Genomic DNA, 72,089 nt, shown 5'->3' on the forward strand with positions numbered 1-72,089 from the left:
CCAATAAAAATGATGAATTTTTATTTTTATTTAAACTTAAAAAACAACTAGTAAACTGCTTTTTCGTCGTCCTACATTTTTACTAAAATCAGTTGGAGGGAATTATTCATTTTGATGGCCTGCTTCGCCGAGTAACAGCATATCCTCTCTATCCAACAGATATAGGGTTCGAATCTCGCCGTGGGCATGGATATTCTTTGGTTTTTCCTTAGGTGGGAGATGTGGAAGATCAATTTCATTGTCTGGTGTGAGGCCAGTGTCCTTCTTACGAGAAGTTGAATTGGCTTGAAACAGTTCCATGTTTTGTCTTTATGCCAGGGTTCTGTACTAGGTTTAAAAAAAATAAAGATACAACAAAAAATATATATATAATTTACAAATATAGAAAAAAAATTCTTAGCCCGCCAAAGATTACGAATGTAATATAGATTTACAATAACAACAAAAACAAAAAACAAAAAAAAATCGGGGATACGAGCCTCAAAAATAAAATAAAATAAATAAACCTGATTCTAACTTCAATACAGATGTCCGATTGATGCAGATATCACTTTCAAGTAATTTCTTACATAATTTAGTTAAAGTACAGCAAGAGGACTATGAGAAGCAAACTGAGTAACAACTGCATTCACCAAATACATTCAGTGAAAATTCATCGGAAGCAGATAATCGGAAGACAATTTATCCAGTAACAAGTCACTGAACGACAGTACATCGAAAACGTAGGAGGCACTACCTTTCGATTAGCTGTTTTTTTTCTATTAATTATTTTTTTTTCGATAAACTGTCTTTCGGTGAATTGTTGTTCGATAAATTTTCTATACATCTCACGTCATTTCCGACGTCAAACACAGTCCTCAGTCAGGACGGTGTTTTTATGTATAACGGCTACTATAATTTAACTATTATTATTTATTTTATCTTTATTTTATTAGCTACTATTATTTATTTTATCTGATCATTATTATTATTATTTTTTTTGTCGTTTGTAGTTTGGCTTTCTCTACCGAAACGTCACGCTCAATATTTGAGTTTCAATGTTGTCTAAAGACCAGTAATTTTTTTCCCACAAACTCGTAACCTGCAGCGATCTACACTTTGGGATACGATGATTTAGATTAGTTTTCTCCAATAGGAACTGGGTTCGCTCACTAAATTGTTATTATTCCCAATAAAATAGCTAATAAGGATGCCAATTTCAGAATTAGGAGCACAAACGTCTCGTGTACGACACTGCAATAAAATAACTCTGAAAAATTAACTCCTTAAATCTAGAATCTTACAATGATTAGAAGCCAGAAAACCCACTTCAAAAGGACATATACGTATAATAGCTTTAAACCTATTAAAAGGAGATCATATTGCTTCATTAAGACTGTAGTTTCCCGAACTACAACTCTTCTCCCCTTGAATAATGTATCTACCTTTAAATACTTATCAGTATTTATAATTTAAAAACAAATATCAACATCAAATCATCTCATCTTCCCATATATGTGTCAGGCTTGATGGTGTCTCCCATAGCAGAGTAACCGGGCGTCTTTAAAACCTAATTAATGTGCTGATATTCATTTACTCCTCTCCACAGAAACTGCTATGTTTGCTAATTGTGTGTGTCCTCTGGTTTCTCTTTCTTGCGGGAAAAGTCCTCGCCACTTTATTGAGATCGGCCAACTCGCCTTAAGTTGAAACGACGTCCTTAAAAAGATTCTTGGCTCTCTACGCAGGATTTAAACCAAGGCCTTTCTAACTGAAGGACAGACTGCAGACTATTAATTAAAAAGCATTTAATTATAATTGCCTACGTTTATAAAATACTGAAGGAGATTTCTTGACAGAATTGAAGTTCTGAAAAAAGTTCTACAAAACGGTAATGAGGTTTCGACAATTCCCCAAGTTCAGTGAATTCAACTGAATAAGATAAAGTCGACTTTCGGTGGAGCTATGTTATTCACTATGATGCAGTTTAAGAGTACAGGATTAATCTTATGCTTTTCTCATTCCAGTAGAACGCGAAATGTCCCTTCGTTCTTCCAACTGCGTCACTGCAGAGCGGGTGGGAGAAACAGAGGAAAAATCTTAGCTCTTTAGCCAATGGCAATCCTCTTTATAGTCAATATGTGACATGTCTTCATGGGCCTTAGTCGAATTGCATAATTGCTGTGAAAACGTGATATGGCTAACAATGAAAAGACAAACGATGAAAATAATGATCGAAAATATAAAAGTTAATTATCTGTAGTCACTACAGATAATTAACACTACAGATACAGAATAGCGATTCTTTTCAGCTATTTCATACAACGGCAGCACTCATTTCCAATGTTTAGGCAGAGATTTTAGTTAAGATAGCAAATTAGATTTGGAAATAGATAACAGAATTAATGCAAACAATTTGGGGGTTAGCCAGTTGAATAACTTTATACGAAAAGATATAATTCCAGTGTGGCAGTGTTGAAACTGATTTTAAGATATGCAATAAGAGATGGGCCTATAAATTAAATTAACCAGTTAATCGAATCTAGATTCGTTTACTTGGAATTAGAGAAGCAAATAATCTCTATTGTGTGAGGCCCGTGTATCATTTGAAGTATATGAGAACTGTGTTCTTTGGCTGGTTTATCTCTTTCGTGCAATAAAAGAAATCACTTAACATAAGCGAAACCTTGCTAAATATACATTAAATATGCTAGCTCGCTTCGCTTGAAGCTCCTTATAAAGATTTCTTGGTATTTTCCAGGCAAACGACAATTGTCACTCAATTTCATCTTTGCGATTGCACTACTGTAGCAAATCATCTTAATATATATTACACACTACGGATGTCAAAATATTTAAGAAAATTAGCGAGCATAACAGATAATTCAACGATAGATCCATCTGAAAAATGAAAATATGCTGATTTTTGAAGAAAAAACAAAGATTAATTTTCAAGAATGTTTTAGCAGAAAAAGAAAATGAAAGATTAGCAACGCAGGTTTGTGTGAAACAAAAATGACAACAAATATTGCAGATATTGAAGATAATCGAGTTCTGGAAATGCCTTTGAAGATCGAAATTGAAAGATCTAATCAAATCAGAAATATGACAAATAATAGACTCAGAAGAAAAGCCAAACCGGCTATTTTTTCTGGCGAGGTTGATAAGTTAAGGGGATAAAAATCCCTCATTGTTTTTCAGCCAGTAAGCGAAACTACGATCGAAAACTACGATCTGAACGTTTCATGCCGACGAACTGTAGGCGGATCCAAGCGTACGTGACGCTTGGTAGTGCCACACCACGGCAACTCGTTGCAAAGGTTGAGCAAGTTTCCTCACTATTCTTGATATTTTCTCATAATGTAAAAACACACAGCTCCTAGGAGATGTAGTACTGCTTTACATTATGAATAATAGACTCGTTTCGAAGGAGGTCACTGATAGGAATATCCTACGAAATAAGTCACGAAATATCGTCTAGATGCACTGTCCTCGAATTTCACGAACCTTATTTTTTGTTGAATGATCATGTTTTCGTCTATTTTTTAATACCCTTTTCTGTAGTTGATTTCTTGCATTCTTTCTTCTTTTTTCATGCGCATCAGGAAATGGCAACCAAAATCATCATATTATTTTTGTATTACTCCTTTTTTTTTTTTTTTGTATCCATCCCTTCTAAAATAATGTATATTGCATACAGTAAACATATATGGCGTTTGGGACAGCCAAAAAACACATGGATGAAGAAAAAATAAGTGCATGAAAATTGCAAACCTGAAATAAATAAAAAAAAAATGGGGGTTACAAATTTAGATGAAACTTTTAAAGACATATCTAGATTCGTAACCCATTCGAGATATCAAGAAATTTCATAAAGAAATAATCAGTTGAAGATTAAGCTGTCACATCGTCTTCCAAGACATTCGGTATTTTCATTCCGGAGAATATGTTTCAAAGTAGTGGACTGCATATTCTTTCTCGACGACGTAAACTAGCTATTCTTCTGTGCCGCCTGCTAGACGCATGCGCAACTGAATCTTTTCGTGAGGGGCAGTACATCGTTACATATTCGTTCATGGGAATCAAAATGTCAAGATCATTAGCATGTTAGTTTCACAATAGCCCTCTCTTTTTCTGTGCATTTCTGTGCGCAACAGGATGCGGGTTTCCTGTGCTGGCATTCGCTTTTGTTCATTTATTGAGTACGCTAGTATGTACAATATAAATTAATGCTGACAAAACGGGACTAGACCTTAACTTACTGCAATGACAAGCACGAGCATGTACTAGATGAGTCATATTATTTCAGCATCACACAAATACGCATGCTCGTGCTTGTCATTGCAGTAAGTTGTAAAAATAGATTGTTTGTTCAGTAAATACCATTATTCCTTTTTGATAACGCGTCGTTCGAAGTAAGTTCTTCTGTTATCTCATATTGTAGGTCATTTTGTTTAATAACTTATTTTGCTAGAAAATAAGCTGTTAGTGATTTGTTGTTTATATCTTGTAGCTATAGTCACTATTTCTCAATGCAAGTCTAAAATGATTTTTTTTTAATTGTTAAAAACTTTTATTGTGAAAAATTGTCAGCATTAAAATGAAGTCCGTTTTCATCTACATCGCTGTTGCTGCTGTTATTTTCACGTCTTGCTGGGCGGAAAACGGTAAGTAATATTACTTTAATAACATTTTGCTCTCTGATGTAGACATGCAAGCTAAACGTTAAGTATTTTAAACTGCATGATCTTTTAATGTCTCTACAAAAGCTAAAATTGCAAACAAAAACTGTATTTTCAGATAACGATCAACTCTTCTGGATTCCAGTATTTTAAAATACACCAACTCAAAATATTTAACAGCACGTCTATGAGAATACAGATACTGTTAAATACTTTTAAAAACGTTCAATTTTCCGAGGGCATACTTACTTACTACATTAATTTATTCTTCACTACTGCTACGCAAAGATTCCAAAGAGGGAATCATATTCTTTTACCCGTTTGTCTCGAATATCTATTACACCCAATTATGCAATTAACATAATAAAATTCCCAAATTTTCCTTAAGTAAGGCAGAAACAGATTATGTCAAACAGATTTAAATTGGTAACAGATGAATCTCGCAACAGCCATTTGTAAACTTGCTGAGTATGAATGATAATAACTGCTGGAATGATGAACCTCACCCAATCGTATACACTTCAGCAGTAACAGCGAAACGTTTTCAAATCACATCTCCCAGAATGATTAATGATTACAAATTTCACTGTCCTCATTTAAATAAATCCAGAAGTACCCTATATTTATTTATATTAGTTTGATTCTTTTGGTTATGTTGAACTAAGTATAATCAAATATTCATCGTTTTACACGTACCACCTGACAGTCACTAATTATTTCATGAAATAAAGACATTGCAAAAGAATATACCAGATAACTCAAAGCTTAATTTACTAAGATCAGAATTCAATACTTATAGAAGTTTGGATAGTAGAACATGTACCGGTTTTAACACAGATTACAACGTGGAGAAAGATTACATCAAAGTTTAATTATTCGAAATAATGCGTTCCTTTACTTATAACACAAAATAATTTATTTTTCTTAATTAGTTTAATTTTGATTGGTCTAATAATTGTGATATCAGTTCCCACACACTATGTTTCAAAACCTTAAGAAGCAATCTGCTGATATAGTTTTTTTAGGCTGCTCAAAACTGGTTTAGATCAGCAAATGTTTAAATGAACTGTTGCTTCTGCTGATGAAAACAGAAAGGAAGAAGTAATTTTCAGTAAAACACTATTTCTCTTTCAGTTTACACTGCCTATCCAAAACATGACACCATTTCATCTACGGCAAGTCAGCTTGTTTCAGTAAGTAAGGTGTTTGCCAAATCTGAATTAAGGAAACTTGTTTTCATTTTTTTCTCTTCACTCTTCTAAATGATTATATGGAGAATCTTCTCCTTGTTATCACTTATATATATTTTGTATATTACCTTATAAAAAATGTTATATTGACATATATCAGTTATAATTTGTATATATATCTTATATCGATACTTATGTCTTTATAGAAAAACGCTTTTATGAACTTCATTCTTTTAGGTAAAAACGTAAAGCCTTATTTTTCTTTCTTTCTAGAATGCGAGAAGCCTCACGAATATTATACTTGTGGTACAGTCTGTCCTTTCACTTGCGATAATTATACTGTTACAGGTGTGATCTGCACAATGCAATGCGTATGGGGATGTTTCTGGCAGTCAGGATTCATTAGAGATAGATGTTGGAACTGCGTTTGTCCTGAGAAATGCCCAGGAAATTGCATATAAGCATGAATGATAAAACACTAATTTGTAATGATTCAATACTATAATTGTTCATTCTTTCTTATTGAGTTTAATTTCTCAATAAAATAAATGAAATGGTTCTTTGCAGCACTATTGTGTTCTCTTTTTCACTTCATTTCTAACACTAATGTAGTCACCTTAAGTATGAACTTTATTTGTACTTTCAAATCTGAATGACCAGGAGGAGGTGCGGTGAAGATTCAGGTATGATTTCCAGACAGGAAATATTACATATCCTTTTCACTCAATATAAATGAAAACAATCGTAGTATGACAAAAAATACCATAAAATGAAATAAAAATTGCCCATATATTACTGTTTAGCTAATATTGAAGTTACTTCATGTTCCAGAAACCTTCATTCATTTGCTGATGTTATGATGAAATACGAAGAAAAATTTGAATATAATTCCTTTACAAACAAAAATATTACTGTTAGTACAACGACAAACATTTTTTGCAATGAAATCAGAAAGGTACAGTTTCAAATATATATTTGAAATATATATTTACATGAAGGGAGAATAAAAATTTTACACTATATAGTGTAAAATTTGTATTCTCCCTTCATGTAAATCCTATTCACGAAAGGTGCACATTAATAATACTAGTTGTGGATTTAGGGTTAAATACACCAGAAACTTTGCTCAAAATTTATAAACATTATATTTCTACGAAAGTTTGATAATATGTGCGTGAGTGTAATAATCCCCGAGCAGTTTGCTAAAATAATAACTGTGCTCATTAAAATAATGAGAGTAATCGATTAAGCGTCTTCTAGATAAACTCTGTTTACATCTTAATGGAATTTCTTGATACGCGATTCGAGAAGATGTTCTCTTTCTCACAGACAGAGAGAGAGAGCATCTGAATTCATTTCCTGTGGTATTTTTCATCTCGAAATGTCTGATAATGTTACGAACTACAATGTCATTTCATGACATTGTAGTTCACGTAACATTATCAGACATGTAGCAGAATTTTCTTCTATTATTCCAATCGTAATATTTCGATGATTCGTGATAGATTCTGATAACTTCACCACTGTTGTTCTGGCGATATTGTAATTAACTTGGTGCGCAAAATCAATGTGACACGTACCACAAAAGTACGTGTTACTCTTAATGCACATGAATAAAATTGAACTTTGTCAATCGGTTCACATTTTAATTATTTCGCTTGAAATGATAATAATTTCTTAACACTAAATAACGCGAAACTTAGGGAAAGTGATGCTTGTACGAATTTTGATCAGGTTATTTTATTTATTTATTTTTTTATGCTCACTCACGAGGCTACATTTTTAACAGACAAGCCTGATGCGATTTCCACACAAGAAGACGCATGCGTGCGAATGCCATTATGTTAGAGCACTGGTTCTTAACCTTTTTTTTTGCCTGGCGTCCCCTGCTCAATTTTACACTAGGTTAATGACTCAATAAGATAATTATAATATATTATTAGGCAAACCTAAATTACCATTAACATATTTGAACTGATAGTTAATAAAAAATTAATGACTGATACAAATTAATTTTTACTCAAAAAAAGACGTAAACTTGCTGTATTTAATAAGCCAATCATTAATGGCTACCCTGAGCCTGATGAGATCTTGTTAATTTTTCAATATCACGTTCAATGTTCGACAAATGAAGTCTCCTCTTTCACTTATTTGCGATCTATTTCACTGCTTAGCTAACAATTGCAACACGACGCTGAATCCTTTCTAGACCAAGTATGAAGAAGGAAAGCAATGAGCAGTAATTTTCTTTCTTGCCAAAGCTGATGATAATTGCATTGCATGTTTGGCCAAAATCTTTCATACCCACGCTTTTGAAACTGTACTTGAGCTTCAAAATCATTTTTTAAGTCAATAAATTCTTCACACAAATTTGGATGAACAGAAATAGCATCAGAAAGAGATGAATTTATAATCCAATCGGGAAGTTTAAGCTCATGAAAGTCTTTGAATCTGATCAAGTCTTCTTTTAGTGTCAGAAGATGGGAACAATAATATTCCAAATCTGTATCTAATATTAAATCATCTATTATTTGTAGACTTCGGAACTGCAGAAAATCTCGTCTTGCAATACTCTGCTTGTAGAATATTAATTGTCTGATAAAAGCATTTATAGTATATATTTATAATATAACATTTGTGTAACATGAGTCTCAGCTCAGGAATGATACCACAGGTATGGAAGGAATGTAATACAGTTGCATTGCACAAGGGTGGTGTAAAAACTGATGTGGCTAACTACCGACCTATTAGTATTTCTGGTGTGGTAGTGAAGATTTTAGAGAAGTTAGTAAGAACTCGCATACAGAAATGGGTAGACAATCATTCTATACTCTCCCTCTCTCTGTCTTACGGACACATTTTCTTAGATCATCTTGACATATTTTCTAGTTCTATAAAACGTGCATATCTTGGCACATTTTCCAGACCCTCTCCTTCCTTTGTATATAAGTCTTGGACAGTAAACGGGATAGGAAGGTCACGTTTTAGCAATTTGCTCATATTTTATAACAACGTTAAGGCCGAGTTGGATAATGGGAATGGATACACTATGATAATGTGGGATTTTTCTACGGCATTTGATAGGATACCACACGATAGGCTGTTGCGTAAACTGGTGAATATGGAATTGGAACATAATCTCTTGACTTGGATCAAGGGATGGTTAACAGACAGATCAAAAAGTGGTATACAATGGATGTGAATCTGCCAGATTTAAGGTGTATCTCAGGGTTCAGTCCGTGGGCCATTATTGTTCAATCTATACATTAATGACTTCAATGACTTTATCATCTGATTTGCAATTGTTTTCTGATGATGCGAAGATTGGCAGGGCAATCAGGGATGTTACTGATATTCAGCAATTAAAAATGATTTGAGTAGACTGGAAATCTAGGCAAACGAAAATGGCTGTCACTTTAATGTTAGTAAGCGTAAAGGTATGCACTTTGGCGTGATTAGAGATCCAGCGGCATATTATATTAGCGGGGTTATGCTACAAGAAACTGAAGAAGCAAGGGACCTTGGTGTATTGGTGGATAAGAATTTAAAGTTCAAAGGTCACATAGCAAAAGTTGCAAATATAACTTCTTTATAAGGCTTTGATAAGACTACACTTGGATTACTCTGCGCAGATTTGGTCTTCCGGATTTCAAGGGGATAAAGAAGCTGTGGAAAGGGTGCAAAAGAAGAGTTACAAAGATTATATCCGGATTATGGGATTTAGATTATGAGGACAGATTGCGAGTATGTGGATTACAGACTTTGGTTAACAGGAGAAAGCGGGGTGATATGACAGAGGTCTATAAACTTTTGAATGGGTGTTATAGCATTTCAAATGATGAAATGTTTTGTTATATGAAGGCGGGGAGAGAACACGGGGGGCATCCATGGAAGTTAAGGTTGGTCTCAGTCAAGGGAGGGGTAAGAGCTAGGTTTTTCTCTCAGAGAGCAGTGAGTGAATGGAATAATTTTCCGTCAAGGGTAGTGAGTGCATCTAGTGTAAACGAATTTACGGGAAGGTATGATAGCTGGGATGGGTAATTTACAGCCTCCCTCGATGAGTCCTTGACTCCCTGGAGATCTCAGATGATGATGATAATAATTCCTTTTGCTTTAATAAGATTCATGTTGCTTCCATGCAATTTGATGTCAACCTCATTGAATTTGTGTGAAAATATCGAAAATACATGCTATATCAACTTTTCCTCTTTTAGAACATTATACATGTTCTCATCACGTGAATTAAGAAATTCCAAAACAGTATCGTAGAGATACTGTTTTGGAATTTAAAGCGTTGTAGACAGTTTCCGTTTGAGAGCCATCTAACTTCAGTATGAAGCAAAAGACGCTCAAAGTTTTCATTTTCATGGCAAAGTTCTCTAAAAATACGGGTATTCAATATTGGCTTTTATTTTATTCACTACTTTAATAATATCATCCAAAGTCTTATGCAGCACCTGCTAACATGTTTTGCAACTAAGTGCTGACTATGAAGAATGCAGTGAATTGTAAAGATATTTGGAGCTGCTTCTTTTAAATATGCTATAAATCCACGGCAACGACCAATCATAGCTAGTGCTCCATCAGTTGCACATGCAATAATATTTGTGAGAGGAATGTTTTAGCATCAAAAAAGTCTTTAACAACCTTCAAATTTTTAGAACCTTTTGTGTCAATTTTCAGTTGTTCAGCAAATAGAAACTCTTCAATAATTTCTTCATTAGTATTTATATAACGACCACGTAGGCCATTAATAAAGCTTCATCGTCACGCAAAGTTCTCTCATCGAATTGCAAAGAAAATTCTATGGTTTTTTAAATCATCACGAAGTGTTTTTTTTTCCTATGTCCTTTGCCGTTTCTTCGATTTTTGTTGATACTGAACAATTGCTGAAAGAAACTGACGTCATATTACTTTTACCTGGGCCAATTATCATATCTAAAACTTCATTTATAGCAGGTAAGATGAGATTTTCGCCAATATTATGTGGGTTTCCACATTTGGTAATTAATTTTGAAAGTTTGTAAGACACAACAAGTCCCTTCTCTTGTTGGTTATGAAAGTAACCAACAGGACGATTTTTAAATTAAGTCTTTAATTCGCGAAAGTACCCCACATTCCTTTTTGCTTTATTTGGATGCTTTGTTCTTAAATGCTTAATCATTCTTGACGGCCTTCGTTTGAGAAAGTTTTTTCACATATTAAGTACATTGGTAACTGCTCATTATTTATAGACGGAATAACTCCATATTTTAAATATCCACTTGAATTGACACTTTCTTTTTTTCACTCATTTTAATGAGCTACAGTGCTACACAATATCAACGAAGTGCGCCACACAATACCGCGGGTTAGATGTCAACTGCAATCGAGGGTTTAGGAGATTCTGCTAAAAATAGCCCAAATTAATCAATGTAGAAAAATGCAGACCAAATAGTGGCCCAATTACTTAACTTTCAATGTAAAAATTCGAAAAAAATAAGTAGCGAATAAATTTGAACAGTATTGTCAGACATGCAGTATTCTGAACAGTGTAGACAAAAAAAAAAAAAAAACAATATAAATAGGAATGGTAGATAAAATACGGAATTTTTTGCTTTTATTATATCATATTAGTAGTATTATAATGCTTATCTTCCCCCTCTCAGTGCCCCGTCCAGCATTCACAGCGCCCAGGTTAAGAGCCACTGCATTAGAGTGTACATGAAGGAAGTCCATTTGCTGAGAAACCAGCATAATCATTTCTGTATACATAACACACACATTAGTTTTAATTCAAGTTATTCTGATATCTTGTATTTATTATTTTACACTTAATATAATTTGGATTGTTAATTTGTTGAATTATAGACGTTTAATGTATCAATAATACTTCGGAAGAAATACAGAAGGAAAAAATAAGGCAAGAGGAGAAGATTTTAATGCTCACTTTTCACTGCAACAGAAAATACTGTAATAACAGACAATTTTTTTTTTTTGCCAATTAATTATTATTACAAGAAATATCAATGAACTGCTGTTTCTTGAGAAAAGAAAGGTCATTCACTTTACATGTAATACAGATAGTAAGAAAAATAAAATTATTTCTACCAACTGGTTTGTGTGAGAAGGTGGAAATTATATAGTAAAATCGGGAATATTGCAGTTTATCGAAAACAATTATTAGTGTTTGATGTCGGTGTATAGAATAAAGAAATTAAAACATCGTGAGCTACCTCAGGAAATGTTTTATTTTTTCATGATATTTTAATGCAATTATAAAGCGAGGTTACCTTAATATTTCATTATTGTGAATAAATAGCATTACAATGAAGTCTGTTTTCATCTGCATCATTGCTGTCGCTGTTCTCATCAATTGCTCCTGGGCACAGAAAGGTATGTAACTTTATTGTTTTTTATGTAAGCGGACTGATTTACTTAATAAAAAAAGGTTTCGAATGTTTAATATCAAACTGTTCAACATTCGAAACTGAACTGTTTTATTATTATCAAGTTTTGAACAAAGGTGAAATTCTTAAACAAAATCCCTTCGCTCTTTTTAGGTAGGAAATGATCGGCTAATCTGTGAGCGAGGATTGCGGAATTTACTTCCAATCATGGTTGTGTATCCATGAATATTTAAAGAAAGCAAATATCATTGCGCTGATATGAATAGATCTAGGGATAGGTACTGACTGCATTTTACTAAAATAGTTTTTATACTGTCGCACATCATTGTGTAACTCAGGGCCTTCCTCTTTGCGCATTTCCGAAGTTTCTTTCTTGTTGAGATAATCACTTTAAACTCAATATTTTCATAAAATAAAGACGCTTCAAATGATAACAGAAAATTTAACTTTTCAAGTGAGAATTCCAAGCTGAAGCGATTGAACACCTGCTTTTCAACATCTAAGTACGTTCCAACTTCAAACCAACTTCTCTGCCTTTTTTCATTTCATTTGCCCTATTTCTTCGAAACAGCATTCTCAATATCGGTTTCCCCTAAGCCTTATAAGATCACAATTGTCTCAGTAACGTCAACGGATTGTTTTTATCTTACTAACTGCCTTCTCACACATGGCGCGCTTATAGTATACGGTTTACAATCATGTGGGTTCATAACATATCAACCTCTGCTATTTTCGAGAGAAAGACGGATCCTACTGAATATTTCTTGAAGATCTAAAGGTAGTTTCAGGAGAAACTAATCTCCCTAAATACTTTCATTCCGTCTATGTGTGTGCGTGTGTGTTCAACTGAACAAAAAGTAGATAAAATGAAACAGAAGGATGATAAAGGAGTCGCTTTGGTACGTTTGAAAGTGAATTAAGCATAGATGATTACCAGAAACTGCTCACTTTTTTAATATCCTTAAAGGACAATGGAGGAATGATACTAACCTTGTCGAAGTAATGTCCCACTCATAAACAAGGTATAAGAAAAAGTTATTGATCAGTTTTCAAGGAAAGGTTTACTATAAACGAAATTGCTCTTTTCTGGATAGTGTAGAGCACTTTGGGAAGGTTTATTGTTCATTATCCCGAAGATTTAATAGATATCTCAAAGTAGTTAAGATTGGTCTTGAACAGGAAAAGAATCCAAAGTTTTTGGAAACTGAGGAAACTATGAATGAGATGCTTTTTGTCTGAAAAGTCCAGAAAATTAAACGGAAGAGAAATTTGTCTTTTCTGAGATTTAAGTATTATCAAAAGGTAAGGAAACGTGAACCGAGCATTTTCTTGTTAGAAATAAGACGAATAATTTGATAACAATGCATTTTACTAGACTAAGATAACGATTATTGAAATTCTTGAAACCCGATATGATGAAGCATCCTATGTTGCAAAATGAAAAACAGTAATGCAGTGTGCTGTCATAATCAAAACGTTATGTATGACAAAATATTCTATTTATATAGGATGAAAAAATATCCCATGTAAAAATAAAAAAGTACAAACTCTTGTCGGTGATACTCCGAATTACGAAAAACTCTGCAAAGAGGAATAATGATCGTCCTAGGTGTAAAAAGAGATAGAATCAAGAATGTACACAAGGTGCCTTTGGTGAGACCAGCAGGCTTAACTTCCGTTGGAGCAATGGCAGGTTTGCTGAATTTTTGCCCTTTTAAAATCAGATTTCGATTTGTTTACCGTTTTGATGAGCCACAGTGTAACCTGAATGTGAAATTGTAGTTATTTTTCTCGACCACTTATAAAATGCAGACTTTTTTGAGTGAACATCACCCTTTTTTGTTGAATCATGTACAGGACCAGTGACTGGGGATTTGAAGTGGAATAGTGGAGAAGGTCTTTATTCCATCAATTAATGTGTATGTGTGTGGAACAATAGGACAGTAGATAACTATGGAAAAGAAGAGTTGAAACTAAGGAGATCATTCCATTTAACATGACTTCAGTTGTATTATTGAACTTCAACAGATTAAAACCCTAATTTTAGTAAAATCCTTTAAATTATTAAAGGCAATATTTCTCTAGAATATTATTAGTACTATCAGAGATAACTCAATAACTATTGTTACGGTCAATGAACGAAGTCAAGTATATAATTATGTTAGAAATGTAACGCTCTCTCTCTCTCTCTCTCTCTCTCCCACAAATAAAAATACATATTCCTATGAAGTGCACAATTATATATATATATAGCAACAAGTAGACAGAAGTCGAGATTATTAACATTTCTTATTATATATTATATGATGCATTAATATCTTAATGTATCATATATATTATATCTTATTTTATGTACATCTGGCTTGGCTAACCGAATCCATGGAATTTTCACTCGCTCACCGACATTGTCATGTTTTAACTTCATTGAAATCTGAATATTCATGCGAGATCTTAATTGGTAGAAAACATTCTAATGTTGGTGTGAGGATCACGATCAGATTACTGGCAGGACTCAAATTGCTTTGTCTATAAGAAGAGGGTTTCAAGAATAGCCTAGAGGTTTTTTTATCCAAGAAAGCAAAATCGATGTTGCCTAGCAACTTACTAAATTTATATCTGATTATTCACTTTCTTCATTAAAATTATTTTAATTCATCTTTCGGGGTAATTCCGAAGAATATATAAAAATGTAGTGAAAACTTTAATGTATTTCACTTACTTCTGTTCTTTCCAAAAAGAAAAAAAAAATAGTCATATTTCTCTTTTCTTCCTAGCATGCAAGAAGCCTGACGAAATTTCAGAGTGTGGTGCAACATGTCCTTTGACCTGCGATAATCATAAGAGTTCTCCTCTACTCTGCAATAAAATGTGCAGATACGATGTTTTTGCATAAGAGGATATGTCAGAGACCGATGTTCGAGCTGCGTTCTTCCGGAGGATTGTTCCGGAAATTGCACACAAGAGTCATCAACATCATACTGATTTGGCATTTGGGATCTCCTATTCTTATTACGAAGCATCACACATGTTATCAATGAAAGACGTGACCTAACCTGAGATCGAACGTCACAACAAAGATTTGGAAGCTTCTTCCGATTTTAATGAATCTTACTTCGAACTCATAATTATTTATAGTTTCCTGTCACCTTGTAAAGGAATTTACCGGAGTGAATGGATAATAATAATAATATGATTGAGATTTATCGTAAGACAAGTCATTACGAGCAAGAAAATATCTTTTCCAGTCTTGGCAAATAAGTTGTTGAAATATTAAGTGATGAAATTTCTTCATTGACGTTGAAATATTAATTAAAAGTTAAGTTGTTTCGGTCTACATACGTCTCCATGTTGCAGCTGAAATGTTTCTTGGGTCCTGAAAAGGTCGCGAGAAACATTTATAAGGGTATATGTTGAAAACATCTCTAAAATCGTTTTACAGAGCTTTAAAAAATCTGACACTTTGTTCTTCTATTTTGGAAATTAGCGATATGAAAGAGCCAACTGAGAAGTTATTCTAAATTTTCATTTTAAATACCGCAAGCTGTATTTAAAATACCACACAAACTCAAAGCAGAGCAACAATAACAGCGTTGTACGTGTTGTACTTTCTGCTATACGCGCCTCTTGTAGCCAGGTGAAGAACTTTTGATTTGGCTTTTTCCGGAATTAACGGCTGTAATAAAATTTAACTGTTCTCGTATTTGGTGTAACAATTATTGTAAATCCTTCTTGTCACATCTTCAGGATAAGTAATCCTCGATGCTATTTGCACTCTACAGTCGTGCAGAAAAAAAAAGAAGACATTTCTGATTTTGCAAGAAAATGTCAGTTAATTTCTGCCAAACAAAAATATCTAGATTTTTCAAAAGTTGAAAGGTTGGATTCGTTGAGATTTGCCCTAAGGCTTGTTTTTGTGTTAATTTTCTTGTTAGCGAATAGTTGGTCTACTTTACAAGTTGAAAATCCACTCAACGCCATATAAGATGAACTAACTCACCTTCAATTGCGTTAGCTGAGGTAAAAGTTTCTCGACAGCACAACGACATTTTCCATTTAAAGAGCAAATGAAGCTACTCATTAGCGACTGCGCTTCGTACGCGTCAATATTAGAGTTTAAAAGTGCACAATACGAAATTTAGACGTGTATGCCAGTTTCACAATGTCATGCATGTCTTAATTTTTGGATATGGGCTTATTTTAGATAATGATTCTGTCATATTGTGCAACTCGATATAATCTACATATTTCAGAACAGATTTACCACTTCAGTTGTGAATTGTCTCCATCCAGAAACTGATATTTAACTTTTATCCTGAATTGAATTCCAAGTAAGAAACCAGGTCACCAAGTTTCAAGGCTAACTGTGGACTTGGGTACGAAAGGCTTTTCTCAAAGCCTTCACAAAAACGATTAGCTGCAGTGATGTTCAGCTACTAATATTCTTTAGATAACTCTAATGAGTAGTTTGTTCACATACGTAAGAAATAAATTTAAAAAACTATACTGTTACATAATAAAAATATTTGCCCATATCCATCGGCGGTGTTCACTTGAAACAGTCATGTAAAAGTATCCCCATAATGCAAACATGCACACAATGAGTTTTTAGGGTACTCCGAGCACATATGTGAGGATAAAAATAACAGAAGTGCTACTTGGTATGTAGAAGAAATGCTCTGAACACTGTTGCATTTTTTGCCAATACTGAACCAAAACCGGCTGCCATATTGTCAAAGAATGGTTGCTGGACTACAAAAATAAAACGCGTCCTGATTCGAGCCCTTGTAGGAGGTCGACAATTTTGCTTTCTGCCACATCGTATCAAACTGGAATCCAAGAAAAAAATATTGAAACAATCAGCAATGAGTTCTAAAAACTATTTCCAGTAACTGCTTTGATACCAATATCAAACAGATCAAAGTGACAACGCTCTTAAAACACTGCTTACACTCCCATTTCTATTTTTCAATGAACTTTTGTGCTCTGAAAAACATTCTGCAGGCGAATAGATTTAGTACCAAAAACAGGTGCCATGTGAAATGAAATTCGGCTGCGGAGGTAGAATACTGCTGGACTCAATCAGCAATACTCAAGTAAGCGCTTTTAATTACTGAGCAATAAATAAATAATAAATAAATAAAAATAAATGTAAATTTAAAAATACTAATAGAAATAAATTAAATCTGCTGGAAAAAAAAAAAGTTTTTTTTTTAGAGTCGATGATGTTCAGCAGTATAACAACCACTACCCGATTTTCCTTTAAGACTGATGGATGATGCAATTTAACTAGACTCATTTCTTTACACTTATTTTATTCATAAAATAATACAAGTTTTCACTAAAGGGAAATATAAACTTTCCCATTTAGTGTTCTGCGTTATAGCATTTAAGACTTAAAGTGAAAATCAACTGTGTGTGTGTGTGTGTGTGTGTGTGTGTGTGTGTGTGTGTGTGTGTGTGTGCGCGCGTGGGCAAGCAGGTTTCCTGAGTTTCAACCTTAGCTGATTCATAACAGTGATTGTTTCGCACTGTAAGACATTTTTCGATTCATTGAGAATGGTTATAGCTCCTTTTTTGTTCCTGTCTCCCCCCACACACACACACAATTTATGGAGAGTATGTGTATCGCTCAGAAAATAGTACTCGTGTATGCTTTTCAACTGTGGCTTTGGACGTATCACCCTTATAGAATAATAAAAATGATAGCCTTCCTCAATTTCTGGAATGCGTATGCCGTGCAATATTTATATCCTTCCCTTATACTAGAGCTTTTTTTTTTTATGTGTAGGGCATATGACCTGGTCACTAACCCTTTTTCCCCACTTAAATTGTATTAGTGTGTCTAAACCTATAATATTTATGCTAAGGAATTAGTCAAATTCCTTAGCAAAAACCAGAAGTCTCAAAACTGTGGGAAGTACTTATTTTATTTGATTCAAGTCATTGAATGACAGTACATCATCGAAAACGTAAGAGACACTACCTTTCGATTAGCTTTTTATTCTATTAGTTATTTTTTTCGATAAACTGTCTTTCGGTGAATTGTTGTTCGATAAATTTTCTGTACATCAAACCTACGCCATACTCGATGTCAAACACAGTTCTCGATCCGGACGGTGTTTTTATGTGTAACGGCAACTATCATTTTATTTTATTTTTATTATTTACTTTATCTGATCATTATTTATTTTGGGGGGGGGGCGGATTGTAGTTTGGCTTTCTCTACTGAAAGCTCTAGCCCAATATTTGAGTTTCAATGTTGTCTAAAGACCAGTAATTTTTTCCCACAAACCCGTAACCTGCCGCGATCTACATTTTGGGATACGATGATTTAGATTAGTTTTCTCCAATTGGGACTGGGTTCACTCACTAAATTTTTATTATTCCCAATTAAATAGCCAATAAATATGACCATTTCGGAAAGAGGATCAAAACGTATTGTGTGCGACACTGCAATTAAATAATTCTCAAAAAGCAACTCCTTAAATTCAGAATCTTACAATGATCAGAGGCCAGAAAAGCACTTCAAAAAGCATATATAACTTTAAATGTATTAAAAGGAGACCATGTTTTTAAATAAGACTGCAGTTTCCAGAACTATAACCCTTATCTCCTCGAATCTACCTTTAAATAAATACTTATAAATATTTGCAATTTTTAAAAACAAACATTAACATCAAATCATATCTTCCCATATATATGTCACACTCAATGGTGTCTCCCATAGCAGATTAATCATGCTTCTTTGAAACCTAATTAATGTGCTGATATTCAGGTGATCCTCTCCACAGAAACTGCTATGTTTGAAAATTGTGTGTATGTGTCCTCTAGTTTGTCTTTCGTGCGGGAAAAATCCCTGCCACTTTTATGAGACCGGCCAACTCGCCTTAAGTTGAAACGCCCTTAAAAGATTCTTGGCTCTCTAGACGGGATTTCGACTGAATAAGATAAAGTCGACTTTCGTTGGAGCTATGTTATTCACTATGATGCAGTTTAAGAGTACATGATTAATCTTATGCTTTTCTCATTCCAGTAGAACGCGAAATGTCCCTTCGTTCTTCCAACTGCGTCACTGCAGAGCGGGTGGGAGAAATAGAGGAAAAATCTCAGCTCATTAGCCAATGGCACTCCTTTTTATAGTCAATATGTAACGTCTTCATGGGTCCTTAGTCAAATTGCATAATTGCTATGAAAACTTGGTATGTCAAACAATGAAAAGACAAACGATGAAAATAATGAGGGAAAATAGAAAATTTAATTATCTGTAGTCACTCAGAACAAGATACAGAATAGCGATTCTTTTCAGCTATTTCATAAAGCAGCACTCATTTCCAATGTTTAGGCAGAGATTTAGTTAAGATAGCAAATTAGATTTGGAAATAGATAACAGAATTAATGTATCTAATATGGGAATTAGCCAGTTGAATAACTTTATACGAAAAGAGAATTCTATGAAAAATACCAATGTAGCAATGTTGAAACACCGATTTTAAGATATTATTATTATTATTATTATTTGACACCTCCAGGGAGTCCAAAGACTCATCGAGGGAGAGTATGCCAACAGCAAAGATATGCATAAAGAGATATCCTTATAAATTAAATTAAACAGTTGATCGAATCTAGATTCGTTTATTTGGAATTAGAGAAGCAAATAATCTCTATTGTGTAAGGCCGGTGTATCATTTAAAGTATACGTGAAAGGTGTTCTTTGGCTGGTTTATCTCTTTCGTGCAATAAAACAAACCAGTTAACATAATCGAAACTGCGAAATCTGCATGGAAGCAACTAGTTCACCTTCGCTTGAAGCTTCCTTATAAATATTTCTAGGTTTCTCCAGCCGAAGGGCAATTGCTTAATTTCGTCTTTGCGTTTCACTACTTCAGCAAATTACCTTTCTCTGATTAGGTAGAAAAATTTATACCTACTCAGAGAAAGAATTAGTATATTTTGTAAAGATAGTGAAGTTAATATTTCAGTGGAAATTATATTCTGTCATCACAGTTTTTATTAAAGTAGGCGTATCTGTGTAGTTCTCGGTTTAGTGAAACTATTTTTAATTATTTTGGATTTCTAATTAAATTAAAAGCTCAAAGATTTAAAGTGAGTCCATACGATTCGGAGCCACTGCTATGCAACTGGGTTTCTTCATCATTATAATGTGCATAATTATATCATACCAGAAATCTCATTTAGTATTGTCTTACCACAGAAACCAAATTAATTTTGCAATATTGGAATCTTGTTTGCTTTTGAAGCCTTCTTGGCATTATTCTTAACCATTCACACAAATTACGCGACTACACATGCGTTTTGAGGATTACTCACAATATTCGGATCCCAAAAAATGTAGCATATTGAAATGGCAAAGGAAATCTGTATTGCTTAAGAAAATTTTAATAATTTGATATGCAAAGTGACCTAAATTTATAATCATACCAAAAACAATCACGTGAAACAATCCGGAGAAAGGATGAACACAGTATGTCAACACTGACACACCGTGTCTTAGAAAATGAGGAGAAAAATGATGTGTGAAAGTTAAGTTGATTAAGCCTTATGAAAAGCATGCTTGACCTTTAGAGATTCACCAAAATCCTGTTGAAACACCAAAATATACGTAACCGACATTTCTGAAAACTAACTCATCTTCCTATAAATAAAGCAACTTATGCTCACTTTAAATGATTGCAGCAGCAGAGCTACAACAAATCTATTCTCCAAAGAATGCAGCTGGTCTCAGAAAAAAAAGTCCAAGGATATGCTAATAGCGTTAGAAAACAATGGTATAAATTTAAAACTTTGGATACGCTGTTAATTTTCAACTACCAGATAGGTTTATTCTTATTTATTTTCCTATTAATGATTCGTTTATGCAGTTTCGTGCAAAGCATTCTAGACTGATAAAATTGCCACTTAAATGAGCAGCAAGTTTTTACAATCCGGTTATTGTTTTATGTATACGAATCAAAACAAAATGACAAGAAAATGAAACGATAATACAATGAGATTAAGTAAAAAGTTTTTTTTCTAAAAAGGTTTGCATAACTCCTGCTCGAGAATTTTTTCAAAAAAAAAATGTATACAAATTTATCTCATAATAATGCAGTAATTATTTCATTAGCATGTTAGTTTCACAATAGCCCTCTCGTTCTCTCTCTCTCATATATACGCACAGAGACAACTATATTCATTTGCAATTGTGATGAGATTTTCATATTCAAATGTCAACTGATAACACACGAACGTGTTATTGGTAAATCAACACAATGCGAGTTTCCTGCGCTGGCCTTCGCTTTTGTTCATTTAATGCAGGGGTCGCCAAACTTCTTTGACCGTCGACCCCTTCAAGAGTTTCTTGACTTTTTTATCGACCCCCCTCTATTTTACTATTACGTAATTTTAATATTACATAATATGTATGTTGATGAATTTTAGAATATTAACGCTCACTTGTAGGTCGATGCGCAAAAATGAGAGTGGGATCGAATACGTGTAAGTATAAGTAAATAAGAAACCGCGAACGTGTTGCAATCTCGCTCCCTTGCGCCGCCCGGGCGGGAACTACCGACATCCGTTTATTGGTAAATACGTCATTTTGGCCTACTTGATTGGCCTCCGTAACTATATTCATGACCTCGCTCCATCTTACAGGTCCTATTCATGTCACTGCTCCCACGATTCACTCTTAATTGCGTTGTCATTCAGGATGGAGGTAATCCAAGTTAATCGAATTAAATATTACCCGTACAATGATGTCTTATATTTTTCTATCGACCCCAACAATGTTATATCCACCCCTGGGGGTTGATATCGACCACTTTGGCGACCGCTGATTTAATGAATACACTAGTATGTAGAATATAAATCAGTGTTGAGAGAAAACTGTACTAGACCTCACTGTTTCTTGAAGATATTATTGAAACAATCAAATTCACCACCTGTTAAACTTCTTTCTCTCTCCTTCTATTATATATTTCACTCATTATATATAGATATATCACTCTAGGCAAAAACATTTCCAAACAACGGAGCCATTGTTCAAGAGGCTTTAATTAATGTAGTGCAGGTAATGATCATTGGGATCGAAAAGTTTGTACATGATTCAAACTGGTATTCTTTATGTGCATTTAGATTTTACTATGGAACCAGTAATGTGAGTCTTCATTGAAACTAAATTGGGTAACAATTCTATTATGAATCAGCTTATTTGCGGATGAATGTTAATTCATTCAATGGAAGGGGACCAATCGTTCGATGCTGTTGGCACACTCTCCCTCGATGAGTCTTTGAACTCCCTGCAGGTGTCAAATAATAATAATAACACACTTGTACTAGATGAGTCATATTATTTCAACATTACACAAATACGCATGCTCGTGCTTGTCATTGCAGTAAGTTGTAAAAATAGATTGTTTGTTCAGTAAATACCATTATTCCTTTTTTGATAACGCGTCGTTCGAAGTAAGTTCTTCTGTTATCTCATATTGTAGACCATTTTGTTTAATAACTTATTTTGCTAGAAAATAAGCTGTTAGTGATTTGTTGTTTATATCTTGTAGCTATATTCACAATTTCTAAATGCAAGTCTAAAATGATTTTTTTTAATAGTTGAAAACTTTTATTGTAGAAAATCGTCAGCATTAAAATGAAGTTCGTTTCTACCTACGTGGCTGTTGTTGCTATTCTTTTCACGTCTTGCTTGGCGACAAACAGTAAGTAATATTACATTAATAACATTTTGCTCTCTGATATAGACATATAAGCTAAACGTTAAGCATTCTAAACTGCATTATCTTTCAAGGTCAGATATCTACAAAAGCAAAAAATGGAAACAAAAACTGCATTTTCAGATAACGATCAACTTTTCTGGATTCCAGTTTTTTTAAATACACAATTGCTTAGAAGTTTTAAAATATCTAATAGTATGTCTATGAGGTCCGTGCGGTCAGCCTAGTGGCTGTGCGCTTTGCAACCATATGCGTGGGGAAGGAGTGTGCTAAGTTCGATTACCGTCGACGACGTGAGGAACTTAAGGATCTTCCTCAGCCATAGCCAAGTTAGCTGGTCTTCGGCGTGGACAGCAAGGCTTTATCTGGAGTTTTTCATTCCACAAGCAGGCAAACCGACCCCTTTAATACACAGGATACTGCCATAGGATATAGTACGGCAAGGAACGCAAAGGAAACCACCTTGTTCATAATCATCTCCCTAGTATGGTAGCATATAGCTACCCCCAACCAGCCGTATGGCAGAAGGGAATAGAATAGATAAATGTCTATGAGAATACAAATAGTAACGTTGCTTCTTGCTTGAAATTTGTGGGTAAGAAATTTAATTTTCCGAGTGCATACTACAGTACTTAAAAAATTCAGTTCGTCAGCACCACCAATACATAAGATTCCAAAGAGGAAATCGTATTATAACTAAGATGAAAGCCAAACAGCTAGTTTTCTGGAGAGGTTGATAAGTTAAGGGGATAAAAATCCCTTATTGTTTTTCAGCCAGTAAGCGAAACTAAGATCGAAAACTACGATCTGAACGTTTCATGCCGACGAACTGTCGGCGGATCCAAGCGTAAGTGACCACTTGATAGTGCCACACCAAGGCAACTCGTTGCAAAGGTGGAGCAAGTTCCCTCACTATTCTTGATATTTTCTCATAATGTGAAAACACACAGCTCCTAGGAGATGTAGTACTGCTTTACATTATGAGGAGAGGTCACCACCCAGACCGGTTTCAACCTTTTTTGAGGTCTCATCAGTGAGTTGCCTTGGTGTGGCACTACCAAGTGGTCACTTACGCTTGGATCCGCCGACAGTTCGTCGGCATGAAACGTTCAGATCGTAGTTTTCGATCTTAGTTTCGCTTACTGGCTGAAAAACAATAAGGGATTTTTATCCCCCTTAACTTATCAACCTCGCCAGAAAAAAATAGCCGTTTGGCTTTGCATCTTAGTTATAATATGTTATAATATAATATAGTGACACACCTTTCTGGCATTCGTATAGCGAAAGTATGCAAGTTCTTTTCACTTAAACTCTGATATTCTAGGTCTAGATACTCACTGATGAGACCACAAAAAAGGTTGAAACCGGTCTGGGTGGTGACCTCTCCTCATAATGTAAAGCAGTACTACATCTCCTAGGAGCTGTGTGTTTTTACATTATGAGAAAATATCAAAAATAGTGAGGGAACTTGCTTCACCTTTGCAACGAGTTGCATTCGTGTGGCACTACCAAGTGGTCACTTACGCTTGGATCCGCCGACAGTTCGTCGTCATGAAACGTTCAGATCGTAGTTTTCGATCTTAGTTTCGCTTACTGGTTGAAAAACAATAAGGGATTTTTATCCCCTTAAGTTAGGAAATCGTATTCTTTTACACATTTGTCTCGAATATCTATTTCACTCAATTATGCAATTAACACAATAAAATAAAATTCCAAACTTTTTCTTAAGCAAGACAGAAGCAGATTATGTCAAAGAGATTTTATTATTATTATTCCTGATACCTCCAAGGAGTCCGACGACTCATCGCTTTAGGACACCTATAACTGTCTCAACCACTACATCGAACCTTTACTACGAATCATCTCCATCAACGCCATCTACCACCCACCTCCAACACTACCACAACTAGTGGAGAAGAGATGAATCTCACAACAGCCATTTGTAAATACTGAAGTATCAATGAAAATAACTGCTAGAATGAAAAACATAACCCAATATAACTCGTAAACTTCAGCAATAACAGCAAAACGTTTTCAAAACACATCTCCCAGAATATTTAAAGATAACAAATTCCACTGTCCCGATATAAAGAAATCCAGAACTATCCTATATTTACTTATACTAGTTTGATTCTTTTGGTTATGTTGAACTAAGTATAACCAAATAGTCATCGTTTCACACGTACCACCTGACAGTCACTATTTTATAAAAGAAAGACATTACGAAGGAATAACAAATAACTCAAGCTTAATTTACTAAGATCAGAATTCAACACTTATAGAAGTTTGGATAGTAAAACAGGTACCATATTACAACGTGGAGAAAGATTAGATCAAAGTTTAATTATTCGAAACGATGTGTTCCTTTACTTAAAACACAAAATAATTCCTTTTTCTTAATTAGTTTAATTTTGATTGGTTTAATAATTCTGATATCAGTCCTCACACAGTATGTTTCAAAACCTTAAGAAGCAATCTGCTGATATAGTTTTTTTAGGCTGCTGAAAACTGAAAACTGGTTTCCATCAGCAGATGTTCCAAAGAAACTGCTGCTGATAATGGAAAGAGATAGGAAAACTAATTTGTTTTTCGGTAAGTTTTAAACTGAGACCAACATGGATGTTTATCAACAACTGATTGTGTTTTTGCATTGTTAAGTAAAGTACCTCGATCTCGGAATGCTGTCACGATCACTCAAACGTTCGTATTGGCGCTGCTCCAGCTCAGTGAAGGTTATACTGGTTGCTCTTTTCAAAATAGTTACTATTTAGGATCGGGCCAATCCAATTTTTTAAAATAAACTTTTAAAATTAAGCGAATCTGCGGTTTACATAGCTTTAGGAGTTGTGCAGATGAAAAATGATATCTTGACATAAAAGAATACTAAAACTATTACAAGGCTGAGTAGGCTATGAAGGGATATGCTTGTGCTAGGTGCTTAAGAAATGGAAGCATGATTTTGTCTGCAGTTTATTAATCTTTAGGACTGATATTAAAGAGGAATAACAAATATAGAGGAAAGAGAAGGGAGCTAATAGTAGGCAATAACACAAAAATAACACAGATAATATATTTGAGGGACAAAAAATCTCGAGAAACCTTTTCTTCCCTCAAAGAAGACCAACTCTCCCCCTGAACACAGATCTGCATACATAGAATACTATTGGGCAAGTAAGGCAACAGGAATCCACTTTGTTCTATAATAAATTCCTAGTAATGTAGCATATCTGCCCAGCCAACCAGCCATTGCATTAAACAAAATCACACACACAAACAATAAAGTGAAAGTTTCCATCTGTGACACTTCGCCATCAGATCTTTGTTATACAAGACAGTTAAACAAGGCTGTTTTTTGTTGTATCCTATTTCTTTTTCAGTTTACACTGTTTAGCAGTTCCATACGCTGGGAAGATCGGTCGCCTTATATCATTTCATCTACAGCATGTCAGCTTGTTTAAGAACTGTAAACATCCAGTAAGGTGTTTGCCAAATCTGAATTAAGAAAACGTGTTTTAATTTTTTTTTCCTCCTTCGCTCTTCATGATTATATGGAGAATCTTCTTATTATCACTTATATGTTGTATATTACCATATAAAAATGTTATGTTGATATTCATCACTTATATGTTGTATATGATTTATATCAATACTTATGTCTTTATAGAAAAAAGCTTTTCTGAACTTCAGTGTTTTTTAGGAAAAAACGTAAAGCTTTATTTTTCCTTTCTTTGCAGAGTGTAAGAATCCTCACGAATATTTTACTTGTGGTACAGTCTGTCCTTTCACTTGCGATAATTATACTGTTACAGGTGGGATTGGGATCTGCACAATGCAATGCAAATATGGATGTTTCTGCCAGCCAGGATTCATTAGGGATAGATGTTGGAACTGCGTTTGTCCAGAGAAATGCCCCGGAAATTGCACAGAATCATGAACATTATGCTAACGTTTGTTAATGATTCAATACTATTATTGAGCATTCTTTCTTACTGAGTTTAATTTATCAATAAAATTAAACGTACTTTGCAACACTGTTTATTCTGTTTTTAACATAATTTATAGCACTTTAATGTAATCACCTTAAGTTTGAACTTTATTTGTACCAGAAATATTACACATTCTTGTTCACACAATATAAATGAAAACATGACTGTAATATAAAATGAAATAAAAATTACCAATATGTTGTTACTGTTTGGCCGGTCATGAAGTTATTTCGTGCTCCAGAAACAGTCATTCATTTGCTTATGTTATGAGGAAATTCGAAAGAAAAATTAGAACATAATTCCTCACCAGTTAAAATAAGACACTGTTAGTACCGCGAAAAAATCCCCCCCTGAATTCTAAAGGTACGGTTTCAGATATATAGTGTAACATTTGTATTCCCTCTTAATGTAAATCGTCTTGACGAAAGGTTGCACTCTAGTGCACATTAATAATACTAGTGGTGGGTTCAGGGTTAAGTACTCCAGAAACTTGGTTCAAAATTTATAAACGTTATATTTCTATGAGAGTTTGATAATATGTGCGTCAATGTAATAATCCCCAGGCAATTTGCTAAAATAATAAGAGTAATCGATTAAATGTGCAATGAGATATCCATGAGGATGAACAAAATTCACACATAATCATACTACTGTAAAATGATGCGACGAGTGCCTAGCAGTAGAGAAATGACATCTCCATGAATTGTGCGCAGACTCAGCTGACAAAGTTTACTTTCACGCTTAGTCTGGTAAAATTCGTTGTCATTCTCTCCAGCGATGATCATCGTCACTGGAATATAATTATTTTCTCATAATATGCCCGTATTTAGTGTGGGGATCGGCAAATGATATAGCTTGTGGGCAAAAATTGTGTGCTTCCGTGACATAGTTAGGCAGGGTTTTTAATTCGGTTGCATATTGCAAGGTTAGCTCTTATCATCAAAACGTGTGGCGGAACATGTGCTTCTACAGAAAGACTAATATCAGGTGTTTCTGGAATGCTCTATTTGCGATTCTAATTGCTTGATGACGGATAGGATTCAACTGCTAAAGCGTATTCCCCGAGAGCAGGAGGGAGGCGTATTTCTTCCTGATCGAGGGAAACGAGATTCGATAATGGATAGGTTAAGTGCTCGTTAGAGAACTTATCAATGAATATTGACATGTACCTCAGGACGCGGAAGACAGGAAAGTGTGCAGGGTATTCTTCTCACAACTGGGATCATACATAACGAGTAGTTTGCAACGAGTTGCCCGTGTTTGCACTACGTTCTAGGACTACTTGCATTTAGCTCACGCTAGTATTCGCCGATACTTTTATAGTTTATTATACTATATTCGGCATGAAACTCTCCGATTCCAATCTTTTTATTCGGTTTTAAAACAATGTGGGATCTAATATCCCCTTAATTTAATTAATGTTTATATCGCCGAAATTAAGCCTGTTGGCTCTTTATATTTAAGTCACACATAACTTTTATATAACTTTTTCGACGAAAAACATTCGCAATCCCGTATGGGATTTCGCATCACAACTCGGATGCCTGAATTAAGCACAAACATATAAACATCATTCAACTTCATATGTAATGGGATGAGGCGTCTTCTAGATAAGAAATTCAATTTACATCTTAATAGAATTCGTTAGGATGCGAATCGAGAAGATTCTCTCACGCACGCACACACACACACACACACACACACACACACACACACACACACACACACACACACACACACACACACACACAGAGCAGCCGTGTTTACTTCCTGAGGTATTTTTCATCTCGAAATGTAGTGAACGATGATATCATATGGTGAATCAACAAGATGCGAGTGTCGTGTGCCAGCATGCTTTCTATGAATTTACCGATGATGCCGGTAAATTGATATTTGCAGAATTAATTATAATATGTTTACGTAATACTGGCTTATGCATCATCTTATATCTTTTAAATGTACACATAACATCGCTGGACAGTTGTGATAATCACCATAAAGGAACTCATATGTCTAACATGTCTTCTTATATATCCTAAAAGAAAAGAACAAATTATCACAACTTGATGAAACATAAGGGTTAAAGCGTTTTAAGATATGTTCTTTCTTGTGGTAATAACAGTTGCTTTAATATTATTTTTGTTTTCGATGTGTATCAGAACTTTTCAGCCCCCCCCCCCTCCTATTTCTTAACACTATCTAAAAACGGGAGACGGTTGTATTTTGATCTTTTCTTTTGTATTAAACACAGGTTATTCAATTTAGATATAATGCAAATAGTAAGAAAGATTATTTCTAACAACTGATTTGCCTGAGAAGGTGGAAATTAGATGTTGCGGTTTATCGAATAATTTTCGCTGTTAGATATTAATACTGCCGTGTGTATAGAATAAAGGTATATAGAATAAAACATCGTGAGATGCTTCACGAAATATTTTATTTTTTCACGATATTTCAATGCAAATTGATATATCGCAATTCAATATTTCATTACAGTGAATAATCAGCATTAAAATGAAGTCTGTGTTCATTTGCATCATTCCTCTCGCTGTTCTCATCACTTGTTGTTGGGCACGGAAAGGTATGTAACTTTATTCGAATACTTCATGCTTGTTTTTTTTTTTTTTATGTAAGCCGACTGTTTTGCCTTAATAAAAAACGTTTCTAATGTTTAATATGAAACTGTTCAACATTTGAATCTGAACTGTGTTATTATTATTAAGTTTTCAACAAAGGTAAAATTCGTAAACAAAAATCCCTTCACGCATTTTAGGCAGGAAGTGATCGGCTAATCGGCCGATCATGGTTGTGTATCCATGAATATCTAAAGAAAACAAATAGCATTGCTCTAATATGAATAGATCTATGGATAGGTACTAACTGCAATTCCTCTCTGCGCATTTCCGAAGCTTCTATCTTGTTGAGCTACACAATCAAAAATAACATTTCTAATTGTTTAGCTCAATCTTCACTTTAGTTCACTTTTCACTTTAATATAAATAATTTTATTAATTATATTTTAATATTAATCAATAATTTAAATATTTACATAAAATCAAGACTCTTCAAATTATATTATAACAGAAAATTTAACTTTTTTTAAGGGGAGAATTCCAGGCTGAAACGATCTAACACATGCTGGTCAACATTTATGTACGATATTGACCAGCAGGTGTTCAACTTCAAAACTATTAAACCAACTTTATCGCCTTTTTTCATTTCATCTTCCCTGTGCTTCGAAACAGCATTCTCGATATCAGTTTCCCCTAAGACTTATGACGACAACTGTAGAAGAAAAATTAATGGATTATTTTTATCTCGCTAACTCCCCTTCTCACACATGCCACTCTTATAGTATAGGTTTTGCAACGTTATGCGGGTTCATAACCTATCAAATGTTTTAAATCTCTGAATTTTACTTGTTCACAAGGAAGAAGAATACTGCTGAAATGTTTCCTAAAGATCTGAAGGTAGTTTCATGAGAAACTACGTCTCCCTAAATACTTTCATTCCTTCTATGTGTGTGTGCGTGTGTTCAACTGAACAAAGAGCAGATAAAATGAAACAGAAGGATGATCAAGGGTAGGTTCGGTAAGTTTGAAACTAACAAGCATTAATGACGACAGAAACTGCTCAATATGTTATTGATAACAGTTTTAAAGGAAGAGTTTACTATTAACGAGATTGCTCTTTTCAGGATATTGTAATGTATTTTGGGAGGGGTTTATAGTTCATTATCCCGAAGATGACATGGATATTTCAAAGTAGTTAAGAATGATCTTGAGCAGAAAAAGAATCCGAAGTTTTTGGAAACTGAGGAAACTATGAATGAGATGTGTTTGTAGAGGCCACAAAAGTAAGTCGAAGAGAAATTTGTATTTTCTGAGATTTAAATATTATCAAAGATAAGAAAAAGTGAACCAAGCATTTTCTTGTTAGAAATAAGGCGATTGTAATTTGATAGCAATGAATTTTACTGTAAGTTAACCTTACTCCACTGGAGAATGGCAAGGATTTCAATGTTTCAGTTAATGATTATTGAAGATCTTGAAACCTGGTATGCTGAAGCAACAGCCTACGTTGCAAAATGAAAAACAGTAATGCAGTGTACTGTCATAATCAAAAAGTTGTGTGTGACAAAAAATTCTATTCATATAAGATGAAAAAGATCCCATGTAAAAAAAAAAAGCAGAAAGCTCTTGTAGGTGATACTCTGAATTAGGAAAAATTCTGCAAAGAGGAAGCTATCCATAATGATCGTCCTAGGTGGAAAAAGAGACAGAATCAAGAATGTACAGAAGTTGCCTTTGGTGAGACCAGGCGGCTCAACTTCCGTTTGTGCATATGGCAGGTTTACTAAATTTTTGCCCGTTTCAAAGTCAGATTTTGATTTGTTTACCGTTTTGATGAGTCACAGATAAGCTGAATGTGAGTTGTAATTACTTTTCTCGACCACTTATAAAATTCAAACTTTTTTTGTGAAAAGCGCGCTTTTTGTGAATCATGTGAAGGACAGTGGTTGGTTTGAAACGGAATAGTGGTGAAGATCTTCATTCCTTCAATTATTGTGTGTATGTGGAACAATAGTATAGTAAATAACCAACTATGGAAACGAAGAGTTGAAACGAAGGAGATCACTCCATTTAACATCACTGCAGTTATATTATTGAAATGAACTTCAACAGATTAAAAACACTATTTTTAGCAAAATCCTTTAAATTTATAATAATAATAATATGCTAACACCTTTTGTTCCCTTATAAGGAGTAGCCGAGGCTTTTAAACCCTTTTGGAGACTGAGTGGGGAGTTCAATCTCCACTGGTAGCCAATACGAGATAGCTTGCCCATGTCTATCACTAATTATAGGTAGCCACCGTTGAAGAGACCCGAAAAAAAATGCTGCCATCTCTTTGTACCTATCCCTAACAGGATATGTTCAGTCTGAAACTGAACATATCCTGTTAGGGATAGGTGAGAAATCGTGTGTTTGGTTTTGAACTCTTGTTTACCGTTGGGAAATTACCAATATAACTATTAATTTTACCTTCGATTCCTTGTGCTCTTAACCTATTTCTGTAAGTAGAATTTATTTGTGAATTATTTTCCCACACTGTTAATTTTCATTAACCTTTTTTTTGTAGATAACTGAGTGACTCATTTCCGATCAGTCGGTCATCGTTCTTTTCTTAGCGGTTACTTCAAAGGTAAAATTTTTCTCAGGGATGTGTATTAGTCAACTTTCTGATGGGTAGCAAAGGTTCGTAATTTGACCTTGTGTGATCGATGAGAACTAAGTTATTCATTGTCACATGATGTGATTTTTGGTTTTCCATTGGTTCTAATTTTTTTATAAATAGACTAAAGGGTCGCTCTTTGGTTCCAATTTGAGTTTCTAGTAGTTACTTTCTAGTAGTATTTGTAGCAGTTGTATGCATTCAGAAGATTATTATAGTTTCAAAATGAGTTTTCCTGGAGAAAAGGTAAGTTAATTTTCTCATTTTATAGCAATGTCATATGAATTTTAGTGACTACATTAGCGATTTTGTCTATAAAGTTATAAGGTGGTTTTTGCAATGGAAAATAAAAAGCATGTTCATGATATTCATTCTGTTTTGTGTTAAGTGAAATCTCATAAGTCATATATATATATATATATTTTTTTTTTTTTTGATTGGGAAAAGATATTGAGTGTAGTTATTTAGTAATATTGTATTAGTGAAACCATCGCATAGTGTCGAAATTGCTAATAAATTATAATGAGTAACATTTAATTTATTTTTTGGTTATTAGGATTTTTTTGGGGAAAATTTTTTGAGGGTTGATGTTTAGTAAAAGTGTGTTAGTGAAACTCTTATGTAGTATTGAAATTGCTAAAATCACCTTGAGTTTTTATTTCTAAACGATATTTCTGAAATCTAGAAAGTAATTTTTATTATTTTTTTTTTTAATAGCGATCATCTGTTATTCGGTTTATTGATGGTAATGGGAATATATCCAATCATCAACCCACCATTGTAGAGGTAGATTTGACTGGAGAAAATGAAGAAATCACAGGACGTGGTATTAATTCTAATATAACAATCGCTGGTGTGGCTGGAGGAAGTCGCGACCCTCCCCAAAATTTATATGATTCACATTCAGTTACTGGATGTGAAACTAAACTCTCTACGTCTACTACTATCGAACCCTCACTCTACAGGGACTTTTATACTGTTTCGGTGGCCCGATCACGTAAATCTATCAAGTATCAAACTCGACAATTAGAGTATCAAGTTCGATTTCGTGATCTGGAACTCTTTTCACCAGAGTGTTTTTTTGATATTTTTCGAGATATGCTTAATGAGATCATTCAGCGTTTATCGGGTTCTGGAACTTTTTCTCACGTTCGGTTGGGTGTTAGTGCATCCAGTTTAGAAAGCAACATAAACTTACCATTTATGTTGCTTTCTGAATTAACTATCCATAGGATAGTTGATGCTTTTTATGCTGTCTCCCAATCGAAACGTGAGTTTCTTTTGGCAAATGATCTTGTGATCGATGTCGTACTTATCAATATCAGTAACAATGGTGGTGGAAGAAGCAATGTTAAAAGAAGAACGCTGCTTAGCCTGGATGAATTTGTGAAAATAAAAAAAGCTATTGTGGAAATTAACAACAAAGACAATCTTTGCATGGCCCGAGCACTTGTTCTGGGTGTTTCTTCACACACTGATGATGTTGCAACATACAGACAAGTGCGTTTAGATAGAAAAAAGTTACAAACAAAGAGGGCTTTAACTCTGCACAAAATTGCAGGGATTCCGCTCATTTCTTGCGGTATTCCAGAAGCAGATCTCTTTCAAAAGCATTTGACTCCGTAATACCAAATCGTAATTTTTTCGGCAGATGCTGATTTTTCTGTGGTGTTTCGGGGACCAAATGCAAATAAACAGATCTGTCTTTTATACCACAACTCTCATTATGATTTAGTGCGTAGTGTGCATGCTCTGTTTGGGAATAGCTATTATTGCCCCAGTTGCTTTCACACATACAGCACTTCTATGAAATTGCAAATGCATAGATGCAAAAATATATGCATCCGCTGTCGCACAAACGCCAGTCATAGTGTGCGGGACCTTCTTTTGTGTAAATTATGCAACAGGTTTTTCTACGGCAACGAATGTCTGAATTTGCACATACAAAATAATATTTGTTCAAAAAGCCATCGTTGCGGACAGTGTTTGACTACTTTCTCTACAGATAAAAGTCACGTCTGTCCACCAGAAAATTTCTGCAACTACTGCAAATCAGTTCACCCAAAACAGAAATGCTTTGTGCAAAAATCTGAGGTCTCAAATAAACAAGTTTCTATGGTTTTTTTTGACACAGAAACTATAGCTAAAAATCATCGTCATGTACCAGTATTATGTATAGCTGATTTTGGTAGTCACAAACGCGAGTTTTGGGGTGAAAACTGTGTGGGTCAATTCCTAGACGAGCTGTTTTCTGTCAAGAATATTATGAAAAGAGATCGAGATGGTAAAATCCTTCGGACTGTCAAACCAAAATACGAAAATATTCGTGTAATTGCACACAATTTTCGTGGTTTTGACGGGTATTTTATTTTGGAATATCTTTTTTCAAAAAATTTCCAACCCCGTGTAGTGTTTGACGGATCGAAGATACTTGCTATCTATTATGACCCTTTAAACATCATATTTCTTGACAGTTTTTCCTACATTAGTGTCGCTCTTAGGAAACTCCCAGCCATGTTCGATCTCCCAGAAGTTCGTAAGGGTTTCTTTCCTCATAAGTTTCACACATCCGATTCTCTGGATTATCGTGGAGTCATCCCCGAAAAATCATATTTCCAGCCGGAATTTATGAATAAAGAAACTCGTACAGAGTTCGAGACTTGGTACGAAAATCGGCTAGATACTGAATACTGTCTGAAAGCGGAACTTTTAGCTTATACGAAAGATGACGTGCGTGTTTTGCGAGACAGTTGCAACACTTTTCGCACTCTCTTCATACAGCTCACCCAGATTGATCCCTTTCTCCATGACATTACAATTGCAGGAGTATGTTTGAGAGTATTTCTCCAAAACTTTTTGAAACCTAACACATTGGCCATACTTCCTGCTCGGGGTTACATAGGGGCAAACGTGCAAAGTCAAAAGGCTTTGGCTTGGCTCAAATGGCAAGAACAACAGAACAACATAACCATACAACATGCACGTTCTGTGGGGGGGGGGGAGAAGTCCGCATCGGACCTTATTTTGTCGATGGGAAATGTGGAAGCTTAATTTTTGAATATTACGGCTTCTTCTTCCATGGTTGTCAATTTTGTTATAGACCAAGTACATTCCAACCATACAGAAATACTGACATGATTTCCCTTTTTGAGCAAACGAAGGATCGCGAAAACTACTTTCATAGCCAAGGATTCGACGTTATCTCAATTTGGGAATGTCAGTTTAATGCAGAAATTTCTGAAAACACAGCCTTGAAAACCTTTATTGCTGCTCTTAATATTCCAGATCCCATATTACCTCGTAGTGCTCTACATGGTGGCAGAACCGACTGCTACAAAATGTATCACAAAATTCAGTCAGAAGGGGAAGTTATTCGCTATTTGGACTTCAATAGCCTTTATCCATGGGTAATGAAATACCAGGTATTTCCTATGGGGCATCCCGAAGTTATTATCGATAATTTCGACTATTCTCCTGGGGTATACTTTGGTATTTGCCATGCAAAAGTGGAAGCACCTACAGATCTCTTTTTACCGGTTTTGTCCATCACAGTTAACGAAAAATTAATCTACCCCCTGTGTGGAAAGTGTGCTTCCGAAATGGCCCCATTATTCTCTCATACGGACCGATCATTTACAGGTTATTGGTGCAGTCCAGAGTTAGATTTAGCACGTTCTCGCGGTTATAAAGTTATTGAATTTTACGAGGTGTGGCATTTTTCTCAAAAATTTGAAGGGGAAGAAAACTTCTTTGCTCACTATATTGATACCTTTCTGAAGCTGAAACAGGAAGCATCTGGATGGCCTGAAGGTCAAAACCGACAGGCTTATCTGGACGAGTTTTTGCTAAGGGAAGGTGTTATGTTAAATAGTGAGCACATTAGTAAAAACCCTGGTAAATGTTCACTTGCTAAGCTTTGTTTGAATTCTCTATGGGGAAGGCTTGGCATGAGAATGTTAAGAACTCAGACCCAGGTGATTTTCTTTTATGAAGACCTCGTAGAACTTTTTTTAGATAACAGTAAAGTTATCCAAGATGCCAGGTTAGTTTCAGAAGAGCAGATGATGGTTGCCTACTCGCCTGTTGAAGGCACTGAGCCTGAAAATAGGAAAGGGAATGCTGTCATCTCCTCATTTGTAGCTGCCTACGGTAGACTAAAGTTATACGAGGTCATGGAACCTTTGCAAAGACGGCTTTTATACACAGATACTGATTCTGTGATTTTCATTGAAAAACCGGGCGATTACTCACCGTCCATTTGGGGAGCTAGGTGACGAACTCGACGGTGACTTTATTGTTGAGTTTGTTACCACAGGCCCCAAATCTTATTCCTACAGAACGCGGAGGGGTAAGATCGTGACCAAATGCAAAGGCATTACTTTAAATTCTCGCACGGCCACTGAGATTAATCTGGAATCTATGATTGCAGCAGTAAGGGGTGAGCCACAAAATATCCAAATTCCTGTACCATTTTCTGTCCACAGAGACAAATGGAGCTGTCAACTCAAAACGACCTCAGTAACAAAAAGATTTGGATACACTTTTGCGAAGCGCATAGTGTCAACAGACACATGCACTTTTCCCTATGGGTATTTTAAAGGATAATTCCTTACACTCATATACCCCATAAGCAAAAGATGCCATCTATGGGACAGAAAACTAAACAACATTCTACCTGGTTGGTAAAAATCCATGGTTGTTTCCCAACACGATGATTTGCAGTGTCGCCCTTCTCTTGTACATTTTTAACATCGATGTTATTGTTACTATTATTCCACAATAGCTTTTTTTTTTCTTAGAATTAAAAAAGAAAATTCGTCTTGGCATGATTACATGGTGACTGTGATAAAAAAAGTAAAAAAATGTTGACAAGGAGATTTTTTTTGATATTAAAACAAGTATCTACTTGTTTTTACATGATCTCTAATTATATAAAAACAATCACAGACTTATTATATTATCATTTTCAATATGTTCATACATCCATTTACATGTATAATTTCGGGAGCTACTCAGTCAGGAAAAACAACATTTGTGTTGTCTCTCATAGAACATTGTAATCAACTAATCAAACCACCACCGGAACGAATCGTTTACTGTTACAGTGAAAATCAAGATAAATTTAAAAAATTTACCAATATAGAGTTCGTAAATGGTTTGAAGTTACCTGAATTTGATTCTAATGTGAGAAATTTACTCATAATCGATGATTTGGTTCACCAGGCTAAGGAGAGCACGGAAATAGCTGATGTATTCATAAAAGGTTCACATCACCGTAACCTTAGTGTCATTCTACTGACACAAAATTTATTCTGTAAAGGTACACATTTTCGTACAATTTCTCTCAATAGTCATTATGTTATTGCTTTTAAAAATCCCCGAGACTCTTTGCAGTTTTCTCATTTAGCTTCCCAAGTATTTCCAGGACAAACGAACGTGTTAGTTCAGATTTATAAAGATGCAACACGGGAACCCCACTCATATTTAGTTTTAGACTTTAGACAGGAAACCCCTGATATTTTACGCTTGAGGTCACGGATTTTGCCAGGAGAAGAACCCAATACAGTATTTATCCCTGAATGGCTGATAGACTCAAACGTTATGAATATCTCATCAAGTACTTATCTCATTCCTCTCCCAAACAAGCAAATGATGCTTTAAAACATTGCACCTCCAGCCAAATCACCACACTCTGTGAAATTTGCAAAAATGTATTATGTGGAAATATTCCACTAAAAAACAAGCAAAAGTCACGCCTACGAAGGAAAAAAAAATTATAAGAGCACTAAGTAACAAATCGCTTCCCTTCATAACCAGAAGAAAATTGGTTTTACAGCACGGAGGAGCACTGTTCCCATTATTAGGCAGTATCATTGTTCCTTTATTGACTTCACTTATTAGAAAATGAATATGTTTAAAAAATTTACGCTTCTCCAATCACCAGAGGAGCGTGAATTGTATGCACTTGATGATGAAATGAGTGCTATTTTAAAAATAAGAAATAAACATGCAGATGAAAAAGTAAAAGCATATTTAAATGTTCTGCAAAAGTATTTAGGGGTTGAAAAACCAATTGGCTCTCACAGAAGGAGAGCAACAGGAACATAGAATACCACGTCCAGAACCTTTACTGAACAAACCAAATACCCAGAACCATTCCCATCAACCATCAACATCAGCCACTCCCAGTGAAGAAAATGCTTCCACTCCAATCCCTCCCCGCAAGAGAGCTCGAAGAAGGAGTACCAAATTCATCTCTCTATCTCCCCGAAAGCTGCGTGGGAATAAGAAACTGGTTTGGAAAAAATGGTAAGTGAAAAACAATTTTTTTTTTTAATTATTTTTTATTTTCAGTAAATGATCTGTAACAGCATTAGTTACTACAATATCATTTAACCATAAATCCTTAGAATAACCTTTGTTAATAATATTTTGCATAGAAAGACCACGACATCTCAATATTAAAAAATACACACAATGCAAACCACAAGCGACTGATTCCTTAGCTTGTACAATTACAGAATTATAATACCATTTATTAGTATTAATATTCAGAAAGTTAACAATATCGTTTTCGGGTGGACGACCGAAGCTATCGAAAAAATCACCGTGTTTGTCTTGAATATAGATAGCTTGCCAATGTTGTCCTGGCAACCAGGTCGGATCTGTGTTCACGACGAACATCGACTGTTGTTTTCTGATCGGATATAGTGGCAATTCATCACTAGCACAAACTCCTAAACCCACTTTTCTCGTCGTGGGTTCTAACTCTAGTATGCTTACTAATTGTTCAGTGTTCATAGTCCAGTAACACAGAACGATCCTTTGTTACGGATAACGTACACTCAAATTCTGCATAAAGAACCACTGTGATGTTTTCAGGAAGAGGTTGAGCAAATTTAACCTCGAGTCGCACACTTCCTCTTCTTAACAGGCTGACATGGGGGGCAACGGCATTTTGATCTGGCGATAAGTCAAATCCATAGAGAACGTTTCCCTTTACGTATTCTTCATAAGAAATGTCATTACCACAGTCTCTGTTCCATTTACCTAGTGATGTGAACAGTGACATGTAACATCTGCTGTAATGCCTTTCTTTGAAGTTCGGAGTCAAAGGTTGTGAGGGATACTGAATACCGTCAGCGGTCACTACAAGAAAATTCAGATTGAAATGATGAAAATTAAATGGATTTCTGTTGAAAGTGCCATTAAATCCATCACTAGCGACCAGTCCAATAATTAATCTAGATGGTATTTCACCTAGATACAGATTGTCTCGTGTGGCATCTGACATACCCTTGGGAATTGAAAAATAAGACACTTGCACACGATTGATGGGGTATATCATGTTTGACTTGTCTAACACAGACAGGTGAGCCAGTTGAATCTTTGAATTTATTTTGACTTTGCGGACAAAAAGTGTAGCCTCTTCAATTTGCACTTTAGCCTTAGAATCAGCATTTGCAGTCAGTAAACAAAATTCGGGAGAACTGCGAACCATACGAACACGAACAGTAACGTTATTGATCAAGTACCGGTCTTGATGCATGATGTCAGCGTGTATTCGCCCAAGCATCTCGACACTTTTTGATTGGTTAATTCGAGCTTGTCGTCTACGCATCCCACATTCACTTTTGGTAAACATATCACTAACATTAGCCACATCATCTTTAACAAATAGTTCATTTGTGAGTTGACTGTTTTTAGCATCTCTGTCATAATTTAGTAGGTTTTCAATATAAGCCCTATAAGGATACGTGTCTGATGCCACATTCACTAGTTTATCTTGGAGAAAAACGTCAATTTGACTGAACAGGGAATGGAAAAAATTATTCACAACACCAACTGAAGAATCTTCGATAGGTTTATTATCATTGTCGGTGATGCGCACACGAACACGTAGGTATGAGTTTCCCAAATCCAAGTATTCTTCAGATGTACCTGGTATGCAAAATTCCACAGGACCTCCACTGTCAGTACTGGATATTGGTTGGTAGGTAACATAAGAACTTCTTTCCACACACATGTTGACACTAGGGTGGGAAAAAAGATCTAACTCTGACATCATATCCTCAGCAAAAGATGTCATCTCGCTTGCGTTTTTTAGTATTCGTTTTTTTCTTCTGGGAAAACCATTGCTGAGCCTTTTCAGCAATGGTTTTCCCAGCTTCTGATGCTCTGTTTATAAAGGCTCGACGTACAGGTACCCCTTCCAAGACATCTCCTATCATATGCTGACCGGCTTTTAAGGCTTGACGACCGACAAATTGAGATGCAGGTTTTAAAAGTGGACTTAGAAAGGAGAAGGCACTTCTGAAAATGCTACCTAATCCGTACCCACGCTGTATTGGGGGGCCCGTAAACATTTGAGCCCCACCTGCCTGCAATGTGTAATATCTGAGATAATCAGTCATCCTTCACTTGTCGGAACTGTAATTTAACTATTGTCTTGCCACCACGATAGTGGAACAATTCGCCGCTGTCAGAACGAATTTCAATGCTAATTGACTGAAATGTTTGTTTTCGTAACGGATAATAATCAGGTTGAGCAAAAACGAAGGAACACTTAGTGCTGCACTGAACAACTCGTAACAATGGTGCACATGTATCACCAACTATCTGTTCTTGGATTAAATCAGAATAAACAAAATATGCGGCTACACCCCTCTTTATATCAACTGGATATTTCCCTGTGATTGTACCTTTCAGTTTAACACCAATCTGATTAAAACCCAGTAGAAGCCCCAAACCTGCAGCCTCCTTGGGAAAGAAAAGGTTGTAATCTTTTGGGACTGTCAGAGAAATAGTGTTATTTGGATTCTTTTTTCCAGTAATCACAGAACTCACATCAAACATTGCTTGAAGAAGTTCAGAGGGTGAATTGTAACTGCCTTGGGGAATCTTGTACACTTTGTAAAATCCTTCTTTAGACTTTTCGAAAACTTTATTTCCTGCGATGTTGTTGTTCTCGATATTGTTGACACCTCCCCCAATTGCACGTATCATATGAAACTCATCATAACCGGAATCAATGTTATTAAATTCTCCCGGAAGATGAATTTCGGCAAGAGCAACTTCCCATTTACCTTTAAGTCTGATCTCGTGTGGTAATTCCACTTGAAATTTCGTTTGCGTGTTTGTAGGAAACATTTTCATACTGGCATTACTGGGGAGGGTTAAGTAAAACATCTTCGCTACGAACCCAAGAATTATACGATGAGGGATAACCGAGCCACTTAACAAAATACTGAAGCTTTCCTTTCTGTTTGCGCTGCTTAAGTACTTGTTCGATTAGATACACGTCTTCCGGAAGTTCATTGGGTATATTAGCCTTTTGCAGTTGAGCTTCGTAGAAAGTTCCCTCCACTATCTCTCCGTCCCGACTGCGAACTCTATATACTACAGGGTTTCTATTAATAACCTGAGCAATAGTGAACAATTCTCGTGTCCAGTTACCCCAATACCCTTTTCTAAATTTGTGGGTATCATCACTTAAAACTACACTATCACCTACTTGAAATTTTGGTTTGCTAGCCTCCTCTTGGGTTCCGTACAAATATTTCCAAACACGATCCTCATTGTGAAGGTTAACTTGGGAAGGAGCCATACCGATAGTGCGGTGTGGTGTTAGGTTATAAGTATGTACAAGGGTCGGCAAAACTTTCGTATAACTTTTACTTTTAGTATACGTCATCCATTTGTAGATCTTTGTTTTCAATGTTCTGATAAATCTTTCTGCAATAGGTGCTTTCATTTCACTCCTGGTTGTGTAGAAGTGAATATTATGGTTCTTAAACAATGCACGAACTTTCTTGTTGCAAAACTCTTTTCCTTGATCAGTGTTTATGTAACATGGCATTTCCTCTCTAAAAATAGACTCGAAAGCCTTAACAACATCGTCTGCTGATTTCTTCTTCAGTGTTCGAACCCACGCAAATCGGGAAAAACAATCAATGCATACAAGAAGGAAACACACACCCCCATTCTCTTTTGCAAGGGATGACATATCTGCCAAATCACATTGAAAAGTATGTAAAAGTGTCGGGACTTTGATTTGATTGCGTTTAAACTTTCTTCTAATGGGTTTATGTCTCACATAAGTAGGTTGTGTTGCTAACCAACTTTTCACGGTTTCATGTGACAAATTTGTATGTTTCTGTAAAGCTTTGATACTTCCAAAACCAACTACTGTATTAGGATTATAGTAATCTGCTAACTTTTCCATTACTATCAATGATTTTTTTTTCTTTGCAGGTGAAAATCAAGAACTATCGCAAAAGTGCCAGATACTTGCTTTTATAGCAGTACTGGTAATATTAGTGACAGCTGAAGTTGCCATAATCATCTGGGAAGCAGTATCAAAATCAGGCAATCAAACTTGCCTCATCAAAGAAATGTTACGCCAAGAAAAACACCATTTGCATTGGTGATATATGTAAATTTAATTCCTATTTCTTGCATATGGCAATGTAAATAATATCTGTGAAATAAATATGTAAACTTAAAAGAACAAACAGTGTCTTTGATGTGTTATGTATGTTTAAGTAAGAACACTTTTGAAATAACCGTGAAAACACACACGATTTGTTTATTTATTTATTTATTTATTGAACTTTAAGATCTTACTTTTAGACAAATCAAAATATCCCGATGAATTATGAATAAAATATGAACTTGATTAGAATATGTATATAGAAGAAAATACAGATGAGGTATGGAAAAAAAAAGTATGTGTGTTTGAGTGACATCAGTATATAATTAATTATACAGAAAAGCTCGAAAGACTGCCGCCATCACGACTTACTCTAAGAATTCCCACCCTTTAACAGGAAACAAATACCCCAAATGTATTGGAAAATTAGTACAAACATCTATATAAATAAAATAATAAAAAAAAACGTATGTTTGAGTGACACTAGTATATAATTAATTATTCAGAAAAATCTAATTACACCCGCCATCACGACATACTCTAAGAATTCCCATAGACGACAATGACGGATGTGTGCCACCCTGGGAAAATTCAAAGATATCTTATCTCAAAACATAGCCCACAATTCCATAGCCAAACCAAAATACCGCACAAAGACATAACGTCACGATTCTTATCTCTAAATATCACCCATCACACCACGTGATATTTCTAACAGAAGGGGGGCCCAGCGAAATTCCAAACTCAATAACAACAAACATTCGCGTCACGATTCCTTATCTTATCTTGATCTTGATCTGGTCAGAAGTGCCACCCCTACTACTTAGGTCAATGAAAGTCAATGTTCCTTTTGTTCTTCAGTTCTACAAGGATTAGTATTATGCTTTGTTATCTATGCAGTGACGATGGTTATTTTATTTCAGCATTTACGATATTATTAGTCCGGATATTACTGTTCAGTTTTAATGTTATTTAACTGACCACATTTGTATAATCTTACCTAGCTGGTTAAAAAAATTAAAATTTCAGCAAACTTTTTTGAATACTAATCTGAATGTGTACAGTGTTTTCGCGTAGTCGACAGAAGTCGGCATTATTAACATTGATATTTCTTATATAATGCATTAAACTGTAGACAACGCTTTAAATTACCTATTCTTTATTTATGCCTACCTGGCTTGATTGACCGAATACATGGTGGCTCATTCACCGACACTGGGATGTATTGTGTTTGAACCTCATTTAATTCTGAATATTCATGGAAAATCTTAATTGGAAGACTATATTCTTATGTTGGTGTGAGACCATGAGCAGATTAATGAGAGATCTCAAGTTGTTTAGAAAAGTTCTATGCTTAGTCTATAAGAAGAGAGTTTCTGGAATAGCCTAGAGGTTTTTTTGTCCAAGAAAGCAAAATCGATGTTGACTAGCAACTTACTAAATTTATAAATGATTATTCATTTTCTTCATTAAATTTATTTTAATTCTTCTTTCGGGATAATTCCGAAGAATATATAAAAATGTAGTGAAAACTTTAATGTATTTCACTTTCTTTTGTTCTTTCCAGAATCAAAAATATAGTCATATTTCTCTTTTCTTTCTAGCATGCAAGAATCCGAACGAAATTTATGAGTGTGGTACAACATGTCCTTTGACCTGCGATAATTATAAGAGTGCTCCTCTGCCCTGCAATAAAAGGTGCGGATATGGATGCTTCTGCAGAAGAGGATACGTAAGAGACAGATGTTCGAATTGTGTTCTTCCTGAGGACTGTCCGGGAAGTTGTCCACAAGAATCATCAACACCATTCTAATTTAGCATTTGGGATCGTCTATTCTTATTACAAAAGTATTATTGTCAATAAAAAACAGCAACTAATTCTTTCAGGCAATGTTATTGCAATCATATTAGATGTTTTTCAATTCTAATTATGTTTATTTGGAATTTCTGAATATAATAGGTTGTGCTGAAGGAGAATAAATTAAGTTTCGCGTCGTAGGTAAATTTTAGACCAGAAATATCAGTGATCTTTTTTTTTCCTGTAACCGATCGTGTGTGAAAGAGGAGAAAGACTTTATAAATGAAAGAAAGCATTGTATTATATAAATATTATTGTCTGACACGTCTAATTTATGTCTTTCTCACTTATGGTACAGTAAAACATGGATTAAAAATATATAATATTTTGTAAACTATAATAAGTACTGGCAAGCGAAATACAGAATTCCGAAGAGTAAGAAACGAACTGAACACAAACTATATAAAAAAACCATGGCGAACGTTTTAAAATTACCTAGTTTATAAAATATTAAGTGATGATTATTCTTCATTGACGCTGAAAAAAATAATTACAAGTAGTTTCATACATACGTCTCCATGTTGCAGTGAAATGTTTCTTGGGTGCTACGTGAGAAACATTTATAAGGGCATATGTTTAAAATATCTCTAAAATCGTTTTACAGAGCTTTAAAAATATGACGCTCTTTATTCTTCTATTTTGAAACTTAACGATGTGAAAGAGCCAACTGAGAAGTTTCGGATTTTCATTTTAAATACCGCACGCTATAATGACGACACTGAAGCTCAAAGCAGAGCAACGATAACAGCGTTGTACGAGTTGTACTTCCCGTTTTACTCGCCTCTTGTGGCCTGGTGAAGAACTTTTGATTTATCTTTTTTCGGATTTAACGACCGTAATAAAATTTAACTTTCTCGTATTTCATGTCACAATTATTCTAAATTCTTGGCATTATATCTTCAGGGTAAATAATCATCGATGCTGTTTGCACTCTACAGTCGAGTAGGAGAAAAAAAAAAGATATTTCTGATGTCGCAAGAAATGTCAGTTAATTTCTATGTAATATAAATATCTCTGGATTTTTTAAAAGTTGAAAGGATTTATTGGTTGAAATTGCGCGTAAGGTACTCCGGGGACATATGAGGATAGAAGTAACAGAACTGCTCTGAAGACTGTTGCATTTTTGCCAAAACTGAACCAAAACGGGCTGCCATATTGTCGAAGAATGATTGCTAATACAAATATTGACTACAAAAATGAAAAAAAAAATGAAAATAGTGTTTTAGCTTACTCCACTGGAGAATTACAAGGATATCAGTGTTTAAGGTAATGATCACTGAAGATCTTGAAAACTGGTAGGATGAAGCAACAACCTACATTGCAAAATGAAAAAGAGTAATGCGTTTTCATTTTTCGTTATGTACTGTCATAATGAAAAAGTTATGTATGACAAAAAAGTCAATTTATACAGAATGAAAGAAGATCCCGTGTAAAAAAAAAAGTACAACGTTCTTCCACCTGATGAAAAACTCTGCAAAGAGGAAGCTATCCATAAGGATCGTCCTAAGTAAAAAGAGATAGAATCAAAAGAATGGACAGAAGTTGCCCTTCGTGAGTCCAGCAGGCACAACTTCCGTTTGAGCATATGGCAGGTTTGCTGACTTTTTGGCCGTTTCCAAGTCAGATTTTGATTTGTTTACCGTTTTGATGATCAGTCTAAGCAGAATGTGAGTTGTAGTTACTTTTCTCGACCACTTATAAAATTCAAACTTTTTTTGAATGAAAGGCACGCTTTTTGTTGAATCGTGTAGGACAGTGGTTGGGGATTTGAAGCATCATGGCGAAGGTCTTCATTCCTTCAATGATTGTGTGTTTGGAACAATAGAATAGTAAATAACTGTAAAAAGGAAGAGTTGAAACCAAGGAGATCATTCTATTTAACATAACTGTAATTATATTACTGAAATGAAATTCAACAGATTAAAACACTATTTTTAGCAAAATACTTAAAAGGTAGTATTTCTCTAGAATATTATTAGTACTATCAGAGATAACTTAATAACTGTAGTAACGATCAATGAATAATCAGGTCGAGTACAGAATAATGTTAGAAATGTGTAAAGCACTCTCACAAATAAAAATGCATATTCCTATGAGGTACACACTTTTATATATATATATATATATATATATATATATACAGGGTGTTCGGGATAAATTTGACAGTTTCGTAAGGAAAAAGAAAATCTTCTTTGTATCTATTAAATTTAATGAATTGACAAAAAAAACATTACAGGCAGAGTTAATTACAATACTATCAACAAGATTTACTCAAAATAACCACCATTAGCATCGATCACAGCTTCAATTCTGCTTCGGAACCTCGAACAAGCTGATGCTACAGTCTCCCTGGGAAGGGCCGCAAAAACTGTTTTAATTTTATCCATTAACTGGGCTTTTGTATTACTGGAAGTGCGATTGGTGTCTTTTTCAACTGCGCCCCATACAAAATAATCCATGGGGTTAAGGTCTGGGGAGTTTGGAGGCCAAACATTTGGACTGGTGAAGTCGTAGAAATTTTCAGACAACCATTTTTGACTTTTCCCAGAGGTGTGGCAAGGGGCCGAATCCTGCTGCCATACATACGGCCTACCATTGGCTACCCTTGTTATCCAGGGCTTGACTACAGTTAGCAACTCCACGAACAAAGCCCGAATTCCAATGCCAGGGTTCTTCAACACCTGTTCCTGCAGATTTGCGAGGAATTCTGCTGTACGAACGCAATCAGATCGTCTGCTAGGGATCTTTCTTCTTGCTACATCCTCGTAGTCACCATTGCAAGTCTCTAGTTCATGCCTGATTGTTTTTACTGTATTCAGGGAGCATTGGGCAGCAGTCGTAATATCCTTATTTTGATGGCGGGCACGAATCATCATGATACAAGTTATTCTCTTCCATGATTCAGGTGGGTTCCAGCTATCCATCCTTTCTGACATCTTGTATATGAATGAAGAAGGGTCCAAACTTTTAAATGAAGAGAAGTGTGTGTTAATACATGTAACTTACGGAAAAATATAATTAATTATAAATATGTCAAATTTATCCCGAACACCCTGTATATATATATATATATAGAGAGAGAGAGAAGGAGGAGGTGGTATAGGGCTAACCACCTTATCGTATAACTGTCGTAAACGTCAATGAACAAACAAGATAGCTGATAAATTAAAAAAATATTCTCGACACCGCAAGGTAAAAGAGGGGAGAGGAAGTAAAAAGAAGGAGATATATGTAGAATTGTGAAAACCATCTACTCCGTTGGAGTAGATGGCTTTCACAAGATGTTTTGTAGCCTTTCAAATCTAAAAGCACACTCCATATAGAAATGAGAAGACGAAGCAGTGCCATTTTCCTTTAATGAAGTATTCATTTTAGTTCATTTAATATAATTAGCAGTGTTTAAGCCGTAATCTTGTTGATGGCGAAACATCAGCTTGTAAATAAAATTTTTCCTCAGAAACTTCGATATGAGTAAGGTTTACAATGCACGTTCAAAATGTAAACGTAGTCTTCCCAGTTTAGGAAAACGACCATTCTTCAAGTATAGACTAATAATAAAACTTTGGCGTCAATCATGTCTCATTCAAGAACGTTTCGCTATCTCATCGCGTTATGTCTACAGAAAACAAAATTAGCTCATTTTTGAATTCCGATCACATAAATATATACAGCCCTTGCCCAGTCTAGGTCAGTGAAAGTCAAGGTTCCTTTTGTTCTTCAGGGATTAGTATTATGCTTCGTTATCTATGCAGTGACGATGATTATTTTGTTTCAGCATTTACGATATTATTAGTCCGGATATTACTGTTCAGTTTTAATGATATTTAACTGACCACATTTGTATAATCTTATCTCGCTGTTTAAAACAAATAGTAACAGTAATATAATATAATATAGTAGGAAATAGTACAATCAAAGTACATGGCTATGCCCTTCCCATATTCTCTCGTCAAAAGGTGGAAACTGTTTGCCACTTGTATCCTATTAGTAATTGTCCCGAATATTTTCGATCAGTCCGATTTCGATTAGGAATACGTTTCATCACATAAATGAAAATTAGTTTCCATACTTTCCTGTTTTTTACAGCAATCCCTAATGAACTTTTTTTGTTATTTTAGATATCCTACAGCAAAGCAATCAATTTATATCAAGTGCTGAATATTATTTCACTGCTTTGCAATGAAGCTCATTCTTTCACTCATCATGATCGCCGTTTTCTTCGGTAGCTGCCAAGCACAGAGTGAATCAAATTTTTATTCTTATTATTCTTAAATACAATTCTTTATTGGTTATGAATGACACGTCGAAGCATTTTTCCTCTTTGGGACCGGAGAGGAAATGAAATCGGACATGCTCTATGTACTTAATAATAGTAATATACTAAGATTTTTCTAAATTTGAGATTCATCGCTTGGTCTGATTTTTCACAGGGTCTGCTTTTATTGTGTGATTTTTCGTATTTTTTTTTACCTCCAATTGTAATATTTAATGAATACATTACTATCAGGTGGTCAACGAGCGACTAGAATTAACAGTGGAAAAACACCAGCATCAATATGATGATCCTGAAATTAGCTATAAAGATGGGAAATGTTTAAGAAATACATTGAAATAGTAACGTGTATGTCTTGACTTGTCAATATATTTATGAATAGAAGGTGGGGGAGAGGTATATTCCGTTCTCTTTCAGTCCGTTTCATGCTACGTAATCCACTCACATCTGTGAATATTAAAATCAATGTAAGAATTATTTTTTGATTGGGTTTCACCCTAAACGTTTTTCATATTATTACGAAACACCTCCGAGGTGTCATCGCACGAAGGCATTCTGCTCCGCTACACACAATTTAATACTCACTGCTATATTCACTATAAACTACTATAAGACCACGATAAATAAACATTTTACTTCGTAGATATTTAACGTGTTTTGAATCCGTTATTCATTATTGTTCAATAACTAATTTTCAGTGTGCTGTGCAAATACTTAATGACAACCGATGTAATGCCAAAGTATTAAAATTAAAAAAGCAAAAGTCATTTTTTACTAAGAATTACTATTAATGACACTGATTGTAAATATTTAAAGAAATGAATTCAACTTTAATTGTAATCAATTCTTTTATTGTATTATTTCATATTATTTACATAATAAAAACACAACTAACTAGCGTATAACGGGGGACTTCTGAGAAAAATTTATTTTCCAAGACAACACAAGAAATGTGGAGTGCGCTGCAGATTATTTTTAGCACTCAGGTAGGAAAAATTTTATAGTGACTATTAAGTATATGTTAAGTATAATATTTATTTTACCTTTCCTTCGTTTATTTGGATAAGTAACACTTGGCGGGAGAAGTATTCATGAGTTGTGGTATTGCTTGTCCTGCAACGTGTGATAATTACTAAGAGAATCCCACCATGTACTTATCAATGTATATCTGGATGTTTCTGCTGGCCAGGATTGGTCAGAAATAACAGATACAACTTCTGCGTGCTTCCACAGCAATGTTAATTGGTTGTCCGATTTTTATTGTTTAATTCAATTGCCTTTGTTAAACAGATTTCCTGTGAACTTATCATTCGAATTAACAGATGAATTACAAGTGTATTATATAGAAAAAAATAAAACGGAGTTTCTACTTCAAATGTTAAAGCTTTAATTTGGCTCTTAGCATGAATCAATCTTAAATCACTGATCACACATTTAGCATCATTATAATACATTTCCTGTGATGTTCCATTTTACTGCGGGATGTTCGAGAAAGGAAGTACAGAAAATTGACTTCGTCTTGCATTTTGGGTGGTAGCGAAGAATTCAACAGTGTTAAGAGTAACAGGTTATCGATTTTAGATATAGAGATATAGTTTTGTTAAAAGGATGATATTGTAAGCGCAAATCTCACTGACCGAAGCCTTCACGGTCATGAGTTGTGTTTCAAGTATGGGTCGCCTCAAAGCTAATTAGAAATTTGCTACGAAGTCTCAGTCTGAGAATCGGAAAATAGCGAACCACTGAGAAACAGTAGTCAGCTGATATATACACGTTTGTGAATATATCAGTACAAAGGATGATTTCATTGGCTAATATTAAGGTACTTGCCTATAAAGCTATGAAAGGATCAGGTAGTGTGAATATCAGGACTAAAAGTGTTCTGTCAGTGCGTTCCAGGTTCCTGTAGAAACTCATGTAATATTTTGTATTGTGTGTACTGATACAAGTTTATCAAATTACAGTATCAATGCTATCTTCAAGTGAAGGAGCTTCAATCTAGTGGACATCACTCTTGAAGAAACACAATTCTACTGTTTAGGCACCGACATGAAAATCTGTTAGTTGTCGACTGTGAAAAACTGTGAAAAAAAATCTACATTTCCATTTTATTAGCCCTTACACTGAAGAAAACCTTTTTTCACTATAATGAGATATCGAAGAAACTAATTCGAGTATATTCACATTTCTCTAGAATTTATATTGGTACTAAATGATCCATAGGCCTTCTAAAGAATACTGAGTGCCGACATTCTTAAAATCTGATATATTGACATTCACACTAACTATATACGATAATGTACGTAATATCAACACATTAGTGTTGATATTACGTACATTATCGTATATAGTTAACCCATTACCTATCTCAATGAGGAAAAAAAAACACTGTTAGAAAGGTTTAAATTACTTAACTGGCCATAAAAGCAGTGAGACTGTTTGAATTCTGAATTTCAATCTCTTACTACTACGACAAAATCGGCAAAGAAAAAACCATCGAAAGAATCCATTTTATTATCGGAAAAACATTTCGTTTCCTAGCTCATGTTAATGTGATTTTTCAAGGATGTTTTTATATGGAAAGAACTGGATATTTGCTCACCTTAAAAAAGTGGGTTTAAATTATGTTAGCGGAATAAACATGAGACTTAATTACCTCGCACTGCGCCATTATAAGAACTTTGTCCTAATTTTCGAGAAATTTGTTAGGACTAATCATTAAAATGATTTTTCTTACTATTCATGATTCAGTTAAGTGATGATACATTAATTGTTCCTTTAGATTAATTAGTATTTGCACGTCAGTTTTATAAAGAGTCCTCTCTCTCTCTCTCTCTCACACACACGCACGCACGTATATCATTATGTTCGTATCCTGGAGTATTTTTCGTCTCCAAATGTCAGCTAATATCGAGTGAATCACCATAGCAATGAGTCAAAGGATGCGAGCTGACATTTCTCTGTTTATTTATAAAAAAAAAAAAAAAAACCACTAGCTTTGTATAGAATATAAATCAATGTTGAAATAACAGCGGTCTCTGTATCACCTTGCATGTTTCAACGTGTAGATGTGTCACTCCATTTTCAAAAAGTATCATATGCCCTATTTTTTCTTCGGTTTACTTCAGCAATCGCTTGTATTGGAATTTTCAATTAAAATATTATTATTTTAAAATCACACTGATCATTGATAATCGTATTTTCGTGTATTGTTTCGATTTCGTTACTCACGCATTAAACATAAATTTCACTACATATAATTCAATACGTCATCATAGACTTAGGCTATCGAAAACTTCACTGTGTTTAAATAACGAGTCAAGTGCAGCTAATCATTGAGATTGAATAGTTGACAAATATGAAGTTTATTTGGATATTGATGAATTGAAACGATATTTCTGATGCGTGTGTGTATCCGAAGATATAATCAGTAATGAAAATCATTCAAACTTATGGAACTTGGGTCTAAGAATTTCGATCAAGTTATTTGGAGTTATCGACATACTCGATCATGAGAACACATCTGTCTACAAATGCGATTTCCACATGATATAAGCATGCATGCGTGCCATTGTATTGAGTTGTAGGAAAGCAGACCGTTTGCTGAAGAAATAACGTAATTATTCTTTATAGCAGAACATAGCAGTATGGTTCAAGAACAATTCATCGCGGGAAAACTCAAAGAGGAAAAATTATCGACAGGAAAATACATCAAGAGGAAAATTTATTGCAGTGAAAATCATCGCAGTGAAAATTATTGCAAAAAAATTCGCTGAAAGCGTTATTCGTTCGAAAATCGAAGTCAGTTTGGTTTAACACGTGTTATGTGGAAGTGTGATATTTGATAGTAAATTGCATCCGAGAGATACCGCGAACTCCGATGTCAGTATAGTATTGGTTTAGTTGTTTTTTTATTTGTTTCTTTTTTTTTTTGAATAATTTCTAGATTGCGACTGAAAATAAATAAACCATCATTATATTTGTAGTGTTTTAAGTTTTATCGCATTTCAGCACATACTAGTAATGAATGTATCTCTTGGATACACGCGACCTGAAATGCAATTTTTTCGACAGCGATCCCTACAGGGTTAACCTCCCAACTCGCCAGAACGTATATATACGTCCAGCAAATCCTGGATACCAGTCAGATCACCTGTTATAAAAACATGGATATTAAGTGCATTTCACTGTCATATCCATTAGAAGGTGCGATAATCCTTCACGCTGACGAGAACATTTAACCAGATTACCTTCCTGATGTGGCTACGTTCAGTTACCTATTGCCAGAAACGCAACTGCTTACAGTTTGGTGGGTAACTGGCATCTAAATCATATTACCTACAAGTTACATTTATTTTTGCTGCTTGTTTTATCGTATAATTATAGCTTTCAATGCCAGTACAAATAAGAGATCCTTTCATATTTCTTTACTTAAGATTGTATTACTCTGGAGAACAATGCCACTATCATTTTTTTGTTTTCTAATCATCTTAGTCGCCAATACAATTTATCCTCCCAGAACTTGATTCTCAAGATAATTATTTTTGTCAAACAATTATTTTATAACTTCATAAAAATCCGAATCTTAAAATAAATACAGCCTCCATCTGTTACACATTGTTTTCTTTATTTTTTATTCATAGTCTTCGAAAATTAGTTCACAGATTGAATGAAGGTTCGTTCTGTTACGATATTACCTTATAATCATACGTATATCTTGAATCATATCACATAATGTATAATATTTATAACGTAATCTGTAGTTCTTTGCACTTCAACTTTCTTGGTTTCCTGGAATTGTTCATTATATATTGAAATGAACGGCTATTATGAAGTAAACTGTTTATGTACATATTGTCTGCTAATTTTGGTAATATGCGGCAATTTTGAAATAGCGATACTTTCCCTACAATTTATTATTCGAAACATGTATAGGTACATACGTCAAAATGAAATTTTATTTCCAAAATTTTCATAATAGAATTAAAATTGTATTACGTCTTTGATGGATAACCCCCCCCTTCCAAACTATCACACTCACAAATACTGCTAGGTAACATGTGTGCACCTTCTTTTTATTTGAATTCGTTGTTTTACCCAAAGTAATTGTATACCAGATAACGTTTAATATTCTGATACTGAAATTAAATTGTGATTATTACAAATGAGCAAATTTTGTATCTTTTCTCATTTATATTATTTTCTGATAGGGCTAAAACGCCTCACCTACTCCCTATACTGGAATAAATGGGCGTTAGCTGATTTTTTTTAAATATAAATCATTAAATTATGTGATATTGAAGAAATTAATGTTTAAAAGCAGTGTCATCATACAAAAGCAATACCAGAATAAAATTTTTTAAAAATATTTCTTATATGGGAAATTTTGTTTTCTCATATATCCGCGATGAATTTTCTTGCGATTAAATTTCCAGCGATGAATAGTCTCTGCAATGAATAGTCCTCGAGATGAATTTTCTCCGCGATGAACTGTCCGGATACGTGTTAGTATATTACAGTGAAGGTAAGTGCCTGTGAAATTTCATATTATGTTTCACATAATTTACAGTTTTTTTTTTGTTTTGTTAGAGTATAATCTCGTATTGGTGGTCATACCAGTACAGTGATAGGGTTCTTGTTCTTGAGACTCGCAGCTGACATGCCGAAACAATACCATGCACACAACGAATACATACGACACTTAATGAAGGGGAATGAACTATTGCTATAAAGCCTACATTCCAGAAAAACAGTTTTGTTAACTTTGGATTAATTTATTTACAATAACATGATCTATCGTCATCTGTATAAAAAATATAGCCTGCCTTATTTTTTCTTTTTTGTTATACGATTTTAGATATTTTTGTTCTATAAATTGATGCGTAGTGCTTTCGTCCCCCTCTAAGTGGGGAGAAAAGTGTATCCTTACGTGGATTTCACAATAGGAAATAGTTGCATGTTCTCATAAACTAGAGAATGCAATATGGAATTCAATGAGAAACTCGTGTACAAAAACATGATTCTTAACCCTTCTTTAGAAAGAGCAGAATGATTGTTTTCCCATTTTAAGATTTTTTGTCATTTAAGAAAACGATGTCATTCATCTTAAACGCAACAAAACGTAGAGAAAAAAAAAGCTTTCTGATAAGAGATATTTGAGAGTATGAAAATTACAATATTAAGGCCAATAATTGTAGTTTATTAGACGTATTTGTCACGGTTTGGTGCCATTACCTGTGTGAAGAAATGAAAACATAAAATAAAATAAAACCTGGCGCTATGCATTTTAATTCAAATCTAAAATGAAGTTATTTTTAATATTTCACAGTACAGAAACACACACACACACACACACACCAAAGAAGGAATGAAGTCCATTTTCATCTGCTTCGTTTTATTCACTTCTTGTCAGACACAGAAAGTACGTAATAACATTATGTGAATGCCGTTATCTTTTTTTATTGTTAATATTCCAAATGTATTATTTCAGAATAAGAAAGCTATTTTGGTAACAGGCCTTTCTGCTTTATTTTTTATATTTTTAAATAGTAAGTGTGCGGTGGTGATAAACTAGCAAATACATCATCCTCCCACCCACATAGCGGCAGGGATATTCATTATCTACTTCAGAAATTTCTTTATGTTACGAGCACGTTCAGCCAGACGTGCTATATAATAGGCATTCCAGTAAAACACCTTCTCTATTGTCACCCCTGCTATAGGAAACCCTATAGGGGTGGCAATAACGGCTGGCGAGCCTCACGCGGCTCGCGTCCACGCCTCTCTTCACGATCTACCACCCACGAGAAAATAAACAAAAAGAGAAGAGAAGACAACAAAAAAAGACCAAAATAAAAAATAGTTTAATTCGAAACAGATTAAATGAGGTTTACTTTGAACAATTAGAATAATTTTAAAATCGAAACAATAATTTTAGTTACTAACCTCGCCATACGCACACTCACTTACATCCGTACCATCGCATGGGTCAAAGGTCGCGTCTCTTCTAAGTCTTGCTGGAATTATTTTGGCTCCAAAAGGACACGTAGTTGGCTACCCCTGCACTATAGAAATGAAAGATGGCAACGAAAACTGCTTTGTAGAATCAAAACTGAACGATAATCAATCTAAAAGTCACATAGCAAAGTAAGCATCGGAGATGTGGCCTCGATGTTACGAGAACTAAAGAAAGATACTAGAACCCACAGAAACAACGTGTTCAACCTAAGTCATCTGAATATAAACGTTGGGTGACTTGAGTCGAAAACATTATTTCGAAAACTGATATGTAGTTGTTATGCAACTATTTCACAGTATAATCTGCCCACGGCTGAGAGAACCGTAACTGGCAGATTGCAATGGTAAACCGATAATTTAACTAAAAGAAACACACGTATTAACCACAGTGAAAATTATTTAATTAGGAATATTAAATTTTGAAGAAATACAATTTTGCCACTACTTACAAACCTATCAACCAAATTTACAACTTGTTACCTTCTGCTAAGGACAAACTCTCACCTTTGATGTTGCCTGGCGTTTATGAGATTCCATGCTCATGCAAATTGTCTTACTTTGGACAGACAGGTAGGTCTGTTCAGAAACGCATCTCGGAACATCAAGACCACATTCGTCTTTTTAAATCCCAGAAATCTGGCCTTTCTCAACACGGAATTGAAAATCCAAACCATAGGATCCATTGGGAAAAGTCTAAACTTTTACATAGATCTTTATATAAACATGAACGTTTATACAAAGAAAGTTCTGATGCCCTACTACACAGACCAAACTTAAACCGCAACGACGTTCTTACTATTCCTACAGTATGGGAAATTGTCATACAAAATTGTGTAAAATAATTATTATTTTTATTTTTTTTTTTTACTTCTGTAGCACGGTACGCACGTTTAATGAGATTCTGTTGTAATCATGCGCCCTAACTGTATGTTATTCCTATTATTGTTTAAGCTACTGTACTGATGATGTCCTAAGATACTTCGGATGAAATATTTACAATTAAATCATTTTTACTGTGGTTAATACATGTGTTTCTTTTAGTTATGAACTCACCACAGGTTTCGTTATTTAAAAAAAAAATAACTGTTAGTTTGACAGTTCAAAGAACGACCATACAACAATCCACACAAACTACATCACAACCTACAAAACTAAATGATCTAACACGGATACAAATACAACCAATCGTTGTATAAAATAAAATAAAATAGAATAAAAATATATTCATCATATCTAGAAATAGATGGATACTTTAACATCAATTGAATACTGAAATTTATTAATCCTGAAGTAGCACAAATGAAGTATAATAGAATAGTGACGCAACAAGTATTTAGAACAATGCAAACGATAGTAAAAAGCGGTGATACTACAATGTTGTAAAAATATCCTGCAATTACTACTAAAGGGGCCATAGAAATTGATAGTTTAAAGAAAAGACTTAAGAATAAAGAACCAGAAGAGAGAACAATGTGTGTAACCAAGGGCTGTAACCATGCTTGTTGCTATAAAAATACAAACGTTAGCGTTGCAGTTACTAAAAAAATTAAATGACTATGGATACGTAGATAGTTACAGACACATACAGCATATAAGTGAGACATAATATGTAGAAGAATTTCCTATAATCGCGTAAATATATTTAGCATTTTAATACATTTGCTTTCAGTTTAGTGTAACCAAACATTATAAGTGTACATTAGTTACCTCATAATACTAAACAAATCAGTCGAATTCAGAATAAACCTTGGTTTCGAGTAGTTAAATTATAATATTCAAATTTCAAGGGAGTGTCTCAAATTTGAAAAATTATTTTAACCCCCTGAAACACTTACATTTTACGTAGTTTATTGCATTTTAATTGATAACGAATTTATTTGATTTAACAAGGAGGCCTGCTGGTTATTAAACAGAATTTCTTAGTGTGAGTCTCATTTTGTCTACTTACAGCAAACTTACAAAAACTGGGATAAATTAATTTTATATTTATATCAATACAAACTTTATAAATATTCTTGCATATGATAAACTATTCTGATACATACCTTTTAAAAAATAATTGCCTACTTTGTTGTAGTTAACTTCGTGGAAAATAGCAACGTTTATCACACACATTCACGTGCAAAATGACGATAGAAATTTCACTAATTTATAAAGAAACACAAAACAACTCGCACCACATCAACTAGAAACCCCTACAATCAAATGACGTGTCGTAGCTATTTATAGTCTTTCCGGGAACACGTAAAGGTTTCCTAAATCAAAAGCAAAGGATTGTTCACGTCTTGTTTAACCTTAAGAAGGGGGAGGAAGTGTAGGAGCGCGCATTGTTCTGAAATAATAAAGTCAAACACTGCCGAGAAAATAAAATAAACCTGATTCTAACTCCAATAGACAGATGTTCAATTGCTGCAGATATCACAGCTGGGATGTCACTTTCAGGTAATTTCTTAAATAATTTAGTTAAAGTACAACAAGAGGACTACGAGGAGCAAACTGAGTATCAATGCAGTTGTTACACAGATTGCTCTTGGTACGGTGTTCATTTAATGCAGCTCCAGCGTTGAGTATAGTAGCCATTACCGTATAGGATTTTAGATAAATATATAAACATTTAAGAAGGGGGATAATAAAACAGGAACTTCCATTTTATACTGGAGGGACTGCAGTCCTTAAGGACGAGCCGCTACTGACCCACTCTAAAATAACATCTGTGACGTTTGGGTCAGCCATGAAACACATGGATGAGAGAAGGAATAAGTGCATGAAATTTGGAAACTTCAAATAATAATAATTTTAAAAAAATGGGGGCTTTACAAATTTAGATGGAACATTTAGGGAAGAGATATCCAGATTCGTAACCCATCAGAGATGCCAAGAAATTTCAGTGAGAAATATTCAGTTGCAGATTAAGCTGTTATATAGTTTTTTTGCAAGAAATTAGGTGCATCATTCTCGAAACCGGCCAGAAAGATATATACTAAGAGGTACAATACACTGACTTCGCAGACTTAAATGATTCGGGAAAAATTCAATCAAAGCGAGGAGTAGTGTTCTATATCATTACTATATTATTCTAATATCAAAGGAGTCTTGTTATGTTCCATTTTACTTGAAAAATTTTCCAACTGAAGGAGTAATCCTATAGTTGGAAAATTTTTCAAATAAAATTTATTTATTCCTGCCCCATAAAAATTAGGTTTCAAATTTTTTTACTATCCGATGCATTCTCCAGTGATGCTGTATTAGTTTCATTTAATTACTGTGTGCGTATCTAGACAAACATTGCTTACAGTAGACACACAGCAGTAAAGAAGGATGAAATGAAAATAGAAATATTAATCTGGATTGTTATGAGTTAACTTAAGTAATCTTCAAAAAGGAATAAATAAGCACACTCTATTCGTTTAATTTTTTAGAGTTCTGTATTTTTACAGATAGTGAAGTTAATATTTCAGTGGAAAATATATTCGTAATTACTAGTAATTTTCGGTTTAACTATGTTAAATTAATTTGGATTCTAATTAGATTAAAAGCAGAATTCTACTGAAACAAAGATTCAGAATCCATGCAATTGGGAGCCGCTGCTATGCATCTCGGTTTCTTCATTTCTATAATATATATAATTATAATATACATAAACAATATCATACCAAAAATCTCATTTACCACGTAGTACTGTATTACCACAGAAACCATCTTATTTTTTAATATTGGAATCATCTTTTTGCTGATTAAGTCTTCTGGGCATTATTCCTAACCATTCACACGCCTATACACGCATGCTGAAGATTACCCACAATCTTCACATCCCGAAAAATGTAACATATTGCAACGAAGAAGAAAATCTGTATTGTTTAGAAAACATTTCAATAATTTGACATGCAAACTTGCATACATTTCTAATCATAAGAAACTACAATCACAGGAAACACTGCACTGGAAGGATGAAGAATCAACACTAATTATGGCACACTCTTAAAAAATGAGGAGAAAACTACTGTGTGAAAGATATCAAATTGATTAAGCCTTAAGAAAAGCAGCACAATGCTTGTTAGAGATTCACCAAAATCCTGTTGAAAGAGCAAAATATACGCAACCGATCTTTCTGGAAACTAATTCATCTTCACAGTTTCCTGTAAATAAAGAAAGCAATTTATTCTCAATTTAAATGATTGCAGTAGCAGAACTACAACAAATCTATTCTCCGCAGAATGTAGCTGTTCTCAGAAAAATAAGTCCAAAAAGGATATAAATGTAAACTTTGATACGCTGTTAAGTTTCAACTGTCAGATAGGTTTATTCTTATTTATTTTCCTACTAATGATCCATTTATGCAATTTCGAGCAAAACATTCTGGACTGATAAAATTACCACTTAGATAAGCAGAGGTTTTTACAGACAATCAGATCATTGTTACATATCAAAAGAAATTCATTGTTGTTTAAGTGTATTACTATCTAAAATATAATGACAAAATGATTAACCTGCATTTCTCTAAATTAGAATGATCTCTCATCATGATAAAATTGCTGATTTTCTTTCTAAAAGAAAGCCGTATCTGTCACTTCAATTAGATGAGAAACCGTATCAAAGTAGTCGACTGCATGTTCTTTTCCGACGACGTCAAACTAGATACTCTTCTGTGCCGCCTGCGCAACTAAATCTTGCTGTGAGGGTTGTAAGTCGTTGCATATTCGTTCATGGGCATCAAAATGACAAGAAAATGAAACGATCATACAGTGAGATTAAGTAAAAAGATCTTTTTTTCCCCCTAAAAACGTTTCCATGACTTTGCCTATAAAACTGTATGCAATTTAATCTCATAATAATGCAGTAATTATTTCATTAGCGTGTTAGTTTCACAATAGCCCTCTCGTTCTCTCTCTCATACATACGCGGAGAGAGAACTGTATTCATTTGCAATTGTGATGAGATTTTCATATTCAAATGTCAACTGATAACACACGAACGTGTTATTGGAAAATCAACACAATGCGAGTTTCCTGCGCTGGCCTTCGCTTTTGTTCATTTAATGAGTACGCTAGTATGTAGAATAGAAAATAGTGTTGAGAGAAAACTGTATTAGACCTCACTGTTTCTTGAAGATATTATTGCAAGCAATCAAATTTACCACCTGTTAAACTCTACTCCTTCTATTATACATTTCACTCCTTATATTCAGATATATCACTCTAGGCCAGAAACAGTTCCTAAGCACGAAACCGTTTTTCAAGAGGCTTTAATTAATGTAGTGCAGGTAATGATCATTGGGTTCGATAAGTGCAAATTTTATGTAGTTAATATATCAATGTGCATGATTCAAACTGGTATTCGTTATGTGCATTTAGATTTACCACGCAACCAATAATATGATTCTTTATTGAAACTACATGATGGTACATTTCTGTTATAAATTTTAATCAGGTTATTTGGGACTATTGTTAATTCATCAACACACACACTTGTACCAGATGAGTCATATTTTCTCAGCATTACATAAATACGCATGCTCGTGCTTGTCAGTACCATAAGTTGAAAAAGTAGTCTATTTACACAATAAATAACATTATTCCTTTCTGCTAACACATCTTTCAAAGTAAGTTCTTCTGTTATCTCATGTTATAGGTCATTTTGTTTAATAAGTGATTTTGCTAGAAAACACACTGTGTTTTCTAGCAAATTTCTCTTCTTCTCACTTCTTGCTGGGCGGAAAATGGTAAGTAATATCATTTTGCTCTCTGATATAGACATGCAAGCTAAACGTTAAGCATCTTAAACTGCATTATCTTTTAATGTCTCTACAAAAGCTACAATTGCAAACAAAAACTGCATTTTCAGATAACGATCAACTCTTCTGAACTTCAGCATTTTAAAATACACTAACCGCTTAGCAGTTTCAAAATATTTAACAGTATATTTATGAGAATAGAAATACTAAAACTGCTACAATTCTTCGTGCTTGAAATATGTTTGCAAAACATGTAATTTTCCTAGTGCATACTTCAGTACTTACATTATATTCAATTCTAGATCACTACTACTACTTAAAGATTCCAAAAAGGAAATCATATTCTTTTACTCTTGTGTATCGAATATCTATTACACTCAATTATGCAATTAACACAATAAAATAAAATTCCAAATTTTTCCTTAAGCAAGGCAGAAGCAGATTATGTCAAACAGATTTAAATGGAGAACAGATGAATCTCACAACAGCCATTTGTAAACTTGCTGAGTATCAATGAAAATAACTGCTGGAATGATAAACCTAACTCAAACGTATAAACTTCAGCAGTAACAGCGAAACGTTTTCAAAACACATTTCCCAGAATGATTAAAGATAACAAATTTCACTGTCCTCATTTAAATAAATCCAGAAGTACCCTATATTTATTATAATAGTTTAATTCTTTTGGTTATGTTGAGCTAAGGATAATCAAACCGTCATCGTTTTACACGTTCACCTTACAGTCGCTATTTCATAAAACAAAGACATTACCAAGGAATAACAAATAACTCAAGTTTAATTTAGTAAGATCAGAAATCAAAGCTTATAGAAGTTCGGATAATAAAACTGATACTGGTTTAAACACAGATTACGACGTGGATAAATGCTATATTCATCTACTTCCATCTATGTGTTAGGCCTACTGGCCTGTTACAGAGTTATCTTAAGCCCTTCTATGTCGTACTCGTCCCAAGGATAAGGTGACTAGCCCCAGGCCTCCCGGTATATTCTATGGTTGTAGCTGCGTGTGTTCACGGCACGGGTTTGCCTGTTTGTGGGAGGAAAAAACCCTGCTGTCCACGCCCAAGACTGGCTAACTTGTCTATGACTGAGAAAGATCCTTAAGCTCCTCATGTCGGCGACGGGAATCGAGCCCAGGACACTCCTTTCCCAGGCGTATGGTTGCAAGGCGTATAGCCACTCGGCTAACCTCGCGGACATAAAGATTATATTAAAAGATTAAATATTCGAAACAATGCGTTTCCTTACTTAAAACATAAAATTTCTTTTTAACTCGTTCGATTTTGATTGGTCTAATTTTTGTGATAACAGTCCCACACAGTATGTTTCAAAACCTTAAGAAGTAATCTGATGATATAGTTTTTAGGCTGCTGAAGACTGCTTTCAATCAGCAGATATTCCAAATAATTGCTGCTGATGATGGAATCAGAAAGGAAGAAGTACTTTTTTTTTTCGGTAAGTTTTAAACTAAGCCCAACACAGATGTTTATCAACCAACTGATTGTGTTTTTGCATTGTTAAAGCAAAGTGCTTCGAACTCGGAACATTTTAACAATCACTCAAACTTCCGTATCGGCGCTGCTCCAGCGTGAAAAGTGGTATCTTGACATAAAAGAATACCAAGTTATTTGGAGGATGAGTAGGCTGTGGAAAGGATATGTTTGTGTTAAGGACGTAAGAAAGGAAGCATGATTTTGCCTGTAATTTATTAATCTTTGGGACAGATATAGATATAAAGAGTATTAAAATATACAGGGGAAAGAGAAGGAAGCGTATATTAGGAAATAACACAGATAATATATGAGGGACAAAAAGTCTTGAGAAACATTTTTGTCCCTTAATGCAGACCAATCCGCACCCTAAACACATAAATCTGAATACATGGAATACTATTGGACAAGTGAGGCAACAGGAATCCATTTGTCCAGGACAGCAATGCTACATTTCTTAGTAATGTAGCTTTGCTGTCCAACCAGCCATTGTGTTAAGGAAAGAACACACACATACACACACACGTCCAACCAACCAGACAATCATTGTGTTAAGAAAAGAACACACACACATACACACACGCACGTCCAACCAACCAGATAATCATTGTGTTAACGAAAGAACACACACACTCTCTCTCTCTCTCTCTCACACACACACACACAAGCAATAAGTTGAAAGTTTCCACCTGTGATATTTCGCCATCACATCTTTGCTACACACGACAGTAAAACAAGAATTTTTTGAGAAAAAAGAAACAAGAATCAAGGTCTAACCGTACCAGAAATTTGGAAAGCTTTAATCAGATCATTAAACATCGAAGAAATGAACTTTCATGACAATTACATCATGAGTCATAACAAATAAATCACGTTCCCGAGACACGCGCATTGTCTCACACAATACTAATTTTTGTATGAATTAGAACCATCAGTTATAACCTAGTCTGTTACCTTCATATAGCTTACTAATTTGTATTCCCTGAAGATGCCGATAGAAAAATTGGCGAAACATGTAGAACGATAAAATAAAAAGCAACTTGACTAACATTATAAAAAAAAGTGTAATAGTTTATATAAATAATAGTCAAGAAAAAATACCACACAAGAATTTTTTTGTTGTTATCTATCCTATTTCGTTTTCAGTTTACACTGCTTATCCACAATGTGAAGCATTCCCATTGTGGATAAGCAGTGTAAACTTTCCATTAATTAAGGAAAAAATTTCTCCTTCAAAGACTGAAGGAGAAATTTTTTTCTCCTTCAGTCTTTGTGATTATATTGAAAATCTTCTCCTTGTTATCACTTATATTTTGCATTTTACCATATAAAATATTATGTTGACATACATCACTTATATGTCGTATATGTTTTATGTCAATACGTATGTCTTTATAGAAAAACGCTTCTATGAACTTCATCTTTTTCAGGAAAAAACGTAAAGCTTTATTTTTCCTTTATTTGCAGAGTGTAAGAATCCTCACGAATATTTTACTTGTGGTACAGTATGTCCTTTCACTTGCGATAATTATACTGTTACAGGTGTGATTTGCACAATGCAATGCGTATGGGGATGTTTCTGCCAGCCAGGATTCATTAGGGATAGACGTTGGAACTGCGTTCGTCCTGAGAAATGCCCCGGAAATTGCACAGAATCATGAAAATTATGTTAACGTTTGTAATGTTTCAACACTATTATTGAGCATTCTTTCTTACTGAGTTTGATTTGTCAACAAAATAAAATTTCTTTGCAACACTGTCGTACTCTGTTTTTAACTTAATTTATAACACTATTGCAGTCACCTTAAGTATGAACTTTATTTCTACTTTCCAATCAGAGAGGCTAAGACGAGGGTGCAGTGGAGTTGCAGGTATGATTTCCAAACCAGAAATATTACACATTTTTGTTCCCTTAATACAAATGAAAAAAAAAACGACCGTAGTATAAAATGAAATAAAAATTACCAATATGTTACTGTTTGGCCAGTCATGAAGTTACTTCGTGCTCCAGAAACAGTCATTCATTTGCTTATGTTATGATGAAATTAGGAAGAAAAATTAGAACATAATTCCTTGACAAATAAAAATATGACACTTTTAATTCAAAAGAGAACTTTTTTGCACTGGAATCTAAAGGTGCAGATTCAAATATATAGTTTAAAATTTATATTCTCCCTTAATGTAAATCCTATTCACGAGTTGCACTCTAGTGCACATTAATAATACTAGTGGTGGGTTCAGGGTTAAGTACTCCAGAAACTTGGTTCAAAATTTATAAACGGTATATTTCAATGAGAGTTTGATATGTGCGTCAGTGTAATAATCTCCAGGCAATTTGCTAAAATAATAACTGTGCTGATTAAAATAATGAGAGTAATCGATTAAATGTGTAATGAGAGGTCCATGAGGATAAACAATACTCCCACATAAGCTTACTGCTGCATATTATTCCTCAACAGCGAAGAGAGTATAAAATGATGTGACGTGTGCCGAACTGTGGAAAAATGACTTCTCTATGAACTGTGCGCAGACTCAGCTGACAAAGTTTAATTTCACGCTTAGTCTGGTGAAGTTCGTTGTCGTTCTCTCAAGCGATGATCATTGTCACTGGAATATAATTATTTTCTCATAATATGCCCGAATTTAGTGTGGGGATCGGCAAATGATAGTAGCTTGTGGGCAAAAATATGTGCCCCCTTGACATAATTAGGCAGGGTTTTAATTCGGTTGCATATTGCAAGGTTAGCTCTTGTCATCGAAACGTGTGGCGGAACACGTGGTTCTACATAAAGACTAATAACATGTGTTTCTGGAATGCTCTATTTGCGATTCCAATTGCTTAATGACGGATAGGATTCAACTGCTAAAGCGTATTCCCCGAGAGCAGGAGGGAGGCGTATTTCTTCCTGATCGAGAGAAGCGAGATTCGATAATGGATAGCGAGTCTTGATCGGATAAGTGCTCGGTAGAGAACTTATCAATGAATATTGACATGTACCTCAGGACGCGGATGTCAGGAATGTGTGCAGGGTATTCTTGTCGCAACTGGGATCATATATAACTGTTTACAACGAAAAACATTCGCAATCCCGTATGGGATTTCGCATCACAACTCAGATGCCTGAATTAAGCACAAACATATATAAACATCATTGAACTTCATATATAATGGGATGAGGCGCCTTCTAGATAAGAAACTCAATTTACATCTTAATGGAATTCATTAGGATGCGAATCGAGAAGATTCTCTCTCTCTCTCTCTCTGTCTGTCTGTCTCTTTCCCAAGCACGCACGCACACAGAGAGAGAGAGAAGCGGTGTTCATTTCCTGAGGTATATTTCATCTCGAAATGTGTGATAATATTACCTCAAAAACGATGTCATATGGTGAATCAACAAGGTGCGAGTGTCGTGTACCGGCATGCTTTCTATGAATTTGCCGATGATGCCGGTAAATTCATATTTGCAGCATTAATTATATAATATTTCATCTCATCTTCCTTTTACCTTGCGGTGTCGAGGGTTAATACAACTCGGATGCCTGATTAAGATGCGAGTCGGATCTCAAACCGCTCACAGACTAAAGGTGGTCAGCCTAACGCTCCGGTGTATCCGATGTCCGTAGTGTTGAGTTCTCAAGGCCGGTTTGCCGTTTTTTTCCCCAGGATAAACTGGGGAAAAAACTCTACTGTGCATGCCCAAGACCGGCTAACTTGGCTATTTCTGAGAAAGATGCTTCAGTTCCTCACGTCACGGACGGGAATCGAACCCAGGAAACTCCTTCCCCAGGCATATGGTTGCGAAGCGCGCAGCCAATAGACTAACCGCGCGGGCAATTATATGTTTGTGTAATACTGGCTTATACATCATCTTATATCTTTTAAATGTACACATAAGTTACAAATATAAATCTGTCTTCTACAGTATCCCTTGTTTATTCTCAGTTTACTTGATCATTTAGTTACATCTGAATATAATGAATTATTCTTTATGAAATTGGCCGCCTGTTATTCGGATAACTTCAGCACTGTTGTTCTAGAGATACAGCACTGTAATTATCTTACTGCGCAAAATCAGTGTGACACATGCCAGTCAGTACGAGCACGAGCAATAGTCCATGAATGAAAGTGAAACTTGTCAAACGGTTCTGATTTTATTACGTACTTTGAAAGGGTAACAATTTGTTAAAACCAAACAACAAGAAACTTAGGGAACGTTTTGCTTCTAAGAATTTTGATCAGGTTATTTAAAGTTTTTTATGCTCAGTCACGAGGGGCATTTTTAACCGACAAGTCTGATGAATTTCAACACAACACAAAGACGCATGTGTGCGAATGCCATTACGTTAGAGTACATGAAGATAGTCCATTTGCTGAGAAAACAGCGTAATCATTTCTGTATACCAATTGATGAGTTTCTTCAGTGAAGTTAAGTTACTCTGACATTTTGTGTTTACCATTTTACACTTAATAAACTTATATTAATTTGTCGAATTAGAGACGTTTATGTGTCAATGGTTTGGAAGAAATACAGAAGGAAAAAATAAGGCAAGAGGAGAAGATTTTAATAGTCACTCTTCACTAAGCAACAGAAAATAATAAATGACAAACATTTTTTTTTTGTCAATTAATTATCGCTATTACCAGAACATGCGTGAATTACTGTTCTCGAGCCTGTCGACTTAAGCTAACTTTCTTTATTCAAGATTAATATATTTAACCATATCGAAAGCTACACTGTCTTTCAAGTTTCTTAATGCATGCGATGATTTCGGCATATTTTTGTACTCTGTACTTGTAGGAGTGCTTCTTTCTATATAGAAATAAAACAGAAATGTACATCTGTACTACAATTTGCTAAAGTAGGTTCCTAGGAAGGGGTTGTCTTATAAACTAGCGTTCAATATTGAATAAAACGAAATATATATACGAGGATGTGTTGGAAAGTTGTGATAATCACCACAGAGGAACTCACATGTCTAACACATCTTCTTATATATCCTAAAAGAAAAGAACAAATTATTATAACTTGATGAAACATGCGGGTTCAAGGGTTTAAGATATGTTCTTCGTTGTGGTCATATCAGTTGCTTTAATATCATTTTTCTTCTAGGTGTTTATCAGAACTTTTCAGCCCCTCCCCTCGTATTTTCAACACTATCTAGATGCAGGAGACGGTTGCATTTTAATCTTTTTTTTTGTATTAAAGACAGATTATTCAGTTTAGATGTAATACAGATAGTAAGAAAGATTATTTCTAACAACTTATTTGTTTGAGAAGGTGGAAATTAGATGTTGCAGTTCATCAAAGACAATTTTCAATGTTGGATGTTAATACTCGAGTGTTTAAAGAATAAAGGAATTAAAACATTGTGAAATACCTCACGAAATATTTTATTTTTTCACGATATTTCAATGCAAATTGATATATCGCAATTCAATATTTCCTTACAGTGAATAAACAGCATCACAATGAAGTCTGTGTTCAACTGCATCATTTCTCTCGCTTTTCTCATCACTTGTTGCTGGGCACAGAAAGGTATGCAATTTTATTCGAATACGTCATAGTTTTTTTTTTTTATGTAAGCGGACTGTCTTACCTTAATAAAACGTTTCGAATGTTTAATATCAAACTGTTCAACATTCGAAACTGAACTGTTTTATTATTATGAAGTTTTGAACAAAGGTGAAATTCCTAAACAAATCTCTTCACACTGTTTGGGTAAGTAGGAAGTGATCTGCTAATCTGTGAGCGAGGATTTCGGAATTTACTTCCGGTCATGGATATGTATCCATGAATATTTAAAGAAAGCAAATATCATTGCGCTTATATGAATAGATTTAGGGATAGGTACTAACTGCATTTTACTAAAATAGTTTTAAGCTGTCTCACATCACTGTAACTCACGATCTTCTTCTTTGTGCATTTCCGAAGTTCTCTCTTCTGAGCTGAACAATCAACAATAGCCTTTTTAGTTCGCTTTAAACTCAATATTTTCATAAAATAAAGACACTTCACTTTATAACAGAAAATTTAACTTTTTTTAAGCTTAGAATTCCTGGCTTGAAACAATCGAACACCTGCTGGTCAACATCTATGTACGTTCCCACTTCAAACTTCTCGTCCGCCTTTTTTCATTTCATCTTCGCTGTGCTTCGAAACAGCGTTCTCTCAATATCGGTTTGATTTACCCTAAGGCTTATTGATATCAGTTTTCAAAGAAGGGTTTACTATAAACGAAGTTGCTCTTTTCTGAATAGTGTAGAGCATTTTGGGAAAGGTTTAGGTTCATTATCCCGAATATGTCTCATTCAAGAACGTTTCGCTATCTCATCGCTTTATTTCTACAGAAAACAAAATTAGCTAATTTTTGAATTCCGATCACATAAATACAGCTTTTGGTCAATCTAGGTCGATGAAAGTTAAGGTTCCTTTAGTTCTTCAATTCTACAAGGATTAGTATTATGCTTCGTTCTCTATGTAGTGATGATGATTATTTTGTTTCAGCATTTACTATATTATTAGTCCGGATATTACTGTTCAGTTTTAATGTTATTTCTTCTTCTTCAAGTGTCATCCCCTAGAAGGAAGTTGGCAACCATGTCACGGAACCTTTTTCTTTCTTTTCTGCTCTGGAACATTTATGGTAATTCAAGCCAGTCCAGTCCTTAATGTCTTCAAACAACATTCTGTTGGGTCTACCTCTCCCTCTTTTTCCATCCAATTTTCCTTCTAATGTTAATTTCTGAATGCCATCTTGTCTAGTTAGATGTCCAAAATATTTAAATTTTCGCGCTTTAATTATTTTCATTTTTGCTTTTTATAAAACATCTTCGTTTTTCATTTTCTCTGTCCATGGTATTTTCAACATTCCTCTGATGGTTCACATTTCGAAAGCTTTTAATTTTTTCTTTGCTTCTTTATTTAGAGTCCAAGTTTCACTGTTGTAGAGAAGGGTTGACCAGATATATAATTTTATTAATCTTTTTCTTGTGTCTATATTAATGTCTCTGGATGTTAGAACAGTTTTCATATCAGTAAAGGCTTTTCTTGCTATCTCTATTCTTCTTTTTATTTCTTTAAGGGAATTTCCTCTGTCTGTAAACATTTGTCCCAAATATATAAAAGCCTGAACCTGTTCAATTTTCTTTTTGTTAACAGTTATGTTTAGTTTCTTATTTATTGGTTCTTTTGATATAATCATGCACTTTGTTTTCTTTAGGTTAATAATTAATCCCATGTCTAAGCTTCTGTTGTAAATTTCTGTGACTAAGTTTTGAATATCATCTTCAGATTCAGCTATAAGAACTGTGTCATCTGCATACCTGAAGTTGTTGAAGTTCCTGCCTCCGAATTTTATACCCTTCAGTTCTGAAATATTTTTAAAAACGTGCTCACTATATATATTGTACAGTAAGGATGATAAGACACATCCTTGCCTTACTCCTTTTTTGATTTCAAAGTTTCCAGAATATGTATTTTTATATCTTATTGAGGCTATTTGATTCCAGTATATATTTGTAATTATACGTAGATCTTTTCCTTTTAACCCATTATTCTGTAGGATATGTATTAATTTCTTGTGATCTATTGAATCAAATGCTTTGGCATAATCAATAAAACAAAGATATATGCCAGGAAAACAGCCTCACTTCATTGGATGCGGCCCCTTTATACACCAACGTAGACGTCCCCAGAACTTTAGACATCATACACACACTACTCACAGAAGACCACACCCTACACTTTCATACTAAACTAACGCCCAATGACATTACTAACTTAATAAAACTAATAATCTCGGCAAACTTCTTCAAGTTCAGTAACATCTACATTCAAATCTTCGGACTCCCCATCGGCCAAAACATCAGCGGACAACTAGCGGAATTATTCCTAGCACACATAGAATCACTCCTACCCCCCCCCCCCCGCATCACCTTTTATGACAGATACGTGGACGATATTCTGTGCATTGGAAATCCTACACACATCACCACCTTAAAAAGTCCCTAAACAGTTACAGCAACAGACTAAAATTCACCATAGAATCCGAACAGAACAAATCCATCAATTTCTTAAACTTGGCATTAATCAGAACATACAACAAATAGCCACGAAAGTATACCACAAACCCTCGCATATCGGAAACTACCTCCATTTCCACTCATACCATCCATATTCCGTTAAAAAATTGGTCATCTTATCACAATTCATAAATGCTTATAAATTTTCAACCAATCAGAGTAATCTAAACGCAGAAATAAAAAAAACTAACACAGATCTTCAAAAATCGCAACTATCCTACACAATTAATAAATTACGCAAACAGTACGGCCAAAAACCGCCAAAACAACCCAAGTACCAAAACAAACTTCCCAACACAAAATATTATCAAACTACCATACACCAAAACACATAAAAAGCCTACAAATGCATCTTCAAACATACTGACTACAAACTGGTATTCACACAAACCAAAAATTGGCAAATCTCCTAAAACCCACTAAATCTCACAGCCAAAAAGAAATATTTGAACACCACAACGTAGTCTATAAATTTCCCTGCCAAAAGGACTGTGATATCACCTACACAGGTTCCACCATCAGGTCTTTATGGGCAAGACTACAAGAATACTTCCGCTATTGTAACATCCCTATTCCAGAACATTTAAACACTAAAAAACGCATCATCAACAAGAAAAATCGAATACAAAGCACAGGAAAAACTGAAATAACTGTTCACGCCCTTGAACAAAAACATACCCCGCAGATCGACAAGGTCATCATAGTAGACAGACAAGACAATGAAACAATGCTTAGAATATCGGAAACAATAGCCATAAAATGCGATGCGAACTCTATCAACGTCCACAGGCCCTACATAATCTCCGAGTTTGGAAGCTTCACAACATAAAATTGAGGTCACAACCCCGACCAATAGGCGATAACACAAACACTTCAAAAGCAGAAGCACCTACCCGACCATAGCATCCACTTCCTCCATGTGTTCAGACGACGACCAAGCATAGTCGAAACGGACTGCACCCCGTCTATCCCCTTCTCCCCTATAAAAATCAG

General features: G+C 34.6%; 3 protein-coding genes across 4 annotated transcripts; all 3 read left to right on the forward strand.

The window, feature by feature from the left end:
• The first annotated feature begins 4,389 nt into the window (after positions 1 to 4,389).
• LOC150102683 (chymotrypsin inhibitor-like) lies at positions 4,390 to 6,409 on the forward strand. Of its 2 annotated transcripts, XM_090399644.1 has the most exons (3): positions 4,390 to 4,646; positions 5,796 to 5,854; positions 6,125 to 6,343. In XM_090399644.1, exons 1-3 carry the CDS (start codon positions 4,580 to 4,582, stop codon positions 6,203 to 6,205), a joined length of 207 nt encoding a protein of 68 aa, XP_090255770.1. In that variant the 5' UTR covers positions 4,390 to 4,579; the 3' UTR covers positions 6,206 to 6,343. The 2 variants fall into 2 exon arrangements, with proteins under 2 accessions (XP_090255770.1, XP_090255769.1); XM_090399643.1 differs by lacking the exon at positions 5,796 to 5,854 and having other exon boundaries at positions 6,125 to 6,409.
• Positions 6,410 to 22,686: 16,277 nt separating this feature from the next.
• Positions 22,687 to 27,162, forward strand: LOC150102684 (chymotrypsin inhibitor-like). The gene is made up of 3 exons (XM_090399721.1): positions 22,687 to 22,704; positions 22,871 to 22,955; positions 26,705 to 27,162. The coding sequence occupies exons 2-3, from the start codon at positions 22,889 to 22,891 to the stop codon at positions 26,902 to 26,904; spliced, it is 267 nt and encodes an 88-aa protein (XP_090255847.1). The 5' UTR covers positions 22,687 to 22,704; positions 22,871 to 22,888; the 3' UTR covers positions 26,905 to 27,162.
• Positions 27,163 to 29,458: 2,296 nt separating this feature from the next.
• On the forward strand, positions 29,459 to 44,624 carry LOC150102685 (venom peptide SjAPI-2-like). The gene is made up of 2 exons (XM_090399763.1): positions 29,459 to 29,537; positions 44,228 to 44,624. Exons 1-2 carry the CDS (start codon positions 29,471 to 29,473, stop codon positions 44,434 to 44,436), a joined length of 276 nt encoding a protein of 91 aa, XP_090255889.1. The 5' UTR covers positions 29,459 to 29,470; the 3' UTR covers positions 44,437 to 44,624.
• Positions 44,625 to 72,089: the final 27,465 nt, after the last annotated feature.

This window comes from Typopeltis vanoorti, chromosome 10 (genome assembly GCF_054136105.1).
Source record: "Typopeltis vanoorti isolate ZY-2024b chromosome 10, IOZ_Tvanoo_1.0, whole genome shotgun sequence".
NCBI classification, from domain to species: Eukaryota; Metazoa; Arthropoda; class Arachnida; order Uropygi; family Thelyphonidae; genus Typopeltis; species Typopeltis vanoorti.

Excerpts from the sequence above, each read along its gene's own strand:
- LOC150102683 (XM_090399643.1), top strand. The coding sequence starts at position 4,580 with ATGAAGTCCGTTTTCATCTACATCGCTGTTGCTGCTGTTATTTTCACG. Across the intron at positions 4,647-6,124 it reads GTCTTGCTGGGCGGAAAACG|AATGCGAGAAGCCTCACGAA; the intron begins GTAAGTAATATT and ends CTTTCTTTCTAG.
- LOC150102684 (XM_090399721.1), top strand. The coding sequence starts at position 22,889 with ATGAAGTTCGTTTCTACCTACGTGGCTGTTGTTGCTATTCTTTTCACG. Across the intron at positions 22,956-26,704 it reads GTCTTGCTTGGCGACAAACA|AGTGTAAGAATCCTCACGAA; the intron begins GTAAGTAATATT and ends CTTTCTTTGCAG.
- LOC150102685 (XM_090399763.1), top strand. The coding sequence starts at position 29,471 with ATGAAGTCTGTGTTCATTTGCATCATTCCTCTCGCTGTTCTCATCACT. Across the intron at positions 29,538-44,227 it reads TTGTTGTTGGGCACGGAAAG|CATGCAAGAATCCGAACGAA; the intron begins GTATGTAACTTT and ends TTTTCTTTCTAG.